The sequence below is a fragment of the Apium graveolens genome, chromosome 8 (genome assembly GCF_009905375.1).
Source record: "Apium graveolens cultivar Ventura chromosome 8, ASM990537v1, whole genome shotgun sequence".
Taxonomy (NCBI): domain Eukaryota; kingdom Viridiplantae; phylum Streptophyta; class Magnoliopsida; order Apiales; family Apiaceae; genus Apium; species Apium graveolens.
The window spans coordinates 166,137,241-166,209,329 of record NC_133654.1 but is presented as its reverse complement, the minus strand read 5'-3'; positions in this window follow the sequence as shown (position 1 = coordinate 166,209,329).

Sequence of the window (72,089 nt, the reverse complement as noted above, 5' to 3'; positions counted from 1 at the left end):
TTGAAACTACCGAAGACTATTTAATTGTCAAAGATTAGCAAGTGGTTCATCTAGCTACACCCATCAAGTTGCCTTCGTCACAAATCAAAGTTAATTTATATGATTAGGGGTCCAAATTAGTTCTTAAATGTTAGTATTTGGTTTTATATGTCATAATTTATACATATGACCGAGATTGTATATAAAATCATTGTATTCCAACTTTACCCCTTTAAAGATAACATCCTTTTTGACGTAACTAACCGAATGCAACCGGGTGCTTAAAAATTAAACTTAAGTCAAGTGGGCGCCTATTATTATAGGTAAGTCATTTTTGTGCAAAACAAAAAGTAACTCATTCCATCTTCCTGGAATTAAGTCTAAATTTATTTAAATATTTATTTATCTCTTTATTTTTCATTTTCACATGACGTACCCAACATAAAAACACAAAATTGATACTTAAATTATCCGGGTACCTCAAATTATTTTAGAGGGTTTTTAAAAACTTACATTTTATTTTAAATGATGAATTTCAAATGGCAGGATTTGAGTTTCCATTTCAAATTCTCATATCAATATACGCATAATTTGTACTACCACTATCATTTACAAATTACAGTTTTTACCCTCAATCTTCTTCTTTACTAAATTCCACATAGGGACTTTATTGTCTACCAAAAATATAATGGATCATTCATATATGAAAATGGGTAAATCCCATAACCCATTTCTCACACTTTTGCCTTATATTTTTACTGGACTATATCAATCAAATGGGTATATACCCGTTTAGTTTAGAGATAACCACCAAGATAATCTCTATGTCGACATCACACCCTCTCCCCCATGTAATTTTCAAATTTTAATTCATTGTTTCTCCAACCTTTCAATGAAAGAAAGAGTAGAGAGGTTATCATTCATTCATTCTACTACGGTGATCGTTGAAGATAGATAGACCTACTAAGCCATTGTTAACAGAACTAAGTTTATAAGTTTATTCTCTTCATAATAACATGCATCAAACTGAGATTTTGTGTGTGTTAAAAGGTCGTAAGCGACAACCTCTTCGATCGTTATCTCCTTTGCCAACACAAAAAGGGTTGTCTATCAATCATTTTTCCTTATGTAATCCATGATGTATACTCACTGGTATCAATATTCAAATGTTAGGTCCCAGAAAAAAATCAAACATTTAATCTTAATCTGTGTCTGCAACACATAACCCAGAGCCACAATCAAGTTTTAAAGAGAGCATAGACACCAATGTTCTTGGATCCTCTAGCATTGGTATGTTATTGTTGTGCAAGACATGCATGTATAATAACAAGACTAAGTCATATTGACAGCCCTAAGATTAAGTTGTATGATAATCAATATTTGTATTTTGTAATCATATTCTTTGAGTCTGTAAAAATGTTTAGTAGATTAGTCTGGAGGATTTTCCTGTGAACAGTTTTCAAGCTAAGGAATAAACTCTAGAAGAAGATCAAGTCCTGATCATGCCTCAGAGAAAAGTGTAAAACTTGGAGTTGAATAAATGTTGTTCTAGGAAAAATATTCTAAGTTAAGATATTGACAAGTCACAGATCAGGGAATATCGAGAAGTCAGTCGAGAAGTCCAAACTGAGTTATAGAGAAGTCCCAACAGATATCGACAAGTCATTTTTGCATGTAGAGATCTCAGAGATATCGACAAGTCAAATGAAGATATAAAGAACTGGAGATATCGATAAGTCAATACATCATGTAAAGATCTCAGAGATAATGAAAAGTCAAAATGTGTATGTAGAGATCTCAGAGATAAGTCATTTCTGCATGTAGAGATCTCAGAGATATCGACAAGTCAAATTCTTCATGTAGAGAACTCAAGATATCGACAAGTCAAAAGCCCATGTAGAGAACTAGAAATGTCAACAAGTCATTTTACATGTAGAGAATTGGAGACCTCGACAAGTCAAATATACTTGTAGAGAACTCGAGATATGGATAAGTCATTATACTTATCGATATGTCACTTCTCTACAGAATAAATAGAGATCTCGACATAGTATCTCAAATTTAGAATATAAACAAGTTTAAGATTCAAGATTATCAGGCAACAATTAATTCATTTAATGAATTGGAAAGACCGCAAAATCAACTTGAAGAATACAAGATCAAGGGCCAAGATTCACTGGAAAAAGGATGGTCACAGACCTACAAGATTCTACACAGATTTGCTAACAACAGAAAAGGAAATAGGCAGGGTTGCTTTAGAAATTGGTTTAGTACATTGTTGAGCAAGGTTGAAGCTATATGTATAACTCAGCAATACTGGTTTGGATAACTCAACATAGAACAAATGACTTTGAAATGATTTATATTCCACTAGAATCAGTACATATTATTTATTGGGCATATACATGATGGTTTTGTTAACTACAGTGAAGAAGACATTAACAGAGAACCGTATGAAGTTTATTAATATGTTTAGGAAATGAAGGAATAAAGTTGGAGTCATTCGAAGCAGTTATCAGGATCAGTGTGAAGACCTCAAGAATTTTTTATGAAGTTGTTTCTCTCTGGTAGAAGACTTAACAGTGGTTTGTATGAGTATAATACAAAGGCCTGAGAGAAACTAGTCGTCTGTGAACCAGACCCTTGCACTAGACATCAGTGATGCGTGAAAGAAAATAGAGTATCATTTTTTAGAAATACTGTTAAGTGTTTTTTGTACTCGAGAGGATTGAAAATATTTAAAGTACGAAGACCCGGAGATTAGAGTATTAGAAGACTTAGAGATACAATAAATTAAAGCTCAAGGTGGTACAAGGATTATTTCAAGGAGTTGTAATTTAAATAAAGAGAGTAAATTACATGCACATGGTGATGGTGGAGCCCACTACTGAAATTGCTCTAAATCAGTGTGTAATTCTAGTAGTAGTAGTCGCCACCTAGAAATGAAACAAAAGAAAAAAGCCCCACGTGTTTGTGGGCCCCTTAAGGAGGTTATTTGTATTGTTTTGGATTTTTTAAGGCAAAGTTAATCTCCTAGCTACTCTAGTAAGCATAAGTCGCAAGTAAGAATGGTAAAAAGAAGCCCCATATGCTTTCATGGGCCCACAATCAATCATTCCAAGTCTCCAATTAGCATCAATCGCAAGTAAGGTCTCCTACAAGGAGTTCTAGTCGCAAGCTAGAAAGTTTTTGTGAAAAAACTAAGTACCAAGGCAACCCTTGATACATCTAGTCGCCACTAACTTTTTAATTTGGAGTAAATGCTAAGTGACTTGTTCTTTTCACTAGGATGCGCAAGTAAGCAATGTAGAGAGACTTGGTCACAAGTGAGGAGCTAAGGGACTCAATAAGGACTCGCAACCTAGCCTTCAAAGTACATTCCCATTCGTAAGTTAGCATTTTTGCTAAGGCAAGCTTCACTTTGCTACTCTAGTCGCCATTTAGCTTGAAGAAGTAACTTGAAGTATCATTTTATCTCCTAGTCACAAGTAACAAAGTATTGTAGCTCTGGGACGCAAGTTAAAAAGAAATGCAAGATGTTCTCCTCATTTTACTTGGTTATTATTGTGCCACGTGTCCCTTCTCTCTCCAACAACCTACCCAGTCCATATAAATAATTCAAATGCAATTGGTTTTGCATCTCTCCCACATTAGATATAATGAAGCTCATGCAAATTATATTCAAAACCTTAAAAAGCTTGATTTGACAAGGAGAGGTCATGCCCAATTTGATTCACACCATTTAAAGCCTTACAAACTTGTAACACTCATCATTTAAAGCTTCTTTGATTGTATTTAATATCATTTGATAAGAGCTTTAGATCATTAGAGTGATAAGAAGAACCCTAGTTTGATAGCTTGTTGCTTTGGTTCTTTTTATAATTGTAGCTTCGAATCTTTTGTATTTTAAGCAAACCCTCTCGATATTTATACTTTGAATAAAAGTATATTTACCCAGAATCTCTTTGTTTATTTATTTCATGTTCATAGTTTGATTATCCGCTGTATTTATTTGTCGAAAAATGAAGAACATACATTCACCCCCTTGTATGTACCTTTTAGACCTAACAATTGGTATCAGAGCTTGTTAATCGATATACAAATCAGATCCCTTAGATTAGCATGATTTTTATTGATTAATTTTGGTTGTACGTAGTCTGGGTATGCTTCCGGTGTGTAGATCCGATTTTGGGTTTGTTGGTTTTGACTTAACTGGTTTTATATTGATGACTGACTGGGTTATCATATTTTGAAACACTATATTGCAAATTTTTCTCATAATTTGAAAAGTTGAGTGCTCATAAGGTTAGTAGTATAAAGGTTCCTCAGTTCAATAAATAGAGATATAATTTATAGAAGAAGAAAATGTCGTTATATATTTGGGCGTCAAATCCAGAATATATGAAGGTATTAAGAGAAGGAAGACATGCCCTGATGAAGGAGCATCCGGAGCTGCCTAATATGAGATTGTCATGTCCTGAATCAGAATGGTCTGCTCGTAACAAAGAACTGATATCTCTGGATGAAGGCTTGTAGCTTATTTTGGTGGATTCAATGGATGATGATATGAGTCACCAAAATATAGTCTGTGAAAGTTCCAAGCATATATGGGAGACCATAGAATTGCTTATGGAAGGAACTAAAAATGTCAGGAAAAATCGACTGGATATCTTGACTTCACAATATGAGGCATTTAAGTTCGTGCCTGGAGAAAGCGTAACACAAGTCTTTGAAAGAATTAATAAATTGTTGAATGAATTGAGTATTTATGGAAAGACTTATCCTCAGAGAGAAGTCACCATGAAGTTTATGTTGGTCCTATCTGACCATCTAAAGAGTAAGGCTTTATCTGTTCGTGAGCGTGTTGACTGTGAAACCATGACACTTGAGAAGTTATATTGCAAGCTGAAGACTCATGAAATGGAGTAAGAACAAAGGAAAATAATCTATGGTGGTGGTACAGTTGATAGCAAGAATGTTGAACTACTCAAGACTACTGCTCTTGTAGCTAGTGGAATTAAAGAGCTTGACATTACTGCTGAAAAGCCAAAGTCTAAAGCTGAAACGCTCTTTGAAGTTGAGATGGATGATGGAAACCTCTCTGGTAATTTAAGTGACTATTATACCATCGAGGAGCTGCATGGCATGAAAGACCCTTTTATGGCCAATCTAGTAGGGATGTTCAGTAACATCAAGTTTAGAAGGAAGCAAGGATCTAGGGGTTCTTGAAGCAGCTATCGTGGTCAGAGGTCAAGTTCATCTTCTAAATCTGGTTACAAGACAGGGATGGTAGAAAGAAGCAAGTTCAGATGCTACAATTGTGATGAGGTTGGGTACTTTACCACTGAATGTAGGAAATCCTAACAAGCAAGGGATAAAGGCAAAGCTTATGAGAATAATGACTTAGGTAGCTCAAGGAAGTACCCAGTGAAACCTTACATAGCTGAAGGGAAGAGCTGGAATGACACTGATGATGAATAAGAGCAACATGGAAATCTAGCATTGATGGCGGAATCTTCTTCTCAGGTAAATTTTCCAATTGTCTGTGCTTTACCTCCAGATAACTTATGTGAGAATGAACACTGTGTCGCCTTTAGATAGACTTTTCTAGTGTATGGAAATGCAGTTTCTCATCACTATCTTAAGGAACGATTCAATACAAAGTAATGCATTGAATAACATGATGTCATAAAAGAAGTGTATAAAAACAATAGTACTATACTAAGATGTACTTTGGATGATATTGAGGACCTTAAAGTAGAACCAATGAAATTTAAAGATAAAAATGATAAGTTAGTTCTAGATAGGGTCAGTGTAGAAAATCTTAAGCAAAATAATATTTATTTAGAGCTTAAGATTAAGACGCACCTTGAGACAGAGGAAGAACTTAAAACAAGAATGCAGAATTAGAAACTAAATTGCATGCTTTTACTGATTCTATAAATCTTGCTAAGAAGCTTATAGCTGATCAAGTAGTAGGTGAAAAGGTTGGGATAGGTCTAGATTACGATGAACTTAGAAAAGCTTCTAAGAAAAAAGTAGTTGAAAATGACCCTGTTGAGAAATTTGTTAATCCCCCAGTACACCTCATGTCCTTAAAGAAGCTAAGAAGCCTCTATTTAAGAAAACTATTATTGAGCCCTTTGATGAAGATAATCTTTAAATTCATCATGAGATGCTTGTTGAGGATCTCGAGCTCTCAAGGAGATAAAAGGCAAAGAAACCGATATTTGTCGCTAGTGATTCTGACTTATCTTTTGCTGGACTAAGTTTTACTTCCAAGACTAAGAAGAATAGAAACAAAAATGGCAGAATAGGAACTAATCGCCTTAGAAAGTTATGTAATAAATGTGGTTCTGCTGGTCACCTTACTCATGCTTGTAAAAAGGTTAAAGTAGACAATGCTAAGAATGTTTATGTGCATAACATGCCCAACATGCCTAACGTTTCTAAGTGTGATAAATCTGTTTGCATGCCATGTGTAGTTTCTTTCATGCACACTTATATTGATTCCATACACTCACATAATATATCTCATAATCTTGATAAGCATGCTAGTAAGAAAAATGGTAGATCAAAGACTGTAAGCCCTCCTAAAGCTAGGAAAGTGGCACCTATCACCAAGCACAAGAGCAAGTGTGTTGGTGCTTCTGAAAGTGACAAGGAAACATTCAATGATAAAGCATCAATTGTTAATCCTGTCAATTCCGTGAAGAAAAATGTAAGTATTCAAATGCTTCTAAGTCTTCTGGACCCAACTTAGTTTGGGTACCAAAAAAAATTTAATCACTTTTGTTTTTAGGGCATTAAGAAGAAGAAGGTCATATGGATTCTGGACAGTGGATGTTCAAGACATATGACTGGAGATAGAGCCCTGCTATCAAAGGTGGTTGAGAAAGCTGGCCCAGTGGTAACTTTTGGAGCTGACAGTAAAGGTTACACTACGGGATATGGCTATTTGGAAATTGGCAATGTCATCATTGAATAAATCTCTCTGGTTGGAGGTCTTATGCATAATCTCCTCAGTATCAGTCAATTCTGTGACAAAGGATGCGGAGTTTTGTTCAAGGAGAAGTGTTTGATCTATAATCAGAAAAATGAGAAGCTTACACTTAATGGAGTTAGAAAGGGTGATTTTTTCGTAGCGGACTTGTAATATCCCGTATTTTTAGAGTTATTATAAATATGATTTGAATATATATATATATATATGTATGTGCTTTTATGATTTAGAAGGAATAAAAAGGTGGATATTTTATTCATGTTTGATGAGTTGGTGTTATTATATGGTAATGTGAATTGTTAAGTGTTATATCGATCCTTGTTAATTTATGAAAATATTTACTTAAATGTATTATTTTCAAAAGTTATTTGAAAGCCGATCTTATTGGTATCGGTAAATTGAAATTGTTTTGTAATATTCGGGAAATATCGTGCAATTATTTTTATCAATAAATAATTTTTATGTGATTATTTTGGGAATTTTGGTGAATTATCTAATGATTGATATTTATATTTGGGGTGTTTATATGTGATAAAGTGTAAGTATTTTGATTTTTAATATGTCCAGAATAAAGTATAGATAATTATGGTATTTTCTGGTAATTTTTGGATTGTTATATGATTTTATAAGGATTTATAAATGTAATAATTATTTTCTGAATAATTATCAGACTGTTTTATAAAGTCGGGAATCGTCTAACTCCAACCGTTTTTGTATTTTTATAACCCTAACCTAATCTGGTAATTCCGGACATTTTTCGTATTTTAACTTTTTTGATCTGGATTACGGTTTGACCCGTACGCGTCACAGCGCAAAATTTTCGATACGATAAACGTTTTGATGAATCAACAAAACCCGTATTTTCGAAAGGCGGGATAGTATTACATTATTTTTGTATAAAGTATTTTATAAGAAGCCCAATTTTGATAATTATCCAGATCTGGTACTAAATTGCATCGTTTTTATAGTTACTTAGCGGCTAAGTAATCTATTTTTGGATCCGATATATAAGTGTAAATTCAGTATTAAATTCCAAAATGTTTCAAAAATCATGAAACTTATATTTTTAATATTTGAATATTTCGAGAATTTTAAAATTATTTCGGAAATTTTTCGGGTTATATTTACCCGCACGTTTGTTCGTTAGATCGTAAAATGCGGATATGACGCGCGATTTATAAAATGTTTTAAAAATTATGAAAATTTTATTTTATTAGTTTTTAAATATTTCGAGAATTTTAGAAATATTTCGGTTTCATAAAAATTATCGGACCGGACCCCGATCGGGACGTCAAACCCCACAAAAATCAGACTTTTTTTTATAAAATCGTGGGACTTCCAAATATTTTATATTGATGCATTTTTGCAATATTCATAATTTTTGAGAAATTTTGATACAAATTTTATATTTATTTGATTAAATATTATTACCGGCTATTTATTAATTTTGGGCTAATTTTAATTATATTGAATTGATTTTTAGTTAAAAGAAAAAAAAACAAACAAAACAAAAAGAAACGTGACCCCCACGCCACCAACCCCCACCCCACCTGCCCCTTACCCTTACCCGCGTTAACCCCCCTTTAGTTTTGTTTAGCGAGATTACTCCCTCCTCTCCGTCTCTCCTCTCTACCGTATATTTATATACTTTTAATTTTCAAAAATTCATATCTTCTTAACCATCCGTCCAAATTTCAATTATTATATATATAAACGATCAGCCCTTCGATACCTACGCATAGGTATATATATTATAAGGTTTTGAGAAGAAAATTTGCGGAGCATATTTTCCGTTTTAATTTATTTTCGGGGCGTAGAAAAAGAGTTTGAAGGCGGTGATTACTCCACATGGCATTTCAGCGTGTGTATGTCTATGCCTATTAATTTCGGATTTTTATGGAGATATTTTCCGAACATCAAATATTCACTTCGGGGTGATCAGAATTTATTTTTGGTAACGATTTCGAAATTCCGCCTTCGTATTTGTGTATATTATAGCATGTTAGTGTTTATATACTTATTTCATAATTTTCAGAATTTGTTGTAGAAGTCACTTTTGGCCGTGTTTTTCATTTCTGGTATGTTTATATGTGCAGATATAAATTATTGTGTGTTTTAAATTTATTAATTTTATTAGTATATAATTGGATTGTATTGTTTGGGATTGATTTTGAGGGGTATGACCCCGGGAAAAGTCCGTTTTACAAACACGTTATTTCAAAATTTTTTCTAAAATATTTATTTCAATTTCAAATTATTATCTTTTATTATTTTCAAAAATCATAATTTGATTCAATTATTTATAATTTGTTTTGATTTATTCTTATTTTATTCGTAATAAATAAACAGTTTATCTGTTTAATACGAAATGAACGCTTCTAGCTTCTTTCTTTTTGCGGGTTACAAACTCGAAAAAATATTCCGCTTCCAATAAAAATAATTTTGAGACCTAATTTATTTTGTATTGAAAGAGCGTTTGATTTGCGAATCATTCTGAGTTGATTATTGATCGATAAATCATATTTTTGACCTGATTTCAGTTTTAAACGTACTGAGTCGAATGTTTTGACGAACCGAGTCCTATGCTCTATGAATTATGCGATACGTGAGTTATGTGTTTACGTGCTATGTGAATTATGTGCTTGTGTGGGTCAAGAGTTTTGTGTCTGACTGTTTCCTTTATGTGTGGGCTATCGTATGGGTAGACGATAGGGTTTTGACGCGCAGTTCGTCGAGTAATTATCGTTTAGACGATTAAAATGTTATTTTTCAAATTTAGATATGAGTCTTTCAAGATGATCAGAACCAGATGGAATGGATTAAGACTAGAGTTAAATAAGTATGAAATATTGGGTTGCAGCACTGCATGAGCAACAGATCAGAGATTTAGCGAAGTAAAGGACGGTGAGGCCTTGAGATGACAGACTGAGATAATGGCATTTTTACGAGTGTGACTAACTGCTAAAAACCCAAAGGCAAGTATTTCTATCATCACTTATTGTTCAAGTGATATATATTTTGAATCCTATTATGCAAATATTGCTTTCCCTATTCTCAGTTCAGAATAGATAAATGTTTTACATATCGCTGAATTAAAATACTTATCATGCTAGTACCTCTGCTATTCTATGTTCAGAATAGTTAAATGTTTTACTAATCAAAATATTGGATTTATAAATGTTTTAGATTTTGAGAAAGATGATTTTGTTGTAAGTATTCCTGCCCAAGTGAATGGGGGAATAAAATTATTTAGGGTGTCGATTGATTCGGCTCCTTTTCAATAAAATGTTTTGAGATTGGATGGTTACTGGTTGCGTAAGAGGTCGAGGCACCGATCCAGTGTGAGCTATTATACGGAAGTGTAATATCTTACAAGGTAAATATATGCCTTTTCTTGGCGCCCTATAGGTACCGTATGGCTACAGGATACGGGTAGTACCTATATTTACGGTATGGCTGCGGATACCGGTGCTGTTTCGTGACTGATCATCGGGAACAACATAGTGCATAATTAGTTCCAATCTAGAATGTGGTTTCTAAATTGTTTCGATAATCATTGAATAAATGATTTATCATCTGTTTCTATTTTGAATAAAAGGTGAAATGCAATTTTGATTCAGTTTCTACTTGATGTGGATATTTAGGTTGTTGTTAAATATCAAAGGTGGTATTAGTATAGATGATTGATGTTGACTTCAGTATGGGATGTTGTGAGCATCAAAGTTCATATTGATATCTAATTTGATATGATGACAAAATAAGTATCAATATCAAGAATTCGGTTTTGAATAAAGTTTATGATTCAATCCATAATCATTTCTTATTGTTATTTTTGTTTACGATATTTCCGTAAACACTGTTTTAAGAGTTTTATTATCGTCAAGATTTAAAGTATTGCTGAAGCATTTCGCTCGAAAATATCAAAAAGAGTTTTGAATACAGTGAGAAACAATTATCCGATTCGTTAATAAATTTTCTGTTTCAACAATTATGATTTTAAATGTTTCGCGCCATTACAGATGTCAGTTTAATATCAAAATGACCATATATATATTACAATGATCTTGCTGAGCATTTCTTTCGCTCATACTTGCCTGTTTTCAAATTTAACCTCCAGTGAGGATTAGCTTGCGTTGTTTAGCCGCGTAATTAGAAGAAGCAAAGAGGAAGCTTTTGGAAGGTGGTTGGTCCAGGGTTTGCGGACTAGTGTAAGTTCTATTGTATAAAGTTGTTTATATTATATTATATTATAGTTGTGTATTGTATAGTTGGGCCTAGTATACTTCTTTTTGAAGTTATACTAGTGGGTTAGTATTGAGTTGGAATTTATTAAAAAGAGTTTTAAAAGAAAGTGAAAAATTTATTGGTGGAATTTGGATATCTTGTTTCTAGAATTGTAACCTTAAAAGATCTTGGGTGTAGTTTGGGGTCACAGATGCTATATTTCAGTTGCTGGTATTTATTTATTGATTTAACAGGTTAATTTGGATTGAGGTTTTATTGTGACGACCAAATCCTCTGACCCCGGATTTGGAGGCGTTACAGGTTGGTATCAGAGCTGAGGTTATAGTAAAATAGAAATGAGAGTGTGTCGGAGTGTGTATAGTTATGTAAGGACGCTTGAGCTCATATCGAGTTCATGTTGGACTATCAGATATAGTACCAATGATTAAGCTAAGATAGGTGCATTCGTTTGAGATGGCTGTGTTGAGCTGGTTAAAACTCCTGGCAGTAGCAAACTTCTACCGTCGAATCTTTCGAGGCTACTACAATTCGACGACGGTGAAGATTATTGATATCCTTAGAACCTAAAGAAGTGTCTAGAATCGGATGATGAGTGAACAGAAGAGTTCAAATAGAATATAAGTATTAAGATCTTGGCAATACCTTCTCTTTCTATAACCTTTTTTGGCCTCTCTCAAAAGAGGTATCTGTTAGAGGATATATTCCCTAACACTCGTTTAGTCATTTTATGCCAGAATCTTGTTTTCTGGATATCATTTTCTCAAGAAATATCAGCTTTGAAATCTTTTCAGTTTTATTCATTTGATTTTGGATTCCTTTGATATTCTTTTCTTCTGACTGAGATGAACAACCCTAACTATAGGGGACACAAGGTATACATGTCTGTGTGATATGAGTTGGATGGGACGCCATCACTTGTGTGTGTTGTGACTACAAGAAGGTTAACAACATTTAGTAATGTCTTAATTTGGACACGCAATACCAAGTTCATTTGATCATATTGATCTCTCAGTTATTCTTTCACTTCAACAATACTTTCTCGAAAAAAATTCAAAATTGGTAATCACAATCGTGGGACACCCGTTATGATATAAAATTCTTTTCTCTTTGAAATTCCATGATTTTTATTATTTCAAATATTTGAAGGTATGCCAATTAAGTTGGGCTGAATTATCTTGGTCAAGTCAAAATAAGGCTATATGATGGGATTACCAATAGCGATAGTAGATTGCAATGCGATTAAAATATCAGTGGCATATAACGAAGTCAATCTGTTTCTTTATTTCTCTCTCTATTTATCTATATCTCTCTTTCTTTCCTTTTTTCATCTTTCTCTCGATTCTTCTTCCTCTCTATCAGTAGAAGTGATTCAATTGAGGAATTGGTCAAAAGGTATGTGGAAGGAACAATAGTGCGGAGTGAAGCTCACGTGATAACTGTGTGGTATAAGGAATTGCAGTATTATTGGAAATTTCGAGAAAAGTTACATATGCAAGATTGGAAAGTTGGTAATAAGACCCTTAGCGCTCTCTCTTGCTGATTTCGAGGACGGAATCCTTATAAGGGGGTAGATTATAATATCCCATATTTTTAGAATTATTATAATTATTATTTGAATATATATATGTGCTTTTATGATTTAGACGAATATAATGGTGGATATTTTATTCATGTTTGATGAGTTGGTGTTATTATATGGTAATGTGTTAATTGTTAAGTGTTATATCGATCCTTGTTAATTTCTGAAAATATTTACTTAAATGTATTATTTTCAAGATGTATACATGAAGACCACTAATGAGTTAATGGACAAAAGAAGCAAACAATGGATAACTTGAAAGTGTTTGAGAGAATGTTCTACAGAAGCAAACAATGAAATGTTTTCAGCTGTTTGAAGATCTTGGCATTTGCAACTAAGACTTGTTAGGATATTTTTCAAGGCTACTCAGTGGAGTATACAATCTACATGGCATTTTTGGTTGATCAACATAAGGTGATAGATAGTCTAAGTGCACAATTTAACAACTCCATGCTCCAAGCTGTTAAAGGAGAAATTTATGGTATTGATGATTCATATCCAAGCAGTGGAATGGCAGTGTATAACACAACTCATTATTCCAATGAAGCCAGTTAGCAAGGGTAAGGATTTTCAGGAAATCACGGCAACAGCTTAGGGGGCAATAGAAGGATCAACTAGTCAGACACTACACCACATTAGACAAAGGGTTTGATGTGAAGTCTACTCCTAGAGTCTAGTTCTTAAGTGATCCAGATGGTGGAGTAATGATTAGCAGGGCTATTGAGTGCGAATGACGATTTCTCTAGTTTTCTATCTGAAGAAAAAACTAAGAAAGTTACAGAAGCTCTGATAGATCCGGATTGATTGGGTGATTTCAAAGCAAGATGAACTCAATCAGTCAGCAAGCAGATTGTAGGGAAGCTGGTATCCAAACCAAGTGACAATATTATAATTGGTACAAGGATAACCAGAAGTCAAACCGGATGACAATGGCATTGTTACGAGGACAAGGCCAAACTGGATGCTAGGTTATTATCAGGAAGCAGTATCTGACCGAAATCACCAGTAATGAGACTTGAGGATAGTATGACATATCAGGAACCTGATGCACATTACACTTGGAATTGGACTCTAGTAGATGTGTACAAGTGTACTCCTGGTTGGTGAGTCAAAGGAAGTAGTCAATGCACAACATTTCATGGACTTTGCAGTTGTAGATCTATTGGACTCTATATATCTCTTCTTCACAAGCTCACTTCAGGATGGTATGAACTAGTATACTACTCAAGAAATCATCAAGACATGGTATAACACTCTAACTGAAGTTATAGTTAAATATAAACTAGTAGAGTCGTTATATTAATAATCCTCGTATCACGAGGCACAAATATATTATTTTATATATGTAGTGATATAATGATAATGTTATATGTTGGTCTACTAATAAAGACTTGTGCAAGGTTATTTGCTAAGTTATCGCAGAGTAGGTATGGAGGAGCATGTTGGAGAGGTTACAATTCTTTTTGGAATTACTTCAAGTAAGCCATTAGGATAATTCTTTTAGGAGCTCAAGCAAGCCAAAAGAACAATTCTTTTAGGAGCACAAGTAAACCAAAAGAATGATGGAAATACAAGTAAGTTAAGGATCTTTTGAAGATGCAAAATTTGGAAGATTCTGATGCCAAGACTACTTACCAACAGAAACCACTAAAGCATGATCAGTGTAACTCAGGTAAAATGACAAGTTGTAGAGGTATGACAAGAACACTCTCTTACTCAAATGCTAATAAACAACATGTAATGTTCTCAAGATGCCAAAGTGCAAGGTTTCAAGTGGATCCTATATAATCCAATCATATAGCTATTAACAAGATTATTAGATATCTTAAGGGGCTATCAACTCTTGGAGCAAAGTACCCTAAAGATATTATGCTTAACATGTTTGGCTATATAGATACAGATTATGCAGGTTGTAAGAAAGACAGGAGAACCATCTCTGAAGCTGTCAACCTAAGTGACAGGAGAAGCATCCTAGGAAGCTGTCAACTTCGTGGAAGAAGATTGATTTTTTATTATGATAAAAAACAACCTCAAATCCAACAACTCTGTGAATACTCTATGACAAGGCACCTTCACACCAGGTATCATTTATTTCGAGAGCATGTCTTTTAGTCAAAGAGTTACTAACAGAAACATTTATTAAATCACTTGATAAAGTTAATTTTTCAAGACTGGTTTGTAAGTGTGGGATATCATTCAATGCACATTAGTTGGAAATCCCATCTGTGAGGAATTCTTAATATAAGTTCACAAGTATTAAATCTTCAATATTTAAAGGACTTGTGAATTTATCAATAATCTAGTACCTCGTACTTAGTGCTACTATCTTGATTATCATGATTACAAGTCATATACATTTGTGGTAGTTAAGAATTATAGCATTAAGTTTAAATACTATTTTAATTGATTTAAATTATGACTGTATACAATTCCATTCTATATCAATCTCATAATTTAAATTATATTAAAATAATATGCAGCATGTTACGACCGGCATTTTATGTAATATTAGTTGTGAATAATATTAAGTTAAATAAAAATATATTCAATGCTTGTACGTTTGTGTGAGTGAAAATTTTTGCATTTTAAATTTGCTCAGGGTAGTATATGATTTTTCAAAGCAAGAATTTATTTAATTTCTTTATTTTTGATTTATAAGGAATATTCTAAGCTTTGGAAAAATTTTCTTTTAAAAGACATTTTGTACACAAATTTTGAAAATGATTTTATAAAGTCTCTAAAAATCCAAGTTATTTTATGGTATAAATTTTATAATTTTTGAACTTGTACTTTATTATATAAAAATAAATCTTTGGAAATTAGTTGCTTAATAATTATCAAATTACATGAATAACCTTGCATGCAAACTCTCTTCTATTTAACCAAAGGGCTAAAGAGTCAATAACCACCCCACTAACTCACAAATTGCTAGCCAAATTACCTCCTTGACCTTGCATGCAAACTTGCCTAACTTTGGCTAGAGGGTTACTCTTGTAATTTCTCACATCCACTCACTTGTGGGCAAATAAAAACCAAACAATCAAGATGATCACTCCACCATTTCTACATTTTTTCTCCCTCTCCTCTCCCTCCTCCCACCTTTCCTCTCGGCTTTTTGCCGAAGCCCTACCCCCCTCCCCTTTTCTTCATTCCACATTCAAGTTTCCACCTCCCATACAAGTAAATATTACTTCCTATATCATGATCATTTATATTCCAAAGAGTTTTGAGTAAAAAGTTTAAGTTTTAAAGTTGCATGTTAAGGTTTTAGTGAAACTCAAATATACAATCTTGATTCTTATGGATTTAAGGTTGTTTTTGAGAGGACTACAATGAATGGATAAGTGCCAAGTCATGAGAAGGAAAATCTTGATGATTTAATGGCCATTTCCATCCATTTCATTCGGCCATGACCATATGGGAGCCGAATGAATGGTCCTTGAAATCATTCTTGTTGTTTTGATCAATTTTTGCATGTTTATGTGATAATGACTTAAATTTTGTGATGATAATTTGATAAAACTCCTTGCATGCTAAGTGATCATCTAGGTATACCTTATGCTAGGCTTGCATGTCAATTTTAAGATGGAATATATGTAGAAAATGGGTTGTTTTGGGTTGAAAAACCCGAAGGCATGCATGCATGTGGAATTCTCTTAGTTTGTTGTAAGATTTTGATCATTTGGAAAAGATTTTGTTAGTGAGCCTTAATTTCAGTAGGAATAATGTGATAATATGGATTTATGCTTCTTGTTGCATGGTAATAATTTGTGGTTATCTTTTATAAAAATATATATCATGTTGTTTCAAAAGCATAAAGGTTTATGAGTTGTAAAGAGTAGTCTCTTTTATTTTGCCATAGTTGCACCATAGGTAAGGATGATCTCACCAAGGGTATTTTGAGAAAAAAAAGAGTTAGTTCAGTAGAACACCAAGTATAGGTCTTGGTTTAAGTATTTAGTTGTTGATAATTGGGTTTGTCAAGTCAAAACCTTGGAAAATGAGAGTTATAGTTTCTGCAGAAAAATCAGTTTAGTACCCTGAGTTTAGAGTGAGTTTTGACCATGTCATTGATGGGCACTTTGAGGCCCAAGCCACCAGAAGTTAGTATGGGGAGTATATAATAGGTTTTAGGAGTTGGTTGGAGGTTTGCATGTCATTTGGTTAGGTGCACAAGTAGAATAACAAAATCTGTCCAGCAGGGGACAGTTTTGTTGCAACTTGGAAATAGGGAGATTTGGCCATGTCATGGGTAGGCCCTCATTAGGCCCAATTGGGCCTTAGTTAGAGGGTATGTCAGAGAAGTTTTTCCAACCATAGTTCATAGGATATGAGCTAGAACCATGTGTCACAAGTTAATTCAAGTCAGGGCATTTTCTGCCCAGAAAAACAGGGGAACCTTGGACTTTTAGCTTAGGCCCAAGAAGGCCCAAGCCAGGCCTTTGAGCCACATCAAGCTTGTGAGATGCCCTTAGGTCAGGAGAGTCTTGTGTAAAAATTTTGAAGAAAAACTTGTAGTTTAAGAGTGTCTAATGCACTCAAGAAACCTTAGTTACCATTCTGAAATTTGCACCAGTGAGCACTTTCACTTATCACATAGTTTTAGGACACTTAGAAGTGAGTATTAGGTCGACCACCATAGTTGTAAGATAGTGTAAGGTCAGTAGAACAAAAGGCACAAGTGAGGGTCAATAGGTTTTGGATAATTTAAGAAAGGCACATTGAGTTAGGAAGCCCAAATTCGAAGACTTCGTTTAGTTAGCGACCAAGTAACTTGAGTGGTGAGTCGAGATCATCCAAGCCTAGTGTGGCATTATGGTGTATATGATGTTATTTGGTATTAATATACGATATGTGATTATGTGGCTACATGTGTACATTTGAAAATATAAAGGTGGATATGAATTAAGTGCGTATAGGCCTAAGTGCCATCCATGTTTAATTTCGGGTTGTAAATAGGTTAAGATGGAAGGAATATATTATAATGAGGATTATTATTATTTATGTAGGATCTCGAGACGAGGGAAAACTTGCCTTAAAAGTCGAGTGAAGCTCCAGTTGTTGCTCCTACCAGTCAGACCAGACCAGTCTATCTTAAGGCAAGTGATTCAACTTGACCTTCGCATTTACTGTAAACAGTTCATATATATATATCGATGCAATTATCCTGAGTCATTTTGATATATTTAAATCAAGAGTATCTTTTGTTTATCTTTGAATTACATAGAGATGCCATGAACCCTCGAGTACGTATTGCAAGTAGTTCAAAAGTCTTTCATGATAGTTTAATGCCATGATAAAATAGAGATTTGTTATAATACCTTATTGATCCTTTTGATTATCATGCTATTGATCCCTGAGAAATCTTGATATTGCACCCTGATGCTTTGATTCAACTCTTGAAATAACCTCGATAGAAACTTTATCTTGATACCTAAAAGCCAATCATTTCTTAAATTCATTCATGATTGTTTGATAATCCTATCCTTACCCTAAAAGCTTGATACCCTGTTATATCTTGAGCTGATGATCGCTTTCTTTATATTTTAACCCCTCTATCCTATTGGAACCAGTGATGCTTATCTTCTTGATGTTCTAATACCTATACCTTGTCTACAACCATTGCTTTAAGCCTAGTTTGGCATTACTCTTTCATATTATCCAATAGCCTTGCTTAATTTCCTTGTCAAAATTCTTGTTTATGGAAACCTCTCAATTACCCTAATATAGTAAAGTCTAGTGGATCATGGCCCTGAGATTTAGTGTCATATTTCCAGTGTTTCAAGTTGATCTATAATCCCCTGATAAAAATGATTTCAGTCAAAAGAGATTTTGTCATAAATCGGCATCAGTTTTCAAAATGAATAAAAGGTGGATTTTTCAGTCCCAAAGGGGGACAAATGTTTTCTTGAATGGTGGATCTGGACTGAGACGCGAGTCCTTTCCACACTTATATTAGGCTTAAAAGTTGCCTAGGGATTCCCAATAATGTTTTAGAACCCAGCGAGGTTCGGGATTACTTCGCGGCTGATCACCGGCTGTAATCCGTAGCGTCATAAAATGATTTTGATTAAGTATGATTTTAAAATTTGTTTTGATGCAAGCAAAATGATGCCAACTCACGTAAGTTTTATCTCTCGATTATCATTGATTATGTCATTCCATTGTCATTCCTAAAGGTATATCCCGATTTATGCTTTGCGCTGTATTGTTTGCACTTGTTGAGCTTTTGGCTCACTTCTTGCTTTACCCTGATATTACAGCTAGCAGCCATGGTTAGATTCAAGCAGACTGCCCGTAAGACCTGTGATGCTGACGCTTATGTTCGAGCTCAGGTAGAATAAGTAATAATAGTTGTGTGAGGACTCGGTATTTGTAATCAGATGTAATAGTTGGTAGTGTTGGGCTGTTTCAAACCCTAAACTGTAAAGATCTTGGATTTTGGTTGTGTAATACTCTTTAAAATGATGTAATAGCTATAATTATTTTGCTATTTAAGTTGGGGGTGTGACAGGTTTTGGTATCAGAGCTACGGTTTAGAGTCCCTGAACAGCCCAAATAGGTTATAGGACTTGTGAGTAGGTTATAGATACTATGCGAGAGAGTAGGTAAAGTAAATTATTATTAATACTCCTCTTATTGGTTGTCAGCAAAGGGCGCATTCCTCGTCATCCTCTGGGTCGGACGACACTATTGCTTTCTCCGTGTATGCTGAGTTGAGGCGCGAGTTCGACATGCTTCAGGGCAAGTACGACCGACTGATAGACCGACTGAAGAACGTGTATCCGGACAGCCGAAACTACGAAGGGAAGCCCAAGGAGCAGATGATTGCGAGACTTGAGACCTTGGTTGGGTACGTCAACACTAAGCTTGAAGAGATGCCAGCGCACCGGGACCGTACCAGCCAGTATGTCATTCAGATGGTGGCGGATGAGCTCCAGAGCATTGTGAAGACACTTCGAGAGGAAAAGTCTACCAAGCCCCGTTCAGATGGAGTGGAGCCTTAGTTCTTTCCATTTACCTTTCATGTTGTTGTACTATCAAACTCTAAGGAATCCCCAGTTGTTTCTGTCTTTCCTTTAAATAAGCCTGTTATTTCTAGAATCAGACTATGTCCCAATCCTATGTACTGTGACCTTTAAAATTTCAATAATTATGTGCTATTGTTCCAATTGCTCTCAACTGTTATTTTATGTTTTGTCATCATATCTGGAAACTTGACCCCATATGTAAACAAGAATGCCATGCGATACCCTCGAATCATTTTATCATTCATATTTGTTATAACACAACTCTTATTTCAGGATCATGCCTCCCAAAAAGAAGAATCCAACAACCACCTTCACCACAGACCCAAATATTCTTCAACTACTGGAAACCTTGCAACAGCAAACCAATGCTATAGCTCAACAACAACTAACCCTTCAACAACGAATTGAAAACCAAGATAACCGTGAGCCATATCAACCACCTGAACCACCAGTACCACCAAGACAAATTGTCACTTTCAAGGCTTTTCAGAATGTGAATCCACCTGTATTTCATGATACCACTGATCCAGTGATAGCAAACACATGGATCAAGGAGATGGAAAGGGCTTTTGAGTTGGTACAGTTAGGGGACGATCAGAAGACGCTGTATGCCACTTACTTCTTGAAGGGAGAAGTCATTTATTGGTGGGAATCAGTAAAAGCTATGGAAGTCACTCAGCAGATTTCTTGGGAGAGATTTAAGAAGTTATTTCTGGACAAGTATTACCCTAAGTACATGCAGAATCAGATGGAGCTAAAATTTCTTGAGTTAAAGCAAGGGAACATGACTGTACTGGAATATGAGAAGAAGTTCACTGAGTTGTCAAGGTTTGTGACAAAGTATACCAGCACTGAGGAGGAAAAAGCAAAGAAATTTCAGCAAGGATTGGAGCCTTGGATCAGAGATAGGGTGGCTATGTTTGAGCTTGAGACTTATGTGGGAGTAGTACAGAAAGCTGCTCTAATTGAGAATAATGGGATGCAGTCAAGGAAAGAGAGGGATAACAAGAAGAGGAAGGTTCCATTTTATGGAGAAAAGTCTGAAGCTGGAAGTTCGCAAGATCGGAATGTAAAGAGGATTGGTTTCCAGAAGGGCGGAAATTTTCAAAGGAAAGGAAATTTGGGCAAAAGGCAAGAATCAAAAGGGAACAATCAGGCAAGCCAAGGGCAAGTTGGAGAAAACAGGTTCCAGAGGCCAGAATGCAAGCACTGTGGAAGAAGGCACCCCGGAGTATGCAATAAGCTGAGTATGACCTGTTATAGGTGCAATCAGAAGGGACATTTGGCAAATGAGTGCAAGATGCCGAGGCCAGGAGTTACGTGCTACAAGTGTGGGAAGACTGGACACATGGCTAGGGAGTGTAAGGCAACAGGACCAGTCAGAGCTCTGATGAACGTGGCAAGTACCAGTGCAAGCGTGCCAGCTGAGGTATTGGCATTACCTCCACCACCCGCACCAACCCCGCAAGCAACAGCAAGGACATTTGACCTGAAGATGAAAGATGCTGTTCAGAATTCTGAGGTGATAGCAGGTACACTTTTACTCAATAATGTCAAAGCCAAAGTATTGATTGATTCGGGAGCCACAAGATCTTTCATATCAGAATCCTTTGTTGATAAGATCCAATGTGATAAAACGGTTATGAGTGAGGTAGTAAATGTGGTAATTGCGAACCAAGAGAAGATTCCTGTGAATCAATTTTGTCCAAAATGTGAGATTGATATTTCGGGATATAAGTTCTCAGCCGACTTGATACTCATCAAGCTGGGAGAGTTTGACATAATCTTAGGAATGGATTGGTTAGGAGAGAATAGCGCGCAGATAAATTGTAAGACCAAGAGAGTGAATTTAAAGACGAAGAGTGGAGAGAAGGTAGTATTTAAGGGACAGAGGCAAGAGCGACTATTTCTTACAATTATTCAGGCTAAGAAGTTACTTAGAAAAGGTTGTGAGTCGTTCCTAGCATATGTAGTGGATTCAGAGAGAGGCAGCCTCAGCATGGAAGATATTCCTGTAGTTAATGAGTTTCCCGATGTGTTTCCCGACGAACTACCAGGCTTACCACCAGATCGACAAATTGAGTTCGAGATCAACCTTGCTCCAGGCACGGAACCAGTTTCAAAGGCTCCGTATAGGATGGCACCAGCAGAAATGAAAGAGTTGGCGAGCCAGCTACAAGAATTATTGGATAAGGGAGTGATACGACCAAGTACATCGCCATGGGGAGCACCTGTTCTCTTTGTAAAGAAGAAAGATGGGAGTATGCGTCTATGCATAGATTACCGGGAGTTGAATAAAGTAACGATCAAGAACCGCTACCCGCTACCAAGGATAGATGACCTTTTTGATCAGTTAAAGGGAGCAAAATGTTTTTCGAAGATTGACTTGAGATCGGGATACCATCAATTAAAGATCAAGGAAGAAGATATTCCCAAGACCGCATTTAGGACCAGATATGGGCATTATGAATTCCTAGTAATGCCGTTTGGTTTGACCAACGCTCCGGCCGCATTCATGGATCTGATGAATCGAGTATTTAAGAAGTATTTGGATAAATTTGTCGTGGTATTTATTGATGACATCCTTATTTATTCTAAATCGGAAGAAGAACATATGCAGCATCTCTGGATAGCATTGGAGATACTCCGACAAGAGAAGTTGTATGCCAAGTTTACCAAATGTGAGTTTTGGTTAAAGGAAGTTCAATTTTTGGGGCATGTTATTGGAAATGATGGAATTAAAGTGGATCCGGCGAAGATTGATGCAGTTATGAGTTGGGAGAGGCCAAGGACTCCTACGGAAGTGCGAAGTTTTCTAGGATTGGCCGGATACTATAGAAGATTCGTCAAGGATTTCTCGAAAATCGCCACACCATTGACTAAGTTAACCAGAAAGAATCAAAAGTTTGAATGGAGTGCAGAATGTGAAAATAGCTTTCAAGAGTTAAAACAGAAGTTGGTAACAGCTCCGGTGTTAGTACTTCCAGATGATCAAGGGAATTTTGTAATATTCAGCGATGCTTCACATAAGGGTTTGGGTTGTGTGTTGATGCAACACAGTAAGGTAATAGCATATGCGTCAAGACAGTTGAAGCCACACGAGTTAAAATATCCGACGCATGACTTGGAATTAGCCGCCATAGTGTTCGCACTCAAGATTTGGAGACACTATCTCTATGGAGAAAAGTGTGAAATCTACACGGATCACAAGAGTTTAAAATACATTTTTACTCAGAAAGAGCTCAATATGAGGCAGAGGAGATGGCTGGAATTGATTAAGGACTATGACTGTTCGATAAATTACCATCCTGGAAAGGCGAACGTAGTGGCCGATGCGCTGAGTCGGAAGGAAAGATTGAATGCAATGATAACATCAAAAGAGTTATCTGAAGAAATCGGAAAATTTGAATTGGAACTTTGTGCTTATGGGAAAGTCAAAGAAGTTTGTCATGCAATGACCTTTCAGCCAACACTACTGGAAAAGATAAAGAAGTATCAAGAGGAAGTAATGGAAAAAGAGAAAAATCAGTTATCTGGAGAAGAGATTAATACTAAAAGGGATGAGCAAGGAATACTAAGGTTTTCATCCAGAATATGGATTCCCCATGTATCTGAATTAAAGAATGAGATCCTCCATGAAGCCCACCATTCGAAATTTTCAATCCACCCGGGAAGCACCAAGATGTATCAAGACTTAAAGAAGAACTTTTGGTGGCCAAATATGAAAAGAGACGTGGCAGAATGGGTTGCGAAGTGCTATACTTGTCAGAAAGTAAAGGCAGAACATCAACGACCAAGCGGATTAATTCAGCCCCTGAAGATTCCAGAATGGAAATGGGAAAATATCGCTATGGACTTTATAGTAGGACTACCGCGAACAAAGTCCGGACATGACGCAATATGGGTTATAATTGATCGTCTTACGAAGTCGGCGCATTTCCTTCCAATAAATGAGAAGTCGTCACTGGACAAGTTGGTTCATCTGTATGTGCACGAAATCGTATTAAGGCATGGAGTACCTGTATCAATAGTTTCAGACAGAGATCCCCGATTTAACTCAAGATTCTGGAAGCAATTCCAGGAATGTCTTGGCACGAAGTTGAATATGAGCACGGCGTATCACCCGCAGACTGATGGCCAGAGTGAAAGAACAATTCAAACCATTGAAGACATGTTGCGCAGTTGTGCAATCGATTTTGCTGGAAGTTGGGACGACCACCTGCCATTAATTGAATTTTCATATAACAACAGCTATCATTCCAGTATCGGCATGCCACCATATGAAGCTTTGTACGGGCGAAAATGTAGATCACCAACAAGTTGGGATGAAGTAGGAGAAGGAAGAATTCTCGGCTCAGAATTGGTACAACAGTTGCATGACTCAGTCAAGTTAATTCAGAAAAGGTTGCTTGCTGCTCAAGATAGACAGAGGAAGTATGCGGATCCAGCGCGCAAGGATGTTCAATTCCAAATTGGCGAAGCTGTGTTGCTAAAAGTGTCACCTAGGAAAGGGTTGATAAGATTTGGCAAGAAAGGAAAGTTAGCACCTAGATACGTAGGTCCTTTTGAGATTTTGAGTCAAGTAGGAAAGGTGGCCTACGAGTTGGCCTTACCACCTCAGTATCAGCATGTGCATAATGTGTTCCATGTGTCGTTGCTTAAGAAGTACAATCCTGACGCTAGCCATGTGATAGAATATGAACCTGTAGAAATTCAGGCAGACCTGTCATTTGTGGAGCAACCGGTTAAAGTACTCGACTGGCAAGTAAAGAGTCTTAGAAATAAATCAGTAAAGTTAGTGAAAGTACTTTGGAGGAACCCTAAGGTCGAAGAGTCGACTTGGGAGTTAGAGTCTGATGTGCGTTCCCGGTATCCTCATCTGTTCTCTTAGATTCTGGGGACAGAATCCCTTAAGGGGGAGAGGATGTTACGACCGGCATTTTATGTAATATTAGTTGTGAATAATATTAAGTTAAATAAAAATATATTCAATGCTTGTACGTTTGTGTGAGTGAAAATTTTTGCATTTTAAATTTGCTCAGGGTAGTATATGATTTTTCAAAGCAAGAATTTATTTAATTTCTTTATTTTTGATTTATAAGGAATATTCTAAGCTTTGGAAAAATTTTCTTTTAAAAGACATTTTGTACACAAATTTTGAAAATGATTTTATAAAGTCTCTAAAAATCCAAGTTATTTTATGGTATAAATTTTATAATTTTTGAACTTGTACTTTATTATATAAAAATAAATCTTTGGAAATTAGTTGCTTAATAATTATCAAATTACATGAATAACCTTGCATGCAAACTCTCTTCTATTTAACCAAAGGGCTAAAGAGTCAATAACCACCCCACTAACTCACAAATTGCTAGCCAAATTACCTCCTTGACCTTGCATGCAAACTTGCCTAACTTTGGCTAGAGGGTTACTCTTGTAATTTCTCACATCCACTCACTTGTGGGCAAATAAAAACCAAACAATCAAGATGATCACTCCACCATTTCTACATTTTTTCTCCCTCTCCTCTCCCTCCTCCCACCTTTCCTCTCGGCTTTTTGCCGAAGCCCTACCCCCCTCCCCTTTTCTTCATTCCACATTCAAGTTTCCACCTCCCATACAAGTAAATATTACTTCCTATATCATGATCATTTATATTCCAAAGAGTTTTGAGTAAAAAGTTTAAGTTTTAAAGTTGCATGTTAAGGTTTTAGTGAAACTCAAATATACAATCTTGATTCTTATGGATTTAAGGTTGTTTTTGAGAGGACTACAATGAATGGATAAGTGCCAAGTCATGAGAAGGAAAATCTTGATGATTTAATGGCCATTTCCATCCATTTCATTCGGCCATGACCATATGGGAGCCGAATGAATGGTCCTTGAAATCATTCTTGTTGTTTTGATCAATTTTTGCATGTTTATGTGATAATGACTTAAATTTTGTGATGATAATTTGATAAAACTCCTTGCATGCTAAGTGATCATCTAGGTATACCTTATTCTAGGCTTGCATGTCAATTTTAAGATGGAATATATGTAGAAAATGGGTTGTTTTGGGTTGAAAAACCCGAAGGCATGCATGCATGTGGAATTCTCTTAGTTTGTTGTAAGATTTTGATCATTTGGAAAAGATTTTGTTAGTGAGCCTTAATTTCAGTAGGAATAATGTGATAATATGGATTTATGCTTCTTGTTGCATGGTAATAATTTGTGGTTATCTTTTATAAAAATATATATCATGTTGTTTCAAAAGCATAAAGGTTTATGAGTTGTAAAGAGTAGTCTCTTTTATTTTGCCATAGTTGCACCATAGGTAAGGATGATCTCACCAAGGGTATTTTGAGAAAAAAAAGAGTTAGTTCAGTAGAACACCAAGTATAGGTCTTGGTTTAAGTATTTAGTTGTTGATAATTGGGTTTGTCAAGTCAAAACCTTGGAAAATGAGAGTTATAGTTTCTGCAGAAAAATCAGTTTAGTACCCTGAGTTTAGAGTGAGTTTTGACCATGTCATTGATGGGCACTTTGAGGCCCAAGCCACCAGAAGTTAGTATGGGGAGTATATAATAGGTTTTAGGAGTTGGTTGGAGGTTTGCATGTCATTTGGTTAGGTGCACAAGTAGAATAACAAAATCTGTCCAGCAGGGGACAGTTTTGTTGCAACTTGGAAATAGGGAGATTTGGCCATGTCATGGGTAGGCCCTCATTAGGCCCAATTGGGCCTTAGTTAGAGGGTATGTCAGAGAAGTTTTTCCAACCATAGTTCATAGGATATGAGCTAGAACCATGTGTCACAAGTTAATTCAAGTCAGGGCATTTTCTGCCCAGAAAAACAGGGGAACCTTGGACTTTTAGCTTAGGCCCAAGAAGGCCCAAGCCAGGCCTTTGAGCCACATCAAGCTTGTGAGATGCCCTTAGGTCAGGAGAGTCTTGTGTAAAAATTTTGAAGAAAAACTTGTAGTTTAAGAGTGTCTAATGCACTCAAGAAACCTTAGTTACCATTCTGAAATTTGCACCAGTGAGCACTTTCACTTATCACATAGTTTTAGGACACTTAGAAGTGAGTATTAGGTCGACCACCATAGTTGTAAGATAGTGTAAGGTCAGTAGAACAAAAGGCACAAGTGAGGGTCAATAGGTTTTGGATAATTTAAGAAAGGCACATTGAGTTAGGAAGCCCAAATTCGAAGACTTCGTTTAGTTAGCGACCAAGTAACTTGAGTGGTGAGTCGAGATCATCCAAGCCTAGTGTGGCATTATGGTGTATATGATGTTATTTGGTATTAATATACGATATGTGATTATGTGGCTACATGTGTACATTTGAAAATATAAAGGTGGATATGAATTAAGTGCGTATAGGCCTAAGTGCCATCCATGTTTAATTTCGGGTTGTAAATAGGTTAAGATGGAAGGAATATATTATAATGAGGATTATTATTATTTATGTAGGATCTCGAGACGAGGGAAAACTTGCCTTAAAAGTCGAGTGAAGCTCCAGTTGTTGCTCCTACCAGTCAGACCAGACCAGTCTATCTTAAGGCAAGTGATTCAACTTGACCTTCGCATTTACTGTAAACAGTTCATATATATATATCGATGCAATTATCCTGAGTCATTTTGATATATTTAAATCAAGAGTATCTTTTGTTTATCTTTGAATTACATAGAGATGCCATGAACCCTCGAGTACGTATTGCAAGTAGTTCAAAAGTCTTTCATGATAGTTTAATGCCATGATAAAATAGAGATTTGTTATAATACCTTATTGATCCTTTTGATTATCATGCTATTGATCCCTGAGAAATCTTGATATTGCACCCTGATGCTTTGATTCAACTCTTGAAATAACCTCGATAGAAACTTTATCTTGATACCTAAAAGCCAATCATTTCTTAAATTCATTCATGATTGTTTGATAATCCTATCCTTACCCTAAAAGCTTGATACCCTGTTATATCTTGAGCTGATGATCGCTTTCTTTATATTTTAACCCCTCTATCCTATTGGAACCAGTGATGCTTATCTTCTTGATGTTCTAATACCTATACCTTGTCTACAACCATTGCTTTAAGCCTAGTTTGGCATTACTCTTTCATATTATCCAATAGCCTTGCTTAATTTCCTTGTCAAAATTCTTGTTTATGGAAACCTCTCAATTACCCTAATATAGTAAAGTCTAGTGGATCATGGCCCTGAGATTTAGTGTCATATTTCCAGTGTTTCAAGTTGATCTATAATCCCCTGATAAAAATGATTTCAGTCAAAAGAGATTTTGTCATAAATCGGCATCAGTTTTCAAAATGAATAAAAGGTGGATTTTTCAGTCCCAAAGGGGGACAAATGTTTTCTTGAATGGTGGATCTGGACTGAGACGCGAGTCCTTTCCACACTTATATTAGGCTTAAAAGTTGCCTAGGGATTCCCAATAATGTTTTAGAACCCAGCGAGGTTCGGGATTACTTCGCGGCTGATCACCGGCTGTAATCCGTAGCGTCATAAAATGATTTTGATTAAGTATGATTTTAAAATTTGTTTTGATGCAAGCAAAATGATGCCAACTCACGTAAGTTTTATCTCTCGATTATCATTGATTATGTCATTCCATTGTCATTCCTAAAGGTATATCCCGATTTATGCTTTGCGCTGTATTGTTTGCACTTGTTGAGCTTTTGGCTCACTTCTTGCTTTACCCTGATATTACAGCTAGCAGCCATGGTTAGATTCAAGCAGACTGCCCGTAAGACCTGTGATGCTGACGCTTATGTTCGAGCTCAGGTAGAATAAGTAATAATAGTTGTGTGAGGACTCGGTATTTGTAATCAGATGTAATAGTTGGTAGTGTTGGGCTGTTTCAAACCCTAAACTGTAAAGATCTTGGATTTTGGTTGTGTAATACTCTTTAAAATGATGTAATAGCTATAATTATTTTGCTATTTAAGTTGGGGGTGTGACACAGCATAGTTATTTGTATCTTGTACGAATAATTATGATACTTTTAGTATGAGTGATATTATTTAGAATTTTTGTTCTAGGTAATCAATGCTTATCTTCAGTCACTTATACTAATATAAAAAGTATGGAAATTCTTCGTAAGTACAACTATGGTTAAATGTTTGATCGCTTTATTAGAAGTAACCATATGTTGTCAAGTTAGAATAATTTTTATACTTATTTGCAAACTTCTAAACACTTTGATAATAGATGCAATACTCAATGGATCAAAGTATATGGAACTTAGAATATTTTTCTAAGATTGCAAACAAGTCAATGTTTGTTAATGTTGCTTTATTTATCGAACCAATATTGTCCGAGATATTATAGTTATTAGGAGTTAAACAATTGTACGATATATGAATTGAATGTTGATGTCTTTTTTATGGATAATTGGTATTTAATTCATTGATATCTTATTTTAATATTTAAAATAGGATGCAACATAATTATTGGTATCTAAAGTACTTAACAAGGTCAATGATGTATTGTTAATATTTTGTTGCAGATAATTGTGAGATTTTAAGCCCTAGTGAATTTATATGCGTTGCTATATCTGAAAGATTCACTACAATTTGAAATAAGCAGCATAGTCCATCTTATTAAGGATATTTAACAATAAACAATTTTATTGATTATATTCTTATAAAGATAGATTATGGAGCTTTTAATATGAATGAGAATTGCTTAGACTTTACCCTAAGTGATCAATGCTTTTACAAAAACTCATTCAAATTGAAAGACAAAATCTTTCTTTCTCTTCTTAATACTGCTAGGTCATCATTCTGTGTCTTATCAAATCATTTATCTTTTTAGGCATAAAAACATACTTGTCCACTCGAACAGTTTTAGGAGAAAATCAAACTTCTTTCTACATTGGTGATTTCTTATTTCATTAAAATCTTTTGAAATCACTATTGTACATCATTTCTCTCAAAAGATTGAATGCATAATTTTCATTCATTATAGATCTTAAGTACATTTTATCTCTATATTTCCATATGTTCTGTGATACAGGTCCAGCCTCCAATGGCCTTCTTTCATTTGATAGTCATGAGGTTGAAAACTCACAACTTCTATCCCAGACTGTAAAGACAAAGACAGAAACAGGGTCAACCAACACTCTATTACCACTAAAATAAAGTATGAATGAGTGTGAGGGAGAAAGTACCTTAGTGCACCATATAAGGAAGGTTCTTAAGTCGACACGGCAGCTCTGTCTCCTACAAAGATGAGTAGTATTTAAACCGAGGCAACTGCTAGCCCCCATACATCTTCTCAAAAAGAAGTAATGGCTGAAAAGGCACAAAAACAGTTACTAGATTCATCCTCTCAACAGGGTGCGTCTATTGAAATTCGCTTGTCGGCTAGGGTATCCGGTGTAGTGTCACCACCTCAAACATAAACAATTCTTGATGCACAAGGTAAGTTACACACAAAAAGGAAGAGTTGATGGAAATAAGAGTTTCGACCATTTTATGGTCAGACTCGATTGTTCAAGGTTCTTTAATGGACCAATTGCCTTTACAGGTGTTAGGAGAGGATACTGATCCAATAGCCATATGTCAGTGGTCAGTGTCTACCTCCCCAGGACTAATAAAACTGGATGCATTTGCGGATAGTGGATCTGACATAGGTGCAGATCGGCAACTTGTTGACAATGATTCAGATATTACCTGATGAGTTACAAGGAAATGTCTTCACAAACATTAGAAGGGAACTTTGATCTTTATGCTAAATTCTTTGGATCATTATTTGCCTTCCCAGAGTTCAAATATGGAACCCCAAAAAGGGAAACTAGCAACTTGTAGATTATGACTCAGATTCATCTGACGAGTCTAACAAGGATGGGGATTTACGAACTCCCTTTGCACCACCTGTGACCTCCTTAAGGATGGCTAAGGTGATTTTCCTTGCAGGTACAGCTGGATTTTGGAGCTATGAGAGAAGTGATACACTTATGAGAATGAGTGTAAACACGAATGGAGAGAAGAGTGAAACACTTGTGAGGTACACAAAACAGAATCACACACTCACAGTGAGGAAGAAAGAGAAACACCATATCCCATTCCCTATCCCTAAACATGGTTCTTGATACCTCGGGTCTCGAATTTGTTTATGATTGGAACCTAACTCTTAGGGACCTAACATTTACAGGTTGGATTAGAATACTTCGAGACCTAACAAGTTGGGAGCTAACAATTGGTGATCTTATAGTTGGGAGGTATAAGGAGTTGGGAATATTGGTTAACAGGATGATCAACAGTGAAGCCATTTTGCAGAATTTCAAGGGACAAGGTTGATCAGACTATGACTTAATATTTCTTCTCCAACCAAGTGAAATATGAGAACTCCTTCAGACATTAGCATACATTCATTCTCTTAGGGGGAGATAAAAGCTTATATAATGGTTTGGAGGATTCCTCAACTAAGGGAGAGAAATAGCATGCATGAGGAAAAAGGTAAAACACATATACACTATACCACACCATTATTGTTTGTAACTATGGATCCTATTATCCGGGAGAGGTGGTAAAACACAAGGTGATTTCCTAGTAATCAGAAGAAGTAGTTTGGTTCATCACTATTCTTCATAAGAGGAGAAGCTGTTTTCCAAAAGGGGAGTACCATTAGTGTGGCGCCCTCCAAACCCGGGTCAGAAGTTTGGGGTCCATAACACATACACAATATATAAACCTGTATATAAAATACTATTTGCAATGACCCTGCTTTACATAACCACGGATCGCAACAGGTTAAAGTATGAAAATAAGCCACAACCTTAACTTTTATTACAACGTACCAAATCCCAACTAATTTAACTTACAACTGATAATGAAATTATTCTTACAATCTTACTATCTCACTACCGTATGAAGCTCCTACTAGCTCAATCCAACTCAAACTGGAACCCTAGCTCGCATTGTGGACTGAGGAACTTCACTATCATCCATATCCTTTTTAACTGTAACATATAAAAAAAAATTGCAAGAGTGAGCTAACTAGCTCAGCAAGTCATAGTAACAATAACTGAGGTTAAACAATGATCAAACGAGATGATTCAGAGGAATTGAGTTTCTTGTTAAACAATTGTTAGAATTGGATATTCATTTTAAGTTTTAAAACTAAGGTTAGGCTGCTGATCAGTCACGCGCTAACCCCAAGCAAGGCACACAGCTCTGTTCTAATTACTGGATCCAAGGCACACATTGGCCTACCTTGAACACGAATCTGGTCTGACCACGAATCTGGTCTACATAAGAAAACTATCCAATTCTAAAATAGTTCAGTATGATAAATAATATAATTCAATAAAACAAGATCATAATCAATGATGATAAAATTCTTGAATAAAAACGTAATGCAATTCATGGGTATCACAAGGGTATATCAAGGTATGTAAGAGGACTGGTTTTCCGCCTGTAACAGAATCAGGGATCAAATGAGCAATGGTTTCACAAATTTTGATTATTTGATGTTAAAAGGTATGATTGAGTATAAAAGTTTCTATATATTTAAGCAAGTATGTTCCAGTGTTTGGGTGTATGGTGGTTATATCTTTGTTGGGTAGTATTATATTGGTGTGGTATAGTCTCTGGTAAATCAACAAGGAATGGTTCACAAAGAATAAGGCTTACGGCTCAAAGATCAAATGATGTGGCTCAGATTCAAGGCTGAAGGATTCAAAGTACTTACAATATAAAACAGAGCTATTTTGAATACTTAACAATATTTCACGAGAGAATTTAGATACATTTGCATTATATCTTGAAAAAGGTTTAGAAGTACTTGCCTTGCAGGGTTTTATAACTATTACTGATCGATTCTGAGTCGACTCTGTCGCTCAGGCTTTATTGTCTATCCACTAGATCACTCTGGATTCGACCTTAACACGTAAGTCCTTTGATTGGAACCTTACTGAGCTTTTCGACTGACCACCAAACTATCTTTCGTCCAATGCCAATTCTCAGGCCTTCCGACTAGAACCTACAAGGTCGAAACACCCTAACTTAGACATTCGATTATGCTTGACATATCCTCACTAACAATCTACCCGTGTGTAAACAAAACCCGACTCGTAACACATACATTATTGCAATACAGGTATCAGTTAGGGTTCACGTTCTCGAAAATCGATTCGGTGATCGTTTTCAGAAAATACGTATACTCTTCATTGTATGAAATTAGGGTTATTGGTTTTGGCAAAGCATTTCACTACAACATACAATTAGGTTTCGTATAAAACATACGTATATGTATTTACTTATACTCGCTCGACATCCCGATAATTACCGGATACACTCCCGTATTTCTGTAGTTCGATTTCCCGAGAATCAGGCAGCGTCTTCTTTATTTATCGGACTACCCGTCGAAAAAATTCGACGCTAAACCAATCAATCACAATCGTAATCCAACTTCACCAATCCCAACTAACAATTACAATTACAATCACAACACACCAAACAAACAATCAATCCAAATAATTCCCGAACTGAATTATTTAACTACCATTACTTTTTTATTTCGAATCATAATATGCGAACTAAATTATTTATTTTAAAATAATAGGACTCAGAATAACTCATCACGGTCCACTGTCAGATCGCAAATGCTCATTGTCGACGGCGGAAAAATTCGTCAGTGCCCAATTAAGTCGGGTTTTCATACGAATTTTACCGATAAAAATTTCCCAGCAATCGAAAATAATTACCAAAGTAATTAGAATAATCAAGAATGTTTCTTTGAATTTCATTCACAAAATCTCGATATTCGAACAACCCAAAATGAGAGTTCGAATTAACCACAGAAGCATAACCACATCCCAAGTCAACACTACCGAAGCCATAACCGGAATCATGCCGGAAATGGAACATCACAGGCCACGGAGATTAAAGCAGCAGAGAACACACACTACCCATGCACGCAAATCACACCATTACTCACACACGCTTTTACACACACACACAAATTCGATACCATAGATACACGCACATACACACCAGTATATATATAGGTATATAGGCGTAATCAAATAAGCAAAATCGAAAGCCACCAAGCCCACCTGAGCTAGGCGGCGGCTTACCGGAATAGGCCGGAAAAGCAGAAACAGGGGAACCGAAAGTAACAGGATAGCAGCCAGGGAATGAAAATAGAGAGAGTAAGGAAATCAGAGTGACAGAGAGATTCAGAGATGAGAGCCAAGTACAGGGGAAACAAATGGGGGTTTTGTTAATACAATTTTTTTTTCTTTCCCCTCTCCAACTTGCAACACGTGGCAACAAGTATGTTGAGAAACCGACACGTTATATTTGGAGATAGATACGAAAATTTAAAGGCCTGACTTGCCCCGAAATTCAAAATTATCGGCCGAGGCGCCCATGGAAATAATTTTGGAAAATTACGAAATTAGTCTTATAATGTCACAAATATCCCGAAATTTATAAAACATAAATTCTGAAATTTTAAAACAATTTTTGAAATGGAATTTGTACCCTATTTTATCAATTAAACGAATCCACGCGCGGGTGAAATTAATCCCGAAAATTTCCAAAATAATTTTAAAATTCTCGGAATATTCCAAACTTAATTAAATATGAATTTCATAATTTTTGAAGAATCCGGGAATTAAATACAAATTTTTCAAATAAATGCAATCCGAAAATCATACAGGGTTAAATAATTAATGAAATATTGATTTATAAATTTTATAAAATCCCAAAAATAAATATTGTAATTATAAAACCATAAAAACAATTTTAGGGACATTCCAAATATTTATGTAAATAAATTTGCACTAAATCTACTTTTGAAAGTGAAACCAATTCAATACGACTCTATAATTAACCACGCAGACAACCCAATACACTATAAATCACACATCAATATTCAAACAACACATAGCGGTCAAAACTAATACACATATTTTATTTATTTAATAATTTCCATAATTACATATTTAAATAATTCAAAAATACACAAGTCGTTATATCCTTCCCCCCTTAAAAAGATTATGTCCTTAGAATGTGGTCTAACTAAACAAGTGAGGATATTTGTCAAGCATATCTGACTCTAATTTCCAAGTAGATTCTTCTACTCGAGGATTTCAAACGTATTCACTATAGATATACACTCATTTCCAAGGACTCGCCTTTAATGATCAAGAATTTGGATCAACCACTATATGCAGGACAAACTTGGACAAGAGCCCATTGGCTCCCAATCAATCACTTAATTCGAATTAGATACTTACCGCTTTAACATTGACAGGAAAAACACATTATACGTACACACTGTTGTGATGGTAACATCAACTCATGAACACTTTTTTTGTATATTTATCGATACCTCGAATGGTTCACTAAATTTAGGACTCAACTTGTCCCCTCTATTCAGACATATCCAACCTCTTTCAAGGTAAAACTTTTACTAACACTACTAGTCCTATTTTTATACTCATACACTCTCTCGATACAAATCCGCCTTCTTGTTTTGCTTATTCCAAACTGCTTCAATCAATATCACTACGCCCTTGGTGTGCTGAATTAACGTAGAACTTGACAACTTCCTTTCTCCCACTTTATCTCAATAAAGTGGGGACCTACACTTGTGTCCATATAAGGCTTGGTAAAGTGGCATCCTAAAGCTACATCAATGATAAATGATCATCCCAGTTTTCCCTTAAAATTTAACCTCTCAACATATCTTATAATTCCTGAATCGCTTCCCCACTTGGACCCTTCATTTAAGGATGATAGGCGGTGCTCATTATCAACTTTAGCTTCCAAACATCTAAACATCGCTTATTCGTTTCTATCCGTTAAGGTTGAAATGTAATCTCATATATTCACTTATTATCACCTTTAGGTATTTGAACTTTATATTCCACCCTTTCCAATTCGTTTATTAACTCCTCAGTGATCTTAATTACATCTATTCCTTTCTTTCTGCACATGGCTTCTGTTACCATACGGCTTTGTTTAGGTAGTTGTTAACGGATTAATTAGAATCTTTTATTAACCTCGGTCAAAATTTCGAACTTGAAAACTCAACATATAACTGTCTTCCTTCTAATCTTTGGGGAAAAATCCTTGGGCATTCCACACAGACTCTCTTATTCTCTGAATAGCTGAAGATGTTATTAATAAATAAAATTCGCTTATCTGAGTACTCTATATACAACATGTTCCTTAATTCCTTATAGACAACTGATACACTTGTTATTTTACATAATATCACCAGAGCTAGCAATGCTCTTAACTCATTTTAATCATAATCTCTGATATGTTCTCAGGTCGGATCTTAAGTTAATCCTCGAGACATAACACACTTCTTGAATTAGGTCTCATAAGTAATCAATTCCTTATAGGGGTCACTTCTTCTTATTCGTTGTTTTGTTAAACTACTGATAATCAATACATAGTCTCATAATTTCATTCCTTTTCTCCATCAACATTAAGGATACACTTTACGATTTTCTTCTTGTAAAACTATTCCTTGGTCTGCCTTGTCCACCAAGCTTCCAAGACTCCGCCTTAACTCTTTAACATGTCTAACACTTCTTAATCCATTTTGAAATTTCCTTCTTATACCGGTTTGTCATTATTTTTCCTTAATTTTACGTATATCTTGGCATTTCCTAAATAAATTACATACTTTATACTGTAAATTCCCTGTAAGATCTCATTTCTTAATTCTTTTTACTTGTAGCATCCAAGTGCTGGAAGAAAACTTGAGAATATCGTGATCATCCTTCTGAGAACATAAATTTCCTCTTACTAACTGTTAGCATTGTGATCCATTATCTTCTCTTAACATTTCTTTATCTTTTCTTAACAACTCTGACTGAAAGGTCATACTATCCATCCTTGCTTTTGGATTATGAACTCTGACTTCCAATTCCAACTTATAAAATTCCAGAGATAATTCTTCTGGTGCAGTTTCTATGTTTATTTTCTCCTTTTTGTTTATTGCATGCGACTACATTTGCTTTTCCTTGTGAATACATATTTCAAACTCTTACGGTCCTTATGGATCTTACACCTTTCTCCATATATATCATGTTTCCCAATCTTTCAAAGCGAATATTATTACTGCTAGTCTCAAATTATGAGTAGGATACTTCTGCTCATAAGGTTTCGGTTGTCTGGAATCATATACAATAACTTTATTGTGCTGCATCAACACACATCCTATTCCCTTATGAGAAGTATCACTATAAACTACCAAATCTACTTGATACTTTCAAAGTGATAAAGCAGGTGATGTAATCATTCTTTCATTTAACTCCACAAAACTTTCTTCACCCTTCTCCATTTCATATAAACTTCTTGTTTTTCCTGGTTAGCTTCGTCAAAGGTATTGCAACTTTTAAGAAATCTTGCACAAATTTTCAATAATAACCCGTCCATGGTAAAACTTCTTACTTTTATTGGTGCTTTTGGTCTTTCTTCATTCATAGTAACTTTAATTTCTACTGGATCTCCTTTGGTCTCCTCCTCACTGACTATTTATGCTTTCTACCATCAAAACTTTCACCTTGTAAACTTTTCATACAACTTCTTTCTTCTTCGACTTCCCAGCTATTATTAAATACTTGCATGGTCCTCCTTTGACTTTAAGTAACATAAATATAACATATTCGGATCTTCCTTCAAGATTCTGTTCATCAAGTTTAAGTATTACTAGTATATCGGTTAATCCAAATGACCATACTAGAATTTTATAGCAGCAATACTTAGTTTTGAAAATTATCCTTGATATGTCCATAGGTTCAATCTCCAATTGATAACATCCAAAGCTTAAATTATCTTAGAAAATACTCTACTTCTTTCATCTGATCAAATAAATCATTAGTTCGAGGTAACAGATATTTTCTCTTGATAGTAAACTTGTTGAGCTTTCACTAGTCGACACATAATCTCCTACTTCCATCTTTCTTATTAAAAAATAATTTCGGTGCACCTTATGGGGTACACTGGGTCTAATCGCTTCTTCTTCTAATATCTCTTGCATCTGCTTTGCTGCCTCCTTTATTTTAACTGGCGTTATTCTGTGCGGGGCTTTGGACACTGGCTTCATTTCAGGTGCTAAGTCAATCGCGAACTTAATTTCTCTATCTGAAGGAAATATTGGTAACTCATCTGGATACATATCTTGATCTCATTAATTACTATAAGATCTTCAAATTCTGTTTGCTCCTGACTTCTATTCATAATTACCATAGTGCTCATATCTTAACTACCGTAACTTCTTAGCTTAAATCATCGTTAACAATTCTTTACCTTCCTTCGTCCTCTAAACCTTATTATATTCTCATTTGATGTCTTCAAAATTACCTTTCCATCACGACGGTCTACCTGGGCATCACGCTTAATTATTTAGTCCTGTTCTTAAAATAATGTCGAATCTTTTTATCTTAAATGATAACAATTCTTCACAACTTATCGCCAGAATCTCAATTCCACCATTGATACTCCCTTATTTAACAATTACATGTTTTTAATTTGCTAGTCCTTTAGTCATAATCTTATCAATTCAATAAGGTAATCCATTTTATCAACAAAACCTTGGGAGATAAACTATCAAGTTGCTCCCACATCTTTCAATACTTTAACGCATAAGGTATCTACAATAATCATTTACGTCACCACATCCGTATTCTGAATAACATATTTCACAGACAAATCATAAACTTTCGTTCTTGGAGACGTATTCCTTATTGGAGTAGATTCCCTTGGCTCTTAGTGCATCCCTAACTGGGGCTAGTGATTACAATCCTTTCCATATGCCCTTCTTTTCTTCCCATGCATAAGAGGTAGCTGGAACTTTGCCCTCTTAATTCATGATAGGTTGAGTTTTGTTTGAAAAATTTTTGCAAAGAACGACCGTACAATGAAACAACTAGAAGGATTCACAATTTAATAAACTTAGAGTTGAATAGAAAGAAGAAGTAAGGATTTGAATATTAATAAGACAACCACATTGGTACTTAAGATGGCCAGTCTTTCGTACCATATGGCATACAACACATGATTAGGTGGCGTCACACCCGATTCTTTGTCATTCTGACAAAGTGTCTCACCATAATACTGTTTGTCCCAATCAGAAAGTAAAACTTGGGGGAAACAATTAAATTTGAACGGAATGCAATATCCTCCTTTTTCTTATCTTTGCAAGAATTTGTTAAGAAAAGTTCATACAGATTTAGAAATCAAAAAGGAATATATGCTGTGATATTGAAGACAAGAATGATACCATTGGTCACCATCCATCTTTCACTTGTATTCATTTTTCGAGCTTGCTCGATCATATCCCAATTGTGTCATATAACAACTTTAGAAAGTACGCTGAAATGCCTTTGCAAATTAAGCATTATGGTAGATTCTTACTTGTTATTTCTTGCGTCTGTAACATCGCACCTACACGTGTAATACTTTAACAATTCGATCATAATAGCATTCTTACCAGATAACCTCGAGTTTCCTCTTTTCAATTTAGAATAACCATAAATCATTCAACATAACGATCCTTTGTTAATAATATTCTTCTTTCAGAAAAGTGTGGAAATCTTCCCAATCTTCTTCGATCATGCTCAGGCTTCTGTTAAATCAATGAATTTTTTGAACTCTGATAGTCCTAGTAATTGGATGAATAGTTATTATGTACGCTGATTCTGTTGTTAGTCTTATCAAACAATATTTGCACCTTACTGTTAGGAATAATCAACTTCTTCATAATCACGGGTTACTTTGGTCTCTGTATTAACAATACTAAGTCTAAAACAAGCATCCTTCCAAGTGATCCGGGTCTTTTGGCAAACAAGAAACTCAAGTAGTAACTTGACAATCAATGTTTAAAACTCATTTTATTCAAAAAGGCTTTTAGAAATTTTGTTAAGAAAAATCTTTTTTGAAAACTTGTTTAAAAATTTTGAAAATCGCATATTTGGTTGTCCTTACTATATGAGTTGATTGTTGTCCTCCTCACCCATAACAAAGTACCTTTTAAGAAAACATTCACTTAAAGGTCCATTCACTTAATCTACCTTCTCTCTTTTACTGGGTCCATTTGCTTTCCTTAATCGACGAAAACTTTAGTTGTCGTTGAATGTTATCTTATTCGTAGCTTCACTTCAAAGCTTCCATACTGGTAATACTCCCGTCATCAACCTTACAGTCGTTAAGTGGAACAGACTATCCAATAGTCAACAAGTCGACTCATGTCACATCACCTTATTACTATAAATATATCACATCGTCATAACACCATTATCTAACTTCAAGAAAGCTCCAGATCCATAATCTCCTCTAAATCTCATTTCAATACTTATCTAATCCATTCCATAAATTAGTCATGGGTGGCCTAATCGCTAATGGCTTCTTTTGATCTGGTAACAGCTATCCTCTGAAACACTTGAATCTTCTTTCGAAACTTCTTCTCACCCTTATTTATATCTCAAATACTCACCATTTACTGTAACTCCCGAATCCATCCTCGTAGGTACTATTACTTCATAGGACAAGTTTTAAACTTAGGGTATAGAACAGGATGTAGGGTAAACTGAAGAGATACACTCACAGCCGAGTGTCCAGTAAAACAAGAATAAGCATATGGAGATTCTTAAATAGGTAGTCTTATATCAAGAGGTGGTAAAATAGCGTGGAATAGCTTGAAGAGGTGCAACTGTTATAATAAAAGATAATATCATTAATACTTATGGAAGAACAAGGCGCAAATGAAATCTGAGAGAAGATGACGATCTTCGAATGGAAGGCTCCAAACGATCAGATAATACAGGGAAATCAGGATCTGCCATTGCCGTTGTCTGGAAATCACATCGCAAGTTAAGAATCCCGAATCACAACACGAACTGCGCTGGAGACCTACTATACAATCGCAATCAACCTCACAACGTATTATCAATCTATTTCCTATTCCTAATCCTAACCCTCTACCCAATCCTGACAATCTAGGCTTGTTTTAGTGACTTATAACCTGTAGCTCTGATACGAACCTGTGGCGCCCTCCAAACCCGGGTCAGAACTTTGGGGTCCATAACACATACACAATATATAAACCTGTACATGAAATACTATTTGCAATGACCCTGCTTTACATAACCACGGTTCGCAACAGGTTAAACTATGAAAAGAAGCCACAACCTTAACTTTTATTACAACGTACCAAATCCCAACTAATTTAACTTACAACTGATAATGAAAGTATTCTTACAATATTACTATCTCACTACCGTATGAAGCTCCTGCTAGCTCAATCCAACTCAAACTGGAACCCTAGCTCGCACTGTGGACTGAGGAACTTCACTATCATCCATATCCTTTTTAACTATAACATATATAAAAATATTCGCAAGAGTGAACTAACTAGCTCAGCAAGTCATAGTAATAATAACTGAGGTTAAACAATGATCAAACGAGATGATTCAGAGGAATCGAGTTTCTTGTTAAACAATTGTTAGAATTGGATATTCATTTTAAGTTTTAAAACCAAGGTTAGGCTGTTGATCAGTCACGCACTAACCCCGAGCAAGGCACGCAGCTCTGCTCTAATTACTGGATCCAAGGCACACATTGGCCTACCTTGACCACGAATCTGGTCCATATAAGAAAACTATCCAATTCTAAAACAGTTTAGTACGATAAACAATATAATTCAATAAAACAAGATCATAATCAATGATGATAAAATACTTGAATAAAAACGTAATGCAATTCATGGGTATCACAAGGGTATATCAAGGTATGTAAGAGGACTGGTTTTCTGCCTGTAACAGAATTCGGGATCAAATGAGCAATGGTTTCATAAAGTTTGGTTATTTGATGTTAAAAGGTATGATTGAGTATAAAAGTTTCAGTATATTTAAGCAAGTATGTTCCAGTGTTTGGGTGTATGGTGGTTATATCTTTGTTGGGTAGTATTGTATTGGTGTGGTCTAGTCTCTAGTAAATCAATAAGGAATGGTTCACAAAGAATAAGGCTCACGGATCAAAGATCAAATGATGTGGCTCAGATTCAAGGCTGAAGGATTCAAAGTACTTACAATATAAAACAGAGCTATTTTGAATACTTAACAATATTTCACGAGAGAATTTAGAAACATTTGCATTATATCTTGAAAAAGGTTTAAAAGTACTTGCCTTGCAGGGTTTTATAACTATTAATGATTGATTCTGAGTCGACTCTGTCGCTCAGACTTTATTATCTATCCACTAGATCACTCTGGATTCGACCTCAACACGTAAGTCCTTTGATTGGAACCTTATTGAGCTTTTCGACTGACCACCAAACTATCTTTCGTCCAATGCCAATTCTCAGGCCTTCTGACTATAACCTACAAGGTCGAAACACCCTAACTTAGACATTCGATTATGCTTGACATATCCTCACTAAACATCTCGAAAATAATTACAAAGAAAATTTGAATAATCAAGAATGTTTCTTCAAATTTCATTCACAAAATCTCGATATTCGAACAACCCAAAATGAGAGTTTGAATTAACCACAGAAGCATAACCACATCCCAAGTCAACACTACCGAAGCCATAACCGGAATCATGCCGGAAATGGAACATCACAGGCCACGGAGATCAAAGAAGCAGCGAACATACACTACCCACGCACACAACTCACACCATTACTCACACACGCTTTTACACACACACACACAAATCCGACACCATTGATACACGCACATACACACCAGTATATATATATAGGTATATAGGCATAATCAAATAGGCTAAATCGGATGCCACCAAGCCTACCTGAGCTAGCGGCGGCTTTACGGAATCGGCCGGAAAAACAGAAACAGGGGAACCGAAAGTAACAGGATCGCAGCCAGGGAATGAAAATAGAGAGAGTAAGGAAATCAGAGTGAGAGAGAGATTCAGAGATGAGATCTGAGTACAGGGGAAACAAATGGGGGTTTTGTTAATACAATTTTTTTCTTTCCCCTCTCCAACTTGCAACACGTGGCAACAAGTATGTTGAGAAACCGACACGTTATATTTGGAGATAGATACGAAAATTTAAAGGCCTGACTTGCCCCGAAATTCAAAATTATCAGCCGAGGCGCCCTTGGAAATAATTTTGGAAAATTACGAAATTACTCTTATAATGTCACAAATATCCCAAGATTTATAAAACATAAATTCTGAAATTTTAAAATAATTTTTGAAATGCAATTTGTACCCGTTTTTATCAATTAAACGAATCCACGTGCGCGTGAAATTAATACCGAAAATTTCCAAAATAATTTTAAAATTATCAGAATATTCCAAACTTAATTAAATATGAGTTTCATAATTTTTGAAGAATTCGGGAATTAAATATAGATTTTACAAATAAATGCAATTAGAAAATCATACAGGGTTAAATAATTGATGAAATATTGATTTCTAAATTTTATAAAATCCCAAAAATAAATATTGTAATTATAAAACCATAAAAACAATTTTAGTGACATTCCAAATATTTATGCAAATAAATTTGCACTTAATCTACTTTTGAAAGTGAAAACAATTCAATACGACTCTATAATTAACCACGCGGACAACCCAGTACACTATAAATCACACATCAATATTCAAACAACACATAGTGGTCAAAATCAATATGCATATTTTATTTATTTAATAATTTCCATATTTAAATAATTCAAAAATACACGAGTCGTTATAATTAGTTCTTATTTGCGGATCCTTTTGTATGGGAGAGGTGGTAGACAAAGGTGATCTCCTTTAAGCAGTTGATTCTCATAGGGGGAGAAGCAAGAGAGATATGCGCTTCTCAACAGGAAATGTGGTTTTACAAAAGAAGCTGCTGATGATTACTTCAAGGCTGAGAAGTGTTATCTGACAGAGATTTGAAAAACCAAGGAAATAAAGATGAAACTACTTGAAGATCAGTTCAATGCTAGAGGAACAAGCATCTTTCATTTCAGTTACTCAAGAAATCTGGAAATGCAGTATTTGATCCAGAAAACCAGTAGGATTATTTACGAGTCCTGGTACTTTACTTTTTCTAGTTGTTAGTTGAGTTATCCTCTCTATTTAATTTGTTTGTTAGGTTTAACAATCAAATAGAGGGAGATTGTTGGTGAGACTGCGTAGTTGTATGAACAGTTACGTGATAACTCAACACGATAACAACACTAGAATATGACATGTTAATAATACCATGACTACACAAGAAATCAGGAAGAATGAAGATAAGGCAAATACAAAGAATCAGAAGATTAGAAGAAGGCTGGAAGTCTGTTTATAGGTCACTGAAAGAAGTACATTAATATGTTCATGCCTCAGTGAAGAATAAAGGTTAAAGACTTTCAGGGTTTCAGAAATGATGAAGATTCAGTGTAGAAGTGCTACGAGAAGATTTCAGTGTATTGGCATTAGTAGAAGATAGACAGTGTATGAAGCATAAGAATCTAAAGAATTGAAGACATGGTATAGACAGAGGTTAAAGAAGACAATTGTAGTCTTGAAGCTATACTCACTGGCAGGAGTTCATTTATATGTTCAAGCGTTGGTGAAGAACAGTGAATGAAATATTCAAGATTGTAGTAGCAATGAAGACGTTGTTTAAAGTACCAGAAAGGATTCCAGTGAAAGTACATTTATTTATTGACAGTCAGTGTTAGAAGCAATGGATATTCAACCAATAGGTATCAACTCAGAAACAAAAGACAAGTTGAATTAGGTTCTCTCAATGCTAGTTGTTTGTGAACCAGACCAGTGCACCAAACATCAGTATACAAGAAGGGATTTTAATTCAGTTATAAAAGAAAGTGTTGATATAGTGAAAAATGGCAAAACAGAAGCAAGAACATTCTAAGGCAGAATACTCTTCTCTCTGGTCTCCATACAATAGACTTTATGGTCGCCAAAAAACTGGTCGCCATAGAGAAATTACTCTAAGGCACCAACCGGTCGCCATAGAGAAATTACTCTAAGACACCAACTGGTCACCATAGAGAATTACTCTAAGGCACCACAGTGGTCGCCATAGAGAATCTCTAAGGCACCAGTGGTCGCCATAGAGCTTGGTCGCCACAGAAGAGAGGACACAGATGCCGGTCCCCATAAAGCACCAGTGGTTGCCAAAGGGCTTCACCAGTCACCATAGAGCTCAACCAGTCGCCATAGAGCAACACAGGGCTACTGGTCGCCATAGAAGAGCAAACAGAGAATGTTCAGTCACCATAGAGCACTTGGTGAATGTTCAGTGAATCAATGCAGCAATTCTTAGATTTGTGTGGACACGGAAATGCCACATGTCTTAAGGAATTGAAAGTCTACACAGAGAAGCAGAATAAATAACAATCAATACAGATATTATTAAGAAGTTCTGTTTATCTTCTCTCTCACGAGAGGTGATGAAAACAAGAAACAAAGAGAATACAGAGAAGCTTAGCACATTGATATCTGTTTAACTTCTCACCGGAGTAACGTTATAATGCCCAACTTAACTCTTGTATATTAATAAGGGCATTATAATAGTTACCCGGTAATTAAATCCTTAGACAAACAAAAGCTAGATCATTGTATAGGATTTGATTTATAAATCTTTGTAGAAGCTAGGAACTTTGTTCTTCTTAGATTGTAGCCGGTTAATTTATTTACCGGAGTGTAGCAACACCCCTCGAGGATTTATATATGAATATATACTTCCCCGAATATCTTGTGTTCCTCGTTTTATATTCTCAAACATTATTCATCTCAAGAACACGAAACCACTAACCGAGCACTAAATCTTTTATCCGCTAAAGATTCGAAAGAATTTTTAATTTAGTGATTATCGTATTCAACTCCCCCTTTTTCCTATAATTCGGGACCTAACAGTACGAGTCATCGTAAATTAGAACGGGATCTAACGAAATGGTTTATGTTTATGGTTATAGATTTTCGAGCGGACGCTAGAGTATCCTCCACCTCGAGATACCCAGGCAAGTTTACGAACCCAACTCCATATACTTTTGTGTTGTGAAAGGATTGTTTTATTATCTTGTGCATAAATGCCATGCTTGCCATGATACTAAATAATTGAGTTTTCTCATATTTAGCGATGTTATACGATATGTATATGTCGTAGAATGTTTAACGCCGCCATGAGCGGGATGTGTAACGACCGAGAAATTACGCTTGTATTATATTCTAATAAAGGTGATTTATGTGTATATTTATGTGATTAAGTGTGTTGAGTTATAAAACCCTAATTGTTATGTTCTACGTGTTGTCGGTTTTGATCGGAAAGTGTTTGGGGTATATATCAAGTGTTTTATTATAAGTTATATGTTTTATATCAAAATCCGTAGAGCTCAAACAATGTTTTAAAAGCCCATATTTCAAACAAAATCATTGGCTCTATTTTGCCAAGTATGGCTATACCAAATCAATATTCTGAACATTTAGACGTTTTACAAATTTACCTTTCTCGCGAAAAACGACTTTTTCGGGCCTCTTTGGTTGTCAAAAACCCTACAAAAATCACATTTTTATTTTTATATGATCATTAAATTATCAAATATCATTTTTCTTTGCATTCTTGTATTATTCACAATTTTTGGGAATTTTTGGCAGATATTTTATATTTATTGGATATTTAAAAATTCATAATTGATATCCAAAAATTATAAAAATTGGGGCCAATTAATTTCATTAGATGTATAATTAGGGCCTTAATTTTATTTAGGAGTATTATTTTAGCTAGTATAAATAGCTGATTTATCATTAATAAATAATTAGTTAAATATTAAAAAAATCAGAAAATTAAGAAATTAGAGTGTTGGTGAGGTTTTTGTTCTTAGAGGAGGGAAAAGGTCAAACTGTGATTTCAAATGATTTACTAAACCACTGAAAGAGCTCGAGTAACCAAAACAATTCTTGTGAAGAGACGAATCTATTGATACCAACAACATCAACTGAGGTTGGTTATTCAATAAAATCGATTTTGTTGTGTTCTTGAGTTCAAATCGGTTTTTGAGTTCGAGTAATCATTTGATTGTTTTGATGACACATTTAGCTTTATCTTGATCTTAGGAGTGATTTTATGTGTTTATGTTGTTTAGATAACCCCTAAAGTTTTATGCCCGTTTTCTTGGTTTTTTTATTTTGATTTTGTTTTCTTGAAGTTATAATTGTTAATGATTGATTTTAGTTATTGGAAGTGATAATAGAGGATTAGAGCTTTAAATTGATACTAGAATCATGTTGTTTGGTTTCGAATTCATTAAAAACGACTTCGCCGGACTTTGGTTTGAAGGTCGTCGGATTGTTCGTTGTTGTGGCCGGAGATCATGACCCAGGAATCCTATGGCATTGTTGTGGACTGATTCGAGATGGTGGGATGATATGGAATCGTTATGGGTTCGAATTTTAGTGAAACAATATCGTTTCGGGGGTGTTATTAATGGCCGAAATCCCGCCAAAAACGGGGCTCACCGGCCGGTTTCTTGAAAACCCAGATTTCGGCGGTGTTCAACCCGGATCCGGGTAGGATTCTTGGCGACCCGGTTTGGATTTAATTCTGACCCGGATTTAATCTTGAAAACCCCTAATTCATTTTCCTAATTGTGTTTATGTATTTTACTTATTTACTTGTATTTTTATAAATTAGAAATAGTTTTTGTAAATTATAAAAATCACATAAAAATAGGATTAAAAATCTGAAATATTTTATAAATAATTTATAAATTATTTTATTAATTTACAAATTCAAAATTATAATTATTTATTTATTTAATTAATTATTTATCTATTTATTTAATTATTATTTCTTATCTAATTAATTATTTAATAAATGAGATTAAATAATTAGATCGAATAATCCAATTAGTGATTCGATAATTAATCAATTAATGCGAGTAACTCGTAGTTATTCAAGTTTTGTTTCGAGAATTTGGAAATTGGCGTGCGAGTATCGATTCATTTAATTGCGGTATCAGATTCGTAATAGTTATGCGTAGCGATTAATCGATTAATTAATTATAAATAATCGATTTAATCATATAATTTGTAATAAATTGTAATTAATTCTAAAAATTACGGAAAAATTATTTTAAAATATAATAAGTCTTAAATAATTTTTTAAAAATAAAATTAAGGTTTAATTAATTATGATTAAATAATTATAATTGATTTTTAATTAATTAAATCTTGTTTATTGCGTAACAAATAAACCGTCTATCCGATTTGAGTGAAACGAAGACCCCTAGACTCAGAAAAATGACCCGACTCTATTAAAAATAATTATAAATCATAATTTTTTCAAAAGTAAGTTGGGTTATGATAATTAATTGTTTATAGACCTTATTATTGATAAAAACGAGTCCAATAAATCCCAAAAAAATTAAGAATCGAGCCAGATAGTGTTTGTTAATGCGAATATAAGTCTAGTATCGATTCTAAAAATAATTATAAGTCTAAAATTAATTATGTGCTTTATGTGCTGTGTGATTTACGTGATTATGTAAACTCTATGTGTTATATAATTATATGCGAGTCGGATAGAATCGTATGGGTAGACGATTAAGGCTACGTGGTATCAACTTGAGATTACATATGAAGTAAGTCATCTAAACGGGTATATTTCCTTGATAGATTCAGTACCAAAAAGGCGAATCAAGCAGGAGACAGAAGGTTGTGAACCATACGAGGTGAAGTGCGTACCAGGCAAGTTTTTCCCCTATTCTAAGTTCAGAATAGTGAAACACTTCCAACTTTCCATGATAATTACACCTTGAAAATTCTTGTTCACAAACACTGATACACAATTATTGATCCTTTGTTTCTATTTCATTTTGATTCTTGATTTCTCCTAATTCATTGAATCCTCTATTCATATTTCAATACTTATAGACATATACTCTAATATATCCTGATGTTGGGATACATCAAAAACATACCAATTGTTCTGGATTCTAAGCTATGGACAGGATGGTTATGATACGGGTCGGGTATAAACTGGACCCTTGATTATTAGGCCATAGTTGCCTGGGTACCCTATATGTTGGTGGGGTCTATACAGTTGGGTATAGATCCGTGTTATATCCTGAATGATCAGTAGGTTATAGTACATATATTGGTTCTTGTTTCCAGTCTTGTCCATTTGGCACTCGCCAGTTATGGCAATTATTATTCTTTACAGATACATATGGTTGTTCAAACCAGCAGATTACCTGTTTATTTATTCTTCTCTCTTTATACTATATATTATTGTAGGCTTGTTGAGCAATTTTGGCTCACCCTTATTATTGTTGTTCACCTTATTTTTCAGTTGAGGTTGAAAATGAAACCCATCAGAACCCGAGTAGTCAAGAAGCGAGTCAAGCTGCGGGACCCTCTAATTCCAAGAGTGTTTGTCCCTATCCCAGAAGAGAGTTTTGAATTGCCAGAGCAGGTGTAACAGGATAAGTGATAGTGTAAAGTGAATAAAAGATGTTTAGTTTAAAACTTGAATAGAATAATGGTTTGTAATAAAGAGAGTTCTTGAGATAGTTGGTTTAGAATGGTTTGTAATAAAGTTGGTTTGTCATTCTTGTTTTCAATCCTTAGCCTTGAAAGTATCCTGAATAGTAGTAGTGGGGGGGGGGGTAATTATTTATTTATATTATACTTGTACAGGTTTAGTAAGTAGTTAGTGTTAATAATGCCCCATATCTATGCCCCGGATTTGGAGGGTGTTATAGTTGCCATCAGAGCTTAGGTTTTGGCCCTTGAAAATAAGAACATTAGAGTTAAGAAAAGATAGGAAGATCATATGAGATAAAATAATGGTATTAGGGTTGTTAGTTTCTTAGATTAGGAAATTGTAAGTTTTAGGAATGTGATTTGATCTTTTCTTGTGTTATGGTTATTCTGTTAGATGGTATCTTCAGCTTCATCTTCAGAGCGGACGGTATTAGATCCAGCATTGCCTCTAGGGTCAGAGCAGGCATTTCCACCATTGCAACCACCACCACCATTACCTCAGGGACCACCACCAGAGCAGTTGTCGGTACCCCCAGTACCAGAGGTACCTGACTTTATTGATTATTTTCCTTATTTCGAGCCAGAGGTTCCTGAGTTACCGCCATTAGAGTTTCCGATATTTGATATCCCTGATATGGTTGACTTCCCTCAATGGGAGGAGCTAGAGCCTCAGATCCCAGCAGAGTAGCCAGAGATCCCACATCCATAGCCAGATCCACAAATGTTTGAGCCACCAGCTCAGCCCGTACTGTTTCCAGCACCGCTAGCCATCTACGCCCCTGTGCCTAGGGTATATCAATTTTCTCAGCTTGAGTTTATGGATGAGGTTGTTGAGTAGACAGTGTCATTACCTACCAGAGGTTTTTGGACAGATCTTCGTGAGCCCCGTATGGTACCCTACCAGCAGTAAGAGAGTTTGATGGAGGAGATGCAGAGGTGGCATGACCAGTGCTGAGAGATACTCGGATTATTTGAGACCAGTGAGTATGGACCAGTGAGGTCGTTACCTCCAGAATATATATTGAGGGAGAGACTCCGTCAGATATATAGAGCAGGTTCTCAAGAGATTGCTAATTTGAGGCAGGAGGATGTTCGCACCGATGCAGTTTACCGACGAGCGATGAGGTTGACCGAGGCAGTGTTAGAGGCACTTCATTAGGAGTTAGGCCGAGTGCCACCTGGATTTTGAGTTTGGATGACAGCAGGATGTTGTATTATATGTGATATATGTAGATAGATGCAGCATAGTATAGTATGACTGGGTTGTATATGTGTGTATCCGCTAGTTTTGACTGGTAGTAGTAGCAGTATGAGTGATCTGATGTAGACTATTTTTATATCAAGCAGTGACACCTATAGATGGTGTCATACCTATATATATAAAATGAACCTTTCCACTTTTTCTTTTATTTTCTAGTCTCTCAAGCATTTACAATTATTTTACTATTTTAACGTTGCATATTTTAAAATGCTGTTTTTATTTACAATCATGTTGTACCATTTATTTTTCCAAAAACTTTCAATTATATCCAAGCGATTTAGTTAAACATTAAACTGTTTTTAATTACTCGTTTTCGATACTTTGTAAACTGTTTTTCTTTCTAATATCAACTATTTAAATTTTGTTTTAATACCATATAAAATTGTTTCTTTATTCATATCACATGTTTAATAAACTGTTATTAAAAGAACCAATTATTTTATTATCAGAACCATGGCACCAAAAAGAAAAACAAGAATCGAATCGTCTAATGACAATACCGAAGGCCAAAACAACAATAACCAAATAGACCAAATATTTCACATGATGCAACAACAAATGATGATGATGGAGCAGCAGATGCAACAACAACAACAATAATTTCAACAATAAGTAGTTCGTCCAGAACCACAAGCACCACTAGTGGTATATGTAGTTACTTTCAAGCAGTTCCAGTCGGTAAAGCCTCCGGAATTTGAAGGTTCAGCGGATCCTACTAAGGCAAGAACCTGGTTAAAATAAATGGAGAAGGCCTTTGCGTTGGTTAAAGTTAAATCAGATCAAAAGATGGATTTTGCTAGTTACTTCTTGAAGGGAGAGGCCAATTACTGGTGAGAATCTAAGAAAGCACTGGAAGGCGAGGGTGTAGTGAATTGGGATAGATTTACCGATCTTTTGCTGGAGAAAAATTTTCCCCGTTACATAAAGAATCAAATGGAAATCAAGTTTTTGGAGTTGAAGCAGGGAAATTTATCGGTCACGGACTATGAAGCCAAGTTCACTGAATTGGCTAGGTTTGTTCCCGAGCATGTAAATATTGATGAAAAGCGAGCCAAGAGGTTTCAGCAGGGATTGAAGTCGTGGATCCGTAGTAGAGTAGCAGTGTTCGAACTGACGACCTATACAGTCATAGCTCAGAAGGCCATGATTATTGAGGGAGAAAGTGAAGCATCCCAAAAGGAAAAGGGACCGCGAATTTTTCAGAACCGCTCCAATAGAAGGCCAGGGTTTCACGCCTAGGGAAATGTGAATTTCAGAAGGACAGAGCAGGGCAACCAGAGGACGAGTAACCGACTCCCAGCCCCAAATCAACAGAGACTCATCCGACCACCCATACCTGACTGCAAAACATGTGGGAAGAAGCATACTGGAATTTGTAACAAGCCAAACATCATGTGTTTCAAATACAAGTAGAAGGGACACTACTCTGGGGAATGCCCGACAGGGAAAGAAGAAGTCACATGTTTCTAATGCGAAAGAAAGGGGCACATCGCTAAAGACTATAGAGGGACATAAATGGTAACCAGTATTCCAAGGGTTTTGGCATTACCTCCGCCACCACAACAGAATCAGCCTAGGGCGAGGACTTTTAACATGTCAATGAAAGAAGCTATGCAAAGTCCTAACGTAGTTGCAAGTATGCTTCCTGTGAATTCTGTAGATGCACAAGTATTGATTGATTCTGGAGCTACAATATCTTTTATTTATGAAGAGTTCATCCATAAGTTATATTATGAAATCCAACGATTAGATGAAACATTAATCATAAAGTTAGCAAATGATGATCAAATTGCGGTAGATCGAGCGTGTCCAGGTTGTGATATTGAAATAGCGGGACATCATCTCTCAGTTGACTTGATACCTTTCAAGTTAGGAAAATTTGATGTTATTTTAGGAATGGATTGGTCAGCCAGTAATAATGCTCAGATCGATTGCACAAATAAGAAGGTTAATTTACGAACCGAGGAAAATGCAACGGTAACGTTTAAAGGCGAAAAACAAAAGCAGAGATTATTAACGATGATGCAAACGAGGCGATTATTGCATCAAGGATGTCAAGCTTATTTAGCCTATGTACTAGATACAGAAAAAGAAAATCCGAAGATCGAAGATATTCTTGTAGTTTGTAAATTTCCTGATGTATTTTCCAGATGAACTTCCAGGACTACCTCTGGATCGAGAATTCGAGTTCACTATTGATTTGACACCAGGAACTGAACCAATTTCAAAAGCTCCATATCGAATGGTGCATGTTTAAATAAAAGAGTTAGCAAAGCAACTGCGGGATCTTCTTGATAGAGGAATCATAAGGCCCAGTGTATCTCCATGGGGTGCACCGGTGTTGTTCGTGAAGAAGAAGGACGGTAGCATGCGACTATGTATCGACTATCGTGAGTTGAATAAGTTAACTATCAAGAACAAAGACCCTTTGCCCCGAATCGATGACTTATTTGAATTATTGGACTATGATCTGCAAGTGGACAAAATTCCTATTTTCCGTGATAACACAAGTGCAATTGCCATTACTGAAAATCCAGTACAACATTCAAGAACAAAGCAAATAGACATCAAGTACCACTTCATTAGAGAACGTGTAATGAATGATACTGTGGAACTTCATTTTGTTCCAAGTGAGAAATAACTTGCAGATATCTTTACCAAGCCACTTGATGAATCCACCTTCACTAGGTTGGTAAGTGAGTTAGGCATACTTAATAATTTTCTTAAATCATTTTTGATAATTTTGCAAGTTGAAATGCAGCCAGAAACTTAATTGATTTTTCTGTTTTGGATGAAAATTTGGCTGTGTCAAAATCTACATCTCGACGGATGTTCATTATCCATCAAGTTTAATCATCCATCGAAATAGAATAGCTTGGTATAAATCAATTACTTTTCTGGATTATTTTTAATCTGACAGATAATTGCTTTATTCTCATCCTTCGAATTATCTACATCTTAGCCGTTAAAATTCTGAACATTATCCATCGGATTTACTTACAGTCTATAAGTATATCACGATGGATAATTGACAGAACCTTGACAGTTTATTTTTCTTTAAAACGGCTATTTGGGCAATCTTCATTAGGTTTTTAATTTTCACCTTTAATTTTTGTCCCATTTTATCTGAGAATATATAAAAGCCACTTCGAGTTTATTTTAGCTTTTTTCTTTCTCTATTGCAATTAACTGCTCTCTTCTTCCTCAAAGCAAAACCCTCTTTCTTTTTGCAACTTTCCTTACTTAGCAATGACATCAATAGTCAAGATCATGTCTCATTCAAGATTTATTTATGAGAAGAACAACTTCGTGTGTAACACCCCCAAATCCGGGGTCGGGGATCCGGGTTGTCACGAGTTCCATTTCCCTTAATAACACTCAATCTTAATACACAATCAACTACTCTGTACTGTGACCCCACAATAAACACACACACCACAAGTTATAGTCTCAGAGATGAATATCAAAAATAATCACAAGTCGTTTTATTCCACAATTATATGTCAATACACCTTAAAAGGTTTTCTGGATAAATTTACATTTCTTTGCCATTATTACAATTCATAATATACATAAGTCTGGTACATTATTAGTTGAAAACTTAGCCTATCGGTAATTTCTACCTCAGCTATAGCGGCCTCAACGCTTCCAGAAAGCTGCGGAACGTTTCCTATCCGCTTGTGAATTGGGAGCTTGGTCCTGTTCATCTTATCTATCTGATGTTGTGTGATGAAAGAAGAAAGCAAGGGTGAGCCGCAAGCGCACCAAAATAATATGTATGATGATTAACAATATATGAGCCTACTCATAATACTCATGAAAGTCTTGGTCAAAAGAAATGAACCAAGTTTGATATCTTAATGCGATGAAGTCGCAAAATATTCAGTATATATATATATATACTTTTCAAAATCTTGGAAGTCCTCTTCCATGCATAATATACACAGAGTTCCAGTGTATAACTGTATAAAAATATCGTTGCAAGGTGATCTCATATATCTAACCTTGTCTCAACGTTTTTCTGAAAATCTTTGTCATGCATAAGATAATCATTTACTAGATATAAGTTTAAAAGATGAAGTTACAAGATACTCTAATATACTTATATCTCTTCCAAATACTACTTGAACTACCACCGTTCAAGTTATAATTAGTTCAACAGTTCATCACATAGATGAGACTACAAGACAGATTTGAGTAGATTAAATTTTGAAGTAGTATTGAAGGAAATGAAGTTATGATATACTTCATTAAGTTCCGGTATATATATCCACATATACATCTTCCTTATACAGTCCTTGAAAACCTCTGTCATGTAAAGTATGAACAGAGTTTGTAACATCCAATGAATTTTTGGAAGGGAAAAAGAATTATGGCATAAACCCGATATCTTGCTGATCAGGCAAAGATACCAATAAGTAACCTTTTCTACTAGTAGATGGACGAATTCCCCACTGCTCATCACCCTGGTCGCAATAGGACCTTATGCTGGACTGCCACTCAGCCACTTATGCATTTGATGGACTCCCACTGAGCCACTTACACTATCATGGACGCCCACTGAGCCCATGTTGCTTATGCCGACTCGATAGATGGACTTACTTCCCGAACGTTGGGTAAGTAATCAATTCATTTGTTTTCTCAAAACAACAACCACGTTGCGAATGTAAAATGCACCACAGAGCTGGATACCCCAGGTTTTGAGCAAGTATTTAAATCCCCTTTGAAAGGAAGATCTTAAATATAAAAAAATGAGTTTTTGGGGTCCACTCTAACTTTTAAAAATCATTTTAAAGACTCGAAAACACTTTAAAGAGTGTTTGGAGTAATGCTGATTTAATGAAGTAAATCAGTCCCAATATATTTAGAAAATATCTGAATATTATTATTTAAATAATATTCCCATAAAGAATAATCTTTATAAAAATAATTGAAGTAGAGGTATTAAAACTTATACTTGAAACGAGTATTAAATAACCAAAGATATACTTATACGAAAGTACTATCTTTATTTGAATAATCAAAGATAAGTTTGATTATCGACACCTTATTCTTTAATAAAATAAAGAACATATCTCAGCAAATAATCGAAGTCATAGATCCTCAAATGAATATTCAAATAATATTCATTAAATAATACAACTGAGTCATAAGCCCTCGAATGAATATTCAAATAATATTCAATAAATAATATAAAAGAGTCATAAGCCCTCGAATGAATATTCAAATAATATTCAATAAATAATATAAAAGAGTCATAAGCCCTCGAATGAATATTCAAATAATATTCAATAAATAATATAAAAGAGTCATAAGCCCTCGAATGAATATTCAAATAATATTCATTTAATAAAATAAAGAAGTCATAAGCCCTCGAATGAATATTCATAATAATATTCATTAAATAAAATAAAGTTATCGAATAAACCTTATTCGATTAATGGTTTTGAAAACTATAACCATATATATATAAATATATATGTATATATACATATATACCAAAATCTACTCGGGATCCTCGACTCCTGGTTTTAGAAAATGTTTTCACCTTTGGGTCCCTATACTAAGGGTACATGCAAATTACTGCTATTCTCTAGCATAGGTATTATCAACTGAACCAACAGATATATGTGGCAAGAATACGAAACAAGCATGCATATATATACCATATCAGCATGCTTCAATATATCGCAAAATTTGCTAATTAACCAACATGCATCTATCACAAGATAATGCATATACATATATACATCACAACAACAGTATAACGGGTAGAAAACTTGCCTGAGCGACTGGGGGTTACGAATGGCTCGGGACGAGTCTGGTAACCTATAAGCAACAAGTAAGTTGGAATTAAACCAAAGTCACTTGTAAATCTATACTTTAACTAACTTAGAATCTAACGCTTGTTTTGCGCTTACTGATTCTCTTAAGTCACTCGAGTACCCTCGGCTCCACCATTTTTAATAATTTAACCTTTACGAGTTTTAAGGCGATTCCTTCGCGAGTCTCTTACCAACTGCCTAACACACTTACCATAAATGTTTCATACATTAATTAACCCTTTTTGGTCTTTAACCTATGTTTCAAAGTAAGGCGAGGGGAAAAGTTTCGTTCGCGAAACGCCGTTATTTGAAACGGTCGTTTCTCCTAAACCGTGCATCGGAATCGAACGAACTACATATCAAAACGAAGCTCGTAACACGAGCTATTTAGACATGGCAATGGTCATAATCTAGCAGGGGGTTCTCGGGTCCTAATGTTATGCACAAAAACAGTCTAAAGAAAATCGGACGTTACGACGGCTATGTTTACGCGATTTCCCAATTTAAAACCATTCAAAACCAACCCAATTCAACCTCAAATCAAACATACAACCAACATCCATCCTTATCACATCATATCAGCCCCAACCAATTCAATTTTTAACATTCATACTTATGCCTAAGCTTGAATTTAACTATACTACATTCTCTTAACCAAAACAACAACATTTACCATTCCATTTCCATACCATTTCAACCCAAACTCTAAACCACAAACATTAAGCTACAATATCACCATACTAATCAAAATCATCTTATAATACATAGGAATCTAGGGTTTGGAGATGATATACCTTCCTTGAAGTGGTGGGAGGAGCTAGGAAGCCTTAAGAAGCTTTGAGAAGTCTTAGGAATGCTTGGATCTTCAAGGAAATCAAGAAAAAAATTCAAGTTAAAAACTTGAAAACACTATTCATTGTCTTCTTCATTGATTAAATGAAGAAGATTGAGAAGGAATTGATGGCTCAAACTCATGATATAGCCCTAACTAAGCATAAAGATGATTAGGGAATTATCTTACCAATTTAGGGGGCTTGGATCTTGAGTTTTGAATTTCTTGCCCTTTTGCAATAGTAAAAGCCGAGAGCTAATGAAGAAAATGGCTTGGTTTTCTTTTTTTTTTTTGATTTTGATGAAGAATGAATTTGCTTGGCTTGGTTGATTGGTTTTGTGTTTGTTTTAGTTAATTACCTATTTGCCCTTGATTTTGTGTGGTTAAAAAGCCACCACATCTCCTTCCTTCCCATGTCATGCCTATGTCATGTTGTGATGTCATCCTTCCCTCTTTGTCCTCCTCTCATTGGTTGGGTGACATCACTCTCTCTAATCCCTTTTGATTAACTTCCTAATTGTTTGCCTAATGACCGTTGATCTGTTGTACGGTTCGCTTAACTTTCGTTCTCATTTATCGTTTGAAGGATCATACCCGGGATCTTATTACTTAGGTTCCCTTAACCTTTCTCAATACATTATATTCCTTTTTATGATCCTCTATTATAATCCTTTAATTTAAATCCTTTTTATCCTGTTACCTTATACTCAATTCTCTCCGTATCTAGTGTATTTCCGGGAAAAATCAAAGTTTTCGGAATTGGATTCTGACGATCTTTACATACACTCATATATCATATAGAGTACTGATAAAATCTCAGAATATCCATAACAGAACCCCTACGTAGTGTGGCATGAAAAGTTTTCTCATTCAGCAAAAACACTATTCATAAGGGTTTCAAAAATTTCCCAAAAATTGGGGTTATTACAGTCTCCCCTCCTTAAAAGGATTCCATCCCGGAATCAGATAGAAATGAATACGGATACTTTCTTAGTATTGCACTTTCTAACTCTCAAGTCAATTTTCCCACATTGTGGTTCTACCATCAAACTCTTACTAGTTTGATAACCCTTCTCCTAAGCACTCGTTCCTTCTTAATCTATACCCTTCCTGGTTGCTCCATATAGGTTACGTCTGGTTGCATGTCTATGCGCTCCTATGCCCCTATTTGTCTGGCATCCGAATTACACTTCCTTAACATTGATACGTGGAACACGTTATGAACTTGCTACAGGTTCGGGGGTAGGGCTAGCTCATATGCTAACTTCCCAAACGTCTTAATATATCCAAGGGTCCAACAAATTGTAGACTTAGCTTTCCTTTCTTTCCGAACCTCATCAATCCTTTCCAAGGGAATACCTATAACAACACTAGATCCCCTACTTCCTATTCTTTGTCCTTTCGTGTCAATTCAACATACTTCTTATGTCCATCTTGGGCTACTACCTGCCGTCCTCTGATTAGATCTATTATATCCTTGGTCCTTTGGACTACTGCGGGTCCGAGCATCTTGCGCTCTACAACTTCATCCTAACATAAGGGAGATCGACATTGTCTTCCCTCAAGGATCTCATAAGGCGACATCTCGATAATGACATATGATCTATTGTCGTAAGATAACTTAATCTGCGTTAAGTGATCATTCCAAATTCTTTCAAGTCTATTGCACATACTCTCATCATAGCTTCTAACATTATAGCTTTTCAATACCCATTCTTTTCCAGTTCGTAATCGCTATCACCTTCCGTTCCTAATCTTATACTGGTTATACTTTTGCTCGTTAGCGTTTTATAACCTTTTAATAACCACGTCAACCTTAGTATCACGAATGTGTTCCCATCCCGAATACTATCACAATTTTATTATCCTTTTTCAGCTGTTTCTATTTCCCAAAGTTTGATCAATCATATAGAAGTAAAGGAATTTGTTGAGAGATCACTATGATCATGAACACTTGTTATATCGCATAGTTAGTACAGAAGGTGGCCAGCCTTTAGTACTTGACAAGCAATTAAACAATAGATGGTATCCTACTAGGCTTCTATCACACAGATAGATAGTCATTCGGCAATACCTCCCCTTCTGGAAGGGTTGTTCTTCTCAGCTTACATGAAATGAAAAGAAGAGAAAAGAACGAACTGAAGAGAATTGTATATATGAAAAAAAATATACTGCCACAAAATATCTGGCTTGGAACCTACCTCTGAATTATAGAGGTTTGTCATAGGAGAACAAATCATATACGTATATATATCAACATCAAGTATTATCGCCTCGCATTTTACATGCTTAAATATTTTTGCTATTCCGTCCATCATTCTATGGACCCATGCTCTTCCTCGAGCTTATACACAATCACCTTTGAAACTCCTTCGATATCGAAAATCGAACCTGGGATCTCATTCTAGACATCATCGTTACTTGAATTCTATGTTTGCACCGTAACCTTCCTCGTATAATAATACGACTCTCTATTGATAAGAAAGAATAAATATTCCATAGGTAGATACTCTACTTAATTAGTCTATCAATGATAACTTATACACTACCACGACCCGCTTAGTGGTACTCAATCTCAACATCCATTCCAATACAACTCTCACGGTTGTAACCATCTCATTACTCGCAGAATCATTGCTGCATTACTATGGTCCACTACTGACCTACTGTCGTCATTCACGTTCCATGAAATCTTAATATCTAACCATACGGAGTCCATACATGTCGTATCAAATCCTTCTAAGGAGTTAACATAACCACCAATCACAATTCATGAAGAACACTCCAAACTCTGACGTACTTTCATGACGTGAAGCAGATAAAATTGCAGAAGAGTTTCAATCAAGGCAACGATAGCAGGTTAATACCATTCTTAATCATATGCCTTCAATAGAAGACTTAACTCAAAGGTTCGTTTAGTCCTTTTTGAAACATGGTCCTGGCTTATCTCAAGATAGGACCTTCTAAGATAGATAGCCCGTTCATGGCGATTACACGAATTAAACCTTTACCAACTACTATTACGGTTGGGTATTGCACAGTCATCAGAAGAAATGTCAATCTTCCAAACCATAATACAACCTTCACAGCTTTAACCATCATCACTGTATTCCTCTCGCACGAGCGCCTATAATTATCCTCTTACATTTAAAGTGTCGGCCACCTCTTTGGCCTTTCCTGATAGTAAAATTTCCTTACAGTCAATTTCATTTTAACCACTTTCACTAATTTTCTACCCTATTTCCGATCACTGCTTGAGTGAAGATGTTTTCCTTAAAATCAGATGAGTAAAATTTTTTTTTTTACCATTTTTCCATAAGTTATTACCTCAGTCTTTAGAGGCTAATCACTGTCAAGACTGATTCTCAATCACACTTAGAACATCTTTTATCCTGGGCCCTAATTGCCCTGAACAATTTCGACCTTTACTGGTTCGATTCATACTTTCTCGTGGTTCAACACGTGCCCCACTTGGCATCATTATAATTACGTCATATTTCCTTTATCTACATTTCTATTCTTGAGAATTTTGAATATTACCTTTTTCCTTATAAAACCTCTAAGGTTATCCTTCAATCGTTCCTCCTGTATTCCCTAGATACAGGGCATATCACAATACCATTTACTAATACTAGAACCATTGTCTATATACTTCTGAAAAATTTCTCCACTGATTCTTAAAGGTTGTTGTTACCTTAACCCTTTCCCAATCATACTGTCAAAACTCATACTGTCCCTATTAAGGGTGACATTCCAACCTTTATGCAGTCCCCTAGGATTCATTTTAAGTTACCAATGTTCTATCCTTAATTCCACCTTTAAAAGGTACCTGCATCCTTCCATGGATAAATCAAGTCATATATCCCTGAAAAGGGTGTCTTATTCAATCATTCCCACCTCGATAGTCTATACATAATTTCATAATAGCATCCTTATTCAAATTGAGGTCAATCCGTATGGCCTCCTAAAGATAACTACGGTTATCCGCTTGTCTTGCCTAATTTGGTAATGATAACAAGGATGTTCTGGAAGATATTAGTCGTGTTCAACGTGAACTTCTTCTTAATAATTCCTTATTTACTTTTGTTGTTTATCTCAACAGTCACCTCAATGTTGGGATATCTTTCATACCTGGCGTCCCCCTTTCTGGGTATCGAGCCACCGGTTTTACACTTTATATTCTTGAAGGTCACTTCCTTCATCCAATTTTCCTAATTTCTTACTTCCTTGTCTCCTCAGTCTATCCGCGTCTCATTATTTATCCTTCAAACTATCTCAAGGTTTCCTCGAATCCTCCCAACTTACAGGGGATAAAATATATGTATCTCTTATGCCTTCAACCATCAGTTTTAACTCATGGTGAATCATCCTCATCCTGACGATTACATACTTTTCTATTTCTATTGCTATGAGTCTTTAGGGTTTCCTCATACCCAACTCCCCTATCATTCCTCAAACTCTATTGCCTTTATATTCCTTTCCACTTCAGTTTCTTTTTATTTTCCTTTCTCTTATCATTATTTCATGAACCAGCACAACATAAGCATTGATTTCAAACATCCCGTCATTCTGGATTCGTGTCCTTAGAACGAATCTTGATAACTTTTACAACTTAGATTCATAATTCATCATACCCGTCTACCTTTGTTCTGGCTCTAAAGCTTTTACACTATCTCCATAACCTTGGGAAGTACTTTCTTGAAAATAATTAACTAAATTTTTAATCGGTTTATTATAACCTCTGGCCCCGTGTCTTTCTAGGCCTTTTACCAACGGGTGGTCTCTCTCTTAGGAGGGTAAGTGATAAAAATAGTCTTTTATGGTTCGTCAATCATTTAGAATCTCAAATGATTCCTCTATTTCCTTTAGCCAGGCTCTTGCCTCGACTGGGTCAACCTGTTCCTTGGAAGTCTGAGAGCTTAGCAACTTAAAGGTCATGAAAGAATTTCCTACCGCATTGTTTCCTCAAGGTGGTGGTTAGGGGTAAAAGTATAAGTTTTTTTAGGCAGGTCCATGGATTGCCCAATAGGAGTACCATTCCGGTTCTTCCTATCTTGCTTAACTTCTGTTTTCTCAGTCTAAATATTTCTCCCTATTCCCCATAATTGGGGTCATCTTTTAATTTAAAATCTTCATTTTCCACTTCATTATATTATGGGTTCCTTATATCTTAATTGCGACCTCCCTGATTATCGCATTCAAGGTTTGCCCCCCCTAATCCTATTCCTTGTGGGGCCATATTACTTGGAAAAATTTTGAGAATCTCTGGATATTTGTCTTACTTACTTTGCTTAAGTTTTTCCCTCGTTCAGTCCTTGCATGATTGCAAATTATGAATTCTCAAGTTCGATAAACTTCCTGACACTCTCTTACGTGTTAATAGTGCAATTGACAATATGAACTTATCACCACAAACTGATCTGAACTGAAATTAACGAGTATATACATAACCATTGGTTCGAGGGTACAACAACTGAACATATTAAAGAGAATTACATCATTTGATCTGATCGTGTCTATCCCAAAAGTACTACCATAGATAATCATCTAGTCATTAAAACTAATCATTCATAACTTAGGCTAATCCTTCCAAAAGCGGTGCTACATGAAATTCTTGTCAGATTGTTCAGACTCTGCACACTATTATGGATCAAGAAATGCGGGCTCCATTAAAGCGGTGATGAGGTCTAGGATAGTTGCAAGTAGAGCTGGATCAATCTGACCCTCAAGATGGCCTCTAGCTATAACACGGGTGGTAGCCTCAATCCTTTCCATGCTATGAGCTAATCCCGCCGGAAGTATCCCGCCCTCAATCCTTGGTGCAGTAAGTCGATCCAACAGATCACTCCTAACATTACGGGCCTCGACAGGCCACCCAAAGTCATATAATAATTGGCGATAAGAGAAGCCTGAGTGGTAGCATCTAGCAGTCCATGGGGTGCAGGTGGCGCAGACCCAGGAGATCCAAACGGATAACCAAGTACGGTATCAGGTGACAATGGTGCAGGAGATAAAGGTGACATTTCCTCAGTATGTGCTGGGCTCTGTACAGGGGAGGGAACAGGGATTGGTGGAACCTCATGGATGTCTACAGAAACCTCTGGAAGAGGGTCTGATACTGGTATAATTGGGGTCGTGAAAGGCCCCACTCCTTCTACCCTCATTAACCTTTGTGCCCTTGGTAACTCTTCATCCTCTAGTGCCACCCTCGCGGCCATTCTTGCTCTGGTAGTCGCCCTGACTACGGTCATCAATTCCTCAGCGGTGTCCCTCATTAGGGTACTCCATCGGATTCACAATTTGATCTCCAACTTGTAATAAAACATCCTCATGCTGATGCTCCTGAACCTCAGGGTTCGGTGCCCCGCTGCCCTATACGAGAACGAACTATGTTACTATCATGATATTTATAAGGGTTCCCGTAAGGGTTTTAACTGTCAGTACTACGTTAGGTAGCCCGACTATGAACTTGGCAAGAGTTCTTATTATCTTAGTGAACTTATTATCTTAACGTCACATCATCTCTGAGGTTTATAACGCTTAGCTCTGATACCATTTCTGTAACACCCCCAAATCCGGGCTCGGGGATCCGGGTTGTCACGAGTTCCATTTCCCTTAATAACACCCAATCTTAATACACAATCAACTACTCTGTACTGTGACCCCACAATAAACACACACACACCACAAGTTATAGTCTCAGAGATGAATATCAAAAATAATCACAAGTCATTTTATTCCACAATTATATGTCAATACACCTTAAAAGGTTTTCTGGATAAATTTACATTTCTTTGCCATTATTACAATTCATAATATACATAAGTCTGGTACATTATTAGTTGAAAACTTAGCCTATCGGTAATTTCTACCTCAGCTACAGCGGCCTCAACGCTTCCAGAAAGCTGCGGAACGTTTCCTATCAGCTTGCGAATTGGGAGCTTGGTCCTGTTCATCTTATCTATCTGATGTTGTGTGATGAAAGAAGAAAGCAAGGGTGAGCCGCAAGCCCACCAAAATAATATGTATAATGATTAACAATATATGAGCCTACTCATAATACTCATGAAAGTCTTGGTCAAAAGAAATGAACCAAGTTTGATATCTTAATGCGATGAAGTCGCAAAATATTCAGTATATATACATATATACTTTTCAAAATCTTGGAAGTCCTCTTCCATGCATAATATACACAGAGTTCCAGTGTATAACTGTATAAAAATATCGTTGCAAGGTGATCTCATATATCTAACCTTGTCTCAACATTTTTCTGAAAATCTTTGTCATGCATAAGATAATCATTTACTAGATATAAGTTTAAAAGATGAAGTTACAAGATACTCCAATATACTTATATCTCTTCCAAATACTACTTGAACTACTACCGTTCAAGTTATAATTAGTTCAACAGTTCATCACATAGATGAGACTACAAGACAGATTTGAGTAGATTAAATTTTGAAGTAGTATTGAAGGAAATGAAGTTATGATATACTTCATTAAGTTCCGGTATATATATCCACATATACATCTTCCTTATACAGTCCATGAAAACCTCTGTCATGTAAAGTATGAACAGAGTTTGTAACATCCAATGAATTTTTGGAAGGGAAAAAGAATTATGGCATAAACCCGATATCTTGCTGATCAGGAAAAGATACCAATAAGTAACCTTTTCTACTAGTTGATGGACGAATTCCCCACTGGTCATCACCCTGGTCGCAATAGGACCTTATGCTGGACTGCCACTCAGCCACTTATGCATTTGATGGACTCCCACTGAGCCACTTACACTATCATGGACGCCCACTGAGCCCATGTTGCTTATGCCGACTCGATAGATGGACTTACTTCCCGAACGTTGGGTAAGTAATCAATTCATTTGTTTTCTCAAAACAGCAACCACGTTGCGAATGTAAAATGCACCACAGAACTGGATCCCCCAGGTTTTGAGCGAGTATTTAAATCCCCTTTGAAAGGAAGATCTTAAATATAAAAAAAATGAGTTTTTGGGGTCCACTCTAACTTTTAAAAATCATTTTAAAGACTCGAAAACACTTTAAAGAGTGTTTGGAGTAATGCTGATTTAATGAAGTAAATCAGTCCCAATATATTTAGAAAATATCTAAATATTATTATTTAAATAATATTCCCATAAAGAATAATCTTTATAAAATAATTGAAGTAGAAGTATTAAAACTTATACTTGAAACGAGTATTAAATAACCAAAGATATACTTATACGAAAGTACTATCTTTATTTGAATAATCAAAGATAAGTTTGATTATCGACACCTTATTCTTTAATAAAATAAAGAACATATCTCAGCAAATAATCGGAGTCATAGATCCTCAAATGAATATTCAAATAATATTCATTAAATAATATAACTGAGTCATAAGCCCTCGAATGAATATTCAAATAATATTCAATAAATAATATAAAAGAGTCATAAGCCCTCGAATGAATATTCAAATAATATTCAATAAATAATATAAAAGAGTCATAAGCCCTCGAATGAATATTCAAATAATATTCATTTAATAAAATAAAGAAGTCATAAGCCCTCGAATGAATATTCATAATAATATTCATTAAATAAAATAAAGTTATCGAATAAACCTTATTCGATTAATGGTTTTGAAAACTATAACCATATATATATATATATAAATATATATATGTATATATATACATATATACCAAAATCTACTCGGGATCCTCGACTCCCGGTTTTAGAAAATGTTTTCACCTTTGGGTCCCTATACTAAGGGTACATGCAAATTACTGCTATTCTCTAGCATAGGTATTATCAACTGAACCAACAGATATATATGGCAAGAATACGAAATAGGCATGCATATATATACCATATCAGCATGCTTCAATATATCGCAAAATTTGCTAATTAACCAATATGCATCTATCACAAGATAATGCATATACATATATACATCACAACAACAGTATAACGGGTAGAAAACTTGCCTGAGCGACTGGGGGTTACGAATGGCTCGGGACGAGTCTGGTAACCTATAAGCAACAAGTAAGTTGGAATTAAACCAAAGTCACTTGTAAATCTATACTTTAACTAACTTAGACTCTAACGCTTGTTTTGCGCTTACTGATTCTCTTAAGTCACTCGAGTACCCTCGGCTCCACCATTTTTAATAATTTAACCTTTACGAGTTTTAAGGCGATTCCTTCGCGAGTGTCTTACCAACTGCCTAACACACTTACCATAAATTTTTCACACATTAATTAACCCTTTTTGGTCTTTAACCTATGTTTCAAAGTAAGGCGAGGGGAAAAGTTTCGTTCGCGAAACGCCGTTACTTGAAACGGTCGTTTCTCCTAAACCGTGCATCGGAATCGAACGAACTACATATCAAAACGAAGCTCGTAACACGAGCTATTTAGACATGGCAATGGTAATAATCTAGCAGGGGGTTCTCGGGTCCTAATGTTATGCACAAAAACAGTCTAAAGAAAATCGGACGTTACGACGGCTATATTTACACGATTTCCCAATTTAAAACCATTCAAAACCAACCCAATTCAACCTCAAATCAAACATACAACCAACATCCATCCTTATCACATCATATCAGCCCCAACCAATTCAATTTTTAACATTCATACTTATGCCTAAGCTTGAATTTAACTATACTACATTCTCTTAACCAAAACAACAACATTTACCATTCCATTTCCATACCATTTCAACCCAAACTCTAAACCACAAACATTAAGCTACAATATCACCATACTAATCAAAATCATCTTATAATACATAGGAATCTAGGGTTTGGAGATGATATACCTTCCTTGAAGTGGTGGGAGGAGCTAGGAAGCCTTAAGAAGCTTTGAGAAGTCTTAGGAATGCTTGGATCTTCAAGGAAATCAAGAAAAAAATTCAAGTTAAAAACTTGAAAACACTATTCATTGTCTTCTTCATTGATTAAATGAAGAAGATTGAGAAGGAATTGATGGCTCAAACTCATGATATAGCCCTAACTAAGCATAAAGATGATTAGGGAATTATCTTACCAATTTAGGAGGCTTGGATCTTGAGTTTTGAATTTCTTGCCCTTTTGCAATAGTAAAAGCCGAGAGCTAATGAAGACAATGCCTTGGTTTTCTTTTTTTTTTTGATTTTGATGAAGAATGAATTTGCTTGGCTTGGTTGATTGGTTTTGTGTTTGTTTTAGTTAATTACCTATTTGCCCTTGATTTTGTGTGGTTAAAAAGCCACCACATCTCCTTCCTTCCCATGTCATGCCTATGTCATGTTGTGATGTCATCCTTCCCTCTTTGTCCTCCTCTCATTGGTTGGGTGACATCACTCTCTCTAATCCCTTTTGATTAACTTCCTAATTGTTTGCCTAATGACCGCTGATCTGTTGTACGGTTCGCTTAACTTTCGTTCTCGTTTATCGTTTGAAGGATCATACCCGGGATCTTATTACTTAGGTTCCCTTAACCTTTCTCAATACATTATATTCCTTTTTATGATCCTCTATTATAATCCTTTAATTTAAATCCTTTTTATCCTGTTACCTTATACTCAATTCTCTCCGTATCTAGTGTATTTCCGGGAAAAATCAAAGTGTTCGGAATTGGATTCTGACGATCTTTACATACACTCATATATCATATAGAGTACTGATAAAATCTCAGAATATCCATAACAGAACCCCTACATAGTGTGGCATGAAAAGTTTTCTCATTCAGCAAAAACACTATTCATAAGGGTTTCAAAAATTTCCCAAAAATTGGGGTTATTACATCGTGGGTCTTGTGAATAAAGAAATTCCAGTCTTTGAAGATTATCACAAAATGATGGACTTTTTGAAAGGATGCAAGCTCAACTATGCCATGCTGGAATCACCCACAATCTACTATGAAGTTGTGGAGGAGATGTGGACCACTGCTGTGTATCAGGAAACTGACAAAACTATAACTTTCTCCATTAAAGGTAAGGAATTTTGTATTAACAGTGATACTATTCAAGCATGCTTCAAAATTCTTGAAAACACTACTACTAAACCACACACAGATTCTAATTTAGTTAACTTGATTAATTCAATTGGCTATGCACTTCCCACCACTAAATTAAGTAAAATTAGGAGGCTAGGTCTTAGGAAAGAGTGGAGCTTTCTGTGTGATGTAGTTACCAAGGTGTTTTCTGGTAAAATAAGCAACTTTGATTCTATCAATACTATTATGCTTAACATGCTATACATGCTCCTTACTGATAATTACTATAACTTTAGTGATACTATCATTTTTTAGTTAGGCTATAAATTAGAGGAGATTAAAAAGAGATATAGGCATGTTTATTATGCTAAATTCTTTATGATTATTGCTAACCATATCTGTGAGGATCTTGTGATTGAGAACCCAACCAACAAACTGGATTGTTGGGTTCAAGAAAGAAGAATAATTGCAGATTTAAACAGAGCTGATCACCACAAGGAAGTGCCCCTTATTTATTTGTCTATCATGGAGGGCCCTCCGGTAAGTGAGGTAAATGCTTATGTCTCTACTTCTTCTACCTCTCAAGTTTCTTTGCCATTGACTGTTGCTATGGCATCTGTGTCAATGACCACCTACCCAAGCTACAAAATCCAAAACTTCACACACTCTGGTGTCTCTCAAGAGATGCCAATTTCAAAATCTACCAAAAACAAAGAGGGGAGTGTGAAGGGAAGTGAGGCTGGTGAGGGATAGGGTGATCATCAAAGAAGCCCTAAGAATAAGGATGGTGAGGTGAGTGTACCCAAACCTAGCCATACCACAGTTTTCCAACAAACTGTGGTGCTTATTAAGAAAATTAGCACATCTCTAGTTTCATCCTCCCAAAAGGATGCTACAATTGAAACAAGCTCCCAACTAGGAGCACATGCCTAAAGGGTTAGGGACACAGACTCACCCCAGACTTATACAAGAAAAAAGAAGTCTAGAAAACTTGGGGATACACAGGGTGCACACACAGTGCCTACTGCAATCAAAGACTCAGTACATGCACCTTCTCAAAGTCAGTTTGATATGGCTCCAATAAAAGTGGAGTCACAACCAAAATCTTTAACAATAGAAGCAACAAACACACCAAACTTACCCACACATTCACTGGATGTAGATATGATTCATACATCAATTCCTGATTCTCCATCTTTAACTCTCATAGAGGAGCCAAAAATCCAAGCAAGTGAGCATCATCTTTTAGATGATTTGTTGGCCCACTTGCCATTTCTTTCCGAGTCTACTGAAACATCTGTGCAAAATCACAAATCAATCACCACATATTCAACAGTAGTCTCTACTCCAAACCCTATCATTTCTTCTATCTCGACGGATATTGTTCATCCGCCGGCTAGTGATTATATCCCGACAGATGTGCCTAACAGCAGTCATCCGTCGGCTATCCTAACTACTACCCCAATGGATGTTCCTCATCCGTCGGTACTCACTACAGAAGCTGAATTTTCAACAATTGTTATAAGTGTAGATGAGATAGTGGTTGTACAATCACTCTTAGGATTGAGGGAAGGGAGTGAACAGAGTGAGGGGCTGAGTTGCTCTCAGGCAAAAGGAGAGGAAAAGAGAGAAAATATGCAGGCTATTTCTTCCAGCCTGGAAAAAGTGAGTGAGGGGAGTTCCACCATAGTAGGTGACGGTGATGGTGTGAGGGTGGTGAGCCAAGGGGAGACCTTGATGCAAGAATATAGAGAAATTGAGAGAAAATCAGGTACAGGAGATATAAGGATGGAAACCATTGCTACTGAGTCAATGAATGTCAGTGATGCATAAAAGGAGAGATTATTTCAGCAAGAATATCAAGCTGTCATAACTTCTATCTCTTTGGATGCTGAGACATTTACTCATCCTGTTCTAACTTATCAAACTCTAGTTGGACAGGGTAATGAGAATGCTGAGAGGATGTTGAACCTGGTGCATACTACTGCTTCAATGCAAAGGGAAAAAGATACTATAACTGCTATGCCTTCCACAGTTGGTAGTGACTTTGAATTAGCTGAAGAATCATTTGGGGATGATGGTGAGAATGATGAGGATGATAGCATGAGCATAGGGGGAGATACAGACACTCCATCATGGATGCTAAACAAGGAATGCTCATATTCACATCTCCAATCCACCTTATTCAAGCTTATTCATGACACCCAAACAACTATTCAAGCATCCACAAGTGCCAGCACCAAAAGGTTACTCAAAGCACACCTGGAATCTCTACAGTTGCACAAGATTCAGGCTCTCTAACAAAGTCAGAATGTGGATGCAATCAAGTATGAGATTTCAGAAGTCAAACAAGACTTTGTAGCAAGGTTGGATGCTAGGCTTCCAGGAACCACAATGACTGAAATAACTCAAAAGCTAAGGAAGGAAGATGATTTAAACAGGAAGGTTGAGGCCATGGACTCTAGACTAACAAATGTGGAGAAGTCAGTGGCCAAGATACTTGAAAATCAGGAAGCTCAAACTAGTCTACTCTAACAGTTGGTGGATGCATAACTACCTTCCTCTACTCAACTTGATACTAACAAAAAGGGGGAGAAAGACTCTATCATCCCAGTTAGTCAGGGGAGTCAACAAGTGAGGGGGAGAAAGTGCTGAACATACAAGTCAGTAAAGTGATTGTGCCAGCAATTACTTTCACTAAACCACCAGCTATGGATAACATTGATCTAATCAATCTAGCAGCAACAAAGCTGGAATCACATGACAAACTGAGAAGGATATAGCAGTAGTTGAGAAAGAGCTGGATGATAAATGGAAGCATATTGATGAAGAAATTCAGAAGAAGTTTGGTCCAATTGATAATAAAGACAAGGTCTTTTCTCACTTCTCTCAATTGAGATAAATTTCTGCAAATGAAATGAGCCTAGGGAACATGGAAAGAGGTCAACCCTCATCAATCAAATCTCCAAAGCCCAATGTGATTTTTAAACCTAAGAGAAACTATCCAAAGAATTCAGAAAAAAATCCACTGGACCTATCCTATGACACTCCTAGGCCAGATGAAATGAAGCTGCTTGGAAGGTCCATAGCTTTCTTCAAGGATTCTAGAGACTCAGTACTAAAGAAAAGAATTGCAAGAATCTATAGAAATGGAAAATTGATCTATGTAGTGGCTGGACATCCATAATTTGTAGAGGCTAAGAAAGAAGAAAAGGTGAGGCTCAAACAACAATAAAAATAAGTTGCTTTAGATGCCAAGAACCAAGCTAAGAAGCCTACAGTCACAGAAACTATTATGCCAACTGAGAATCTGGGTGAAGAAAAGAAAGATGAACCAAAGCAGATAAAAAGGAACTTCAGATACAAGATGCATGCAAAGAGAAAGATAAATTTTGATAAAGACAAGGAAGGCTACATGCCAACCCAATCTACAACATCAAGTCAACCAGCCATTCCTACAGTAAAGGAGGCTGAGTTTAAGGTTGATCCCAACATCACCTTTCATGGTGATCCTGTTGTTCCAAAGGATGAGCCTATAGATTGGGACAGCTTGCCTCTTCCTGATCTAAACCTTCCCATCTTTGCTAAACAAAGGAAGACAAAAGAAAGAGTGGTCAAAACAGTCAAGCCTACCAAGCTCAAATCCAAGCAAGTGGCCAAACCCAAACCTACTGTCAACAAAGGAGATCAACTCTTCATATGTGGCATCCAAGAATTCTCAGACATAAATCTCTATCTGAATGAGCTTGAGGAAGTCAGATCTATTAATGCCTACAAGCACCTTCCAGAGAGATTAGTCTTCAGGTACATGGGTGGTAAAGAAATTACTTGGCCACTTCACAGAATTCTTAATGAAGGCTATTCAACTCT